General features: G+C 43.0%; 5 protein-coding genes across 6 annotated transcripts; 3 read left to right on the top strand and 2 right to left on the bottom strand.

Moving 5' to 3' along the window:
• The first annotated feature begins 2,943 nt into the window (after positions 1–2,943).
• LOC4338500 (ERBB-3 BINDING PROTEIN 1) lies at positions 2,944–6,387 on the top strand. The gene is made up of 10 exons (XM_015785210.3): positions 2,944–3,033; positions 3,150–3,246; positions 4,213–4,297; positions 4,409–4,558; positions 4,635–4,788; positions 5,045–5,260; positions 5,342–5,478; positions 5,554–5,645; positions 5,859–6,041; positions 6,148–6,387. Exons 2-10 carry the CDS (start codon positions 3,150–3,152, stop codon positions 6,213–6,215), a joined length of 1,182 nt encoding a protein of 393 aa, XP_015640696.1. The 5' UTR covers positions 2,944–3,033; the 3' UTR covers positions 6,216–6,387.
• Positions 6,388–10,468: 4,081 nt separating this feature from the next.
• Positions 10,469–13,180, top strand: LOC4338501 (ran-binding protein 1 homolog c). The gene is made up of 4 exons (XM_015785179.2): positions 10,469–10,727; positions 10,842–10,993; positions 11,181–11,306; positions 12,552–13,180. Exons 1-4 carry the CDS (start codon positions 10,552–10,554, stop codon positions 12,758–12,760), a joined length of 663 nt encoding a protein of 220 aa, XP_015640665.1. The 5' UTR covers positions 10,469–10,551; the 3' UTR covers positions 12,761–13,180.
• A 4,026-nt stretch (positions 13,181–17,206) lies between these two features.
• On the top strand, positions 17,207–28,658 carry LOC4338502 (uncharacterized). 2 transcript variants are annotated; one of them, XM_015784087.3, is made up of 16 exons: positions 17,207–17,858; positions 18,783–19,313; positions 19,595–19,847; positions 20,230–20,528; positions 20,790–20,966; positions 21,121–21,858; positions 21,927–22,021; positions 22,100–22,153; positions 22,237–22,325; positions 22,422–22,487; positions 22,712–23,263; positions 24,116–24,190; positions 24,542–24,612; positions 24,693–24,750; positions 27,288–27,483; positions 27,651–28,658. In XM_015784087.3, exons 2-16 carry the CDS (start codon positions 18,916–18,918, stop codon positions 28,283–28,285), a joined length of 3,756 nt encoding a protein of 1,251 aa, XP_015639573.1. In that variant the 5' UTR covers positions 17,207–17,858; positions 18,783–18,915; the 3' UTR covers positions 28,286–28,658. The 2 variants fall into 2 exon arrangements, with proteins under 2 accessions (XP_015639573.1, XP_015639572.1); XM_015784086.3 differs by having other exon boundaries at positions 17,207–17,422.
• Positions 28,659–32,758: 4,100 nt separating this feature from the next.
• Positions 32,759–34,248, bottom strand: LOC4338503 (transcription factor MYB77). Its single transcript, XM_015784088.3, has one exon. The coding sequence runs from the start codon at positions 34,122–34,124 to the stop codon at positions 33,042–33,044; it is 1,083 nt and encodes a 360-aa protein (XP_015639574.3). The 5' UTR covers positions 34,125–34,248; the 3' UTR covers positions 32,759–33,041.
• Positions 34,249–51,492: 17,244 nt separating this feature from the next.
• On the bottom strand, positions 51,493–52,535 carry LOC9271873 (ethylene-responsive transcription factor ABI4). The gene has a single exon (XM_026025824.2). The coding sequence runs from the start codon at positions 52,477–52,479 to the stop codon at positions 51,670–51,672; it is 810 nt and encodes a 269-aa protein (XP_025881609.1). The 5' UTR covers positions 52,480–52,535; the 3' UTR covers positions 51,493–51,669.
• Positions 52,536–66,554: the final 14,019 nt, after the last annotated feature.

The raw sequence follows: 66,554 nt of genomic DNA on the forward strand, positions 1-66,554 counted from the left end.
GTAAATTAGTAATAATACTAAATCCTGCATAGACAATAAATTCCTTGTCACGGATGCATTAAAATTGATAAATTATTTGCACTAAAAAATCTATAAATTCTCAACGACTCCTAATACCTGCTTGCACAATCAGGTTGATGATATGGTAGATGCATCTCTAATGGATAACATAACCTCCAATGTACTTTGTAGATTTGGCTCCAAAATCGTCATGGCCGTTGTATTTGCTGATGCATTGTCAAGAGTAATAGAAATAACCCTAGATTTTAAATTGAATTCTTGCAGTACATCTAGTAGTATGGTAGCAGTGGCTTGTCTAGTATGTGACAACATCATTTTAAACCCTATAACCTTCTTATTTAGTGTGCGATTATTGTCAAGATAATGCATGACAATAGTAACATAAGAGGTTCTTTGGTGCTTGGATGTTCAAATGTCAGATGTCACAACAAAAGAAAAACGAAGAGTACTGAACGAGTGTTTCAACTCATCCAACCTAGAACGATATAACACAACAATATCGTTTTTGGTGGTTTTCCTTGAAACTTGGGTGTACGGTGGACAAAAAGCATTCCAGACCATCCTCTCAAATTTTTGCTTTCACCCATCCTAATTGGTAGGTCCTCCAAAACTATGTAACGAGCAATTTTCATCTTGAGCTACTCATGGCTCATAGGTCCATGTACTTATAGAACCGTCGGGTCAGAAGCTCAGTTGCGTCTACCTTGCTCCCACCATTGCTTTATCCTTAAGGTGCGCCAAATATTGTCGGTTGAGATGTCCTGTTCCTGAACTAGAAGATGCAGACAAAGTTTTCCCATAATGTTTACAAGTAGCACGTGTTACAAGTTGATCGTCCACCATTACCTTCATTTTTTCGAAGTGCCGCCAACACTCCACTCTCCGTGCAGATGGTGTGGATAGCTTGGCCTCGCCTCCCGGCATGGGCAAGACCGTGTCGTCGTTGGCCTCGGGAATGGGCTATTCCGTAGGATCATCCCCATGTCCCTCCAGACCATCCATATGGCGGTCATCCATCCCTTAATCGTCCATACCCGGGGATAGTTGGCGATGATCGACCGACCTACGGGAAGGATCAGGCGAGCCTTTGCGGGGGTCTCGATGAGGTCGACCTCCGACGAGTATCACCCCACATTTTTGTTGTGGGAGGGAAATAACTATATTGCTTTTGTTCTGTTTATTTGTGCTGCATTTTTTATTTGCTGGGAAGAAGAGGAGGAGGAGGAATTTATAGAACAAATTGCCTTCATGAGCTAGTTGTTTCTAGTTACACTTGCACATAGACACACCACAAAACACACTTGCTGCCTGCTGGCTCCATGGAGACATAGACGCACAACCAATGGCCATGCGCCATGCCCATGCTTCTCTGCCACCAGGCGTCCCATCTCCATCTCAATCCAAGGCGGGCGCTACCCTGCCACGGCGTCTTGCGGTTGTGGGCTCGTGGCGAGGCGGCAAACGGTGATGCCAGGATACGAACGGACAGCAGCGGGGCAGGGCAAGGACAACCGAGCAAGGGAATCACAAGTACTAGTCCGAGCTCTCTGTTTGTCCAGCGGTACATCGCAGGTGGTGTCCGACGCCGCGCGACGCTATGGCTGCGTCCGTTCGGCCATCAGCCATCCCCATCCCCGGTACTCGACCAGTCGACCTCACCATGACAGTAATGGACTAGTGGTAGCGACGCCTCGATTCATTGCGCCAATGCGGAAGGGAATCGCCGGACACCATCGCATTCTTGCAGGAGAAGCTCTGAGCATCTCATAGAGATGTAGACTCATACGCGCGTGTGACGGGCGGCCAGAGATGCTCAGATGCGTCCTAGACCTGCAAACTGCGGTGCCGAGCTTGTTGCCGGGGCCTGGAACGAGATGCGAAGCGGGAGGAGGCACCGAGCATGCGCGACGACGGAGGCACGGGTCACGGGTGCAACGAAGACGAAGGGACGCCGCTAAGCCTTTGACGCCAATGTGCTTGCGCCCTAGTGGCTAGGCCTGATAGGCCATTATCGTTGCCATGGGCCATCGGTCGTCGTGCCTACGGGCCGTTCGCGTGTCGTGTCGGCCCAAGCACGGCCCACTAGTCGTGCTGTGCCGTGCTATGCCGCTCGTCGTGCCCGTTGTCTAGGACCAGGCACGGCCCACATACAGGCTGTGCCAGCCCGGCCAATTTACGGGCTGTGCCGGACCGTGCTTTCTACGGGAAGAGGAAGGAGAGAGAGAGGAAGAGAAAGAAAAAAATGAGTGAGAGAATGACATGTGGGTCCCACATGATGTCTTATTAGGATAGATCATGTCAAAGCACCACGTCAGTGAAACCACTATTAAAAACCGTTAGAGGAGTTAAATTACACCGGTTTTTATAGTTAAGGGTGTCAAGATATCCGGTTTTGTGGTTTAGGGATATGAATGAGGTTGGAGCTATATTGTGAGGGAGTCAAAATGGACTTATTCCCAGTATGAACACTGCAATCCTACTAGCTGGGCCGGTGATACGGAAGCAGAGAAGCACCCGTCTTGATGGGCCGCGGTTTGATCACGCCAACACCCAAAACAGGCCGAAATGCAGCCCACCAGTTCAGGCACAAACGATTAAAACCAACGCACGCCGTTGGATCTACCAATCGTCTCATCGGACGGATCACAGCGAACTCCGGCAGCTTCCGCAATACCCGTTCACGTGGCTCGCCCGGGCCGCGCCAAAGCTTTTCTCCCGTGGCCCACCCACGGTTGCCGGGCAAGAGGAGGGCCCCGCTCGTCATCCAAGCGTCTCAGCATGGACCCACCTGTCAGTGTCACGTGATCCCCCGCGCACTTCGAAGCCCTAGCCAAGTACAGAAGCCACCCCCGCCGCCGCCTCACAACCTCACTCCCCCTCGCTTCAATTCTAATCCCCCCCAAACCCCCTCCAAACCCTAACCCTACTACGACCTCCCCTTCCTCCGCCGCCGCCGCCACCGCCACCGCCACCGCCACGTCCAGCCTCCGGTCGCCTGTTCGGATCGAAGCGGTGAGGATTCGCGCGTCTCCTCCTCCTCGCGTTCTCGCCTTCGATTCGGGCCGTCTCGTGCGTTTCCCTTCGCGTTCTCTGATTTTTTTCCGGTTTTTGGCGCTCTCGTTTTGCAGATGTCGTCGGACGATGAGGTCAGAGAGGAGAAGGAGCTCGACCTCTCCTCCTCCGACGTCGTCACCAAGTACAAGGACGCCGCCGATATCATCAACAGTAATAAACGCCTCTCGATTTTACCTTTGCTATTACTGTCGTGCTCGAGTTCATTATTGTCTGCTTTTTGCTGGGTAATGGCGGTGGTTTTGTTATCCGTAAGCACGCTAGGGAAGTTTATGCTCTGTGTTGTTAGCGTTACCTTGTCTTACTTGGGAAAGATTAGCTTGGGAAAGATTAGCTACGGGAGTTTAGCTGTTTTATTTATGGACTATGTTTTGGTAAGGGAAGAATTTCTGTGATGTAGACGATTTACACGGTTTGGATTCTAGTGTTAGTTTTAGCAGCTTCGTTGAAGAGTAATATGCTTTCTTTCTAGGTTAGTAGCATGCTCTTCTTCTGTATTGTCACTGGCTTTCTATTCAATGAGTGCAATATTATGTCTGAGTCTCTGCCTGTCGAGAAATCATGTGCATAGCCACAGAGCCACTCACTGGATTGCACAGGGATGTGCATTTGTGTTTAGCCTTGTGTTCTGATGTCTGGTGTTGTCAGAATCACTAGTTCCTCCTCTACGTTCTCCCGTCCCTCACTCCGCTATTGTTGCTCTTACATGTATGAGGTGATTATTCTATGTTTTGTTGAGGGGAAAATGGTGCTCTGTTATCCAGGGTAGATTTGCCACAGGCTTTGTTTTGTTTTGTTAGCGTAGCCGTCTTTAGCTATTTAGTTGAGCCAAAAAGGTTGTTTTTTGCTAAGATATTTGTTTTTGCCCAGTTTGCAAGTCTGATATGTGATGTTCGTAGTTAGGTAGTATCAACTCAATATAAGTTTCAGATATCACAAGTAGAGAGGAGTTGTGAGTAATATGTGTTAAGATAGTTCCCTTCTTTCCTTTGTCCATTCAATTATGCTGGCACAGTGCCAATATCATTTTGTTCTGCGATTGTGCCTGAATGCCAAATATGTTGTCTTCTATGGTGATACTAGAATTGTAGTGCTAAATTGATTTTTATTGGTGAACAGATGCTCTTAAGTTGGTAGTGTCTTTGTGCAAGCCGAAAGCCAAGATTGTTGACATCTGTGAGAAGGGCGATTCTTACATAAGAGAGTAATGCATCTAACTTTGTCTTAATGCTCTCTCTCTCTCTCTCTCTCTCTCTCTCTCTCTCTCTCTCTCTCGTTTTACTGATTACTTATTTTTTTTCTTTATTGATATCAGGCAAACTGGCAACATCTACAAGAATGTGAAGAGGAAGATTGAAAGAGGTGTTGCTTTTCCAACATGTGTATCTGTGAACAACACAGTCTGCCATTTCTCTCCGCTAGCCACTGATGAGGCAGTCCTGGAGGAAAATGATATGGTCAAAATGTATTGTGCTGTTCTGACCTTTTCAACTTGTTCTTAGTCTACTTTGAGCCTTAATGATTCTATTTTCATTTGACAGTGATATGGGATGTCATATTGATGGTTTTATTGCCGTGGTGGCTCATACACATGTTATCCATGATGGAGCAGTCACTGGGAAAGCAGCAGATGTTCTTGCTGCTGCCAACACAGCGGCAGAAGTTGCTCTGAGGCTTGTTAGACCTGGGAAGAAGGTGCATTGAAAAGCGTTGCTTTATTTACTTGCTCTCTTTTTGCAATTTATGCTGTTCACATTTAGTGTCTAGGTCAACTGTGCACACAAATGTTGTGCTTGTTTCTCTTACTATGCTATTATGTTTTGCTAGACACACAAAAACTGTTTGGTAGTGAGCTAACCTGTATGTCTTCTCTGCAATGAATTAATTCAGTTGCATGCCTTTGGTTTGTATTAGAATGCTGATCTTGCCAGTAACAATTTTTCTTTTGCAGAACAAGGATGTCACCGAAGCGATTCAGAAAGTTGCTGCTGCTTATGACTGCAAAATTGTGGAAGGAGTTCTCAGCCATCAGCTGAAACAGTTTGTCATTGACGGTAACAAAGTTGTACTTAGTGTGTCCAATGCTGATACGAAGGTGGATGATGCTGAATTTGAGGAAAATGAAGTGTATGCAATTGATATTGTCACCAGCACTGGAGAAGGGAAGGTGAGAATAGCTGCTTTTATTTGAAGGATTGTCTTCTGTTTGCTTTTTTTTTTTACATTTTTTTTTAATTACGACGCACAGCCCAAGTTATTGGATGAGAAGCAGACCACCATCTACAAGAGAGCTGTAGACAAGAATTATCACTTGAAGATGAAAGCATCTAGGTTCATTTTCAGTGAGATAAGCCAGAAGTTTCCTATCATGCCCTTCACTGCTAGGTTGCTACAATAACGCTTACTTCAGACGCACCTTTTTGTTTACTATATTGTAACATGCATTTTGAATTGTCACAGGGCATTGGAAGAGAAGCGTGCACGCTTAGGTTTGGTGGAATGCATGAATCATGAATTATTGCAGCCGTACCCTGTCCTTCACGAGAAGCCAGGTACACATATCATCGCTCTAGGTGTTGAATACTGTAGAATTTTGGCAATTGTTCTGCCTTGTTTTTATGAGATAAGCCTTGGGGCGAGTACAAATCTGTATCCTCCTTTTGAGATTATTTGTGTTTATTTGTACAAACCGCTTCTGTTGATTACTGCTACATGCCATATTTCTCGTTTCTAGTGGTTGTATTAATAGTTGGTTGTTTGTGCAGGCGACCTTGTTGCACACATCAAGTTTACTGTGCTTCTGCTGCCATCTGGTTCACAGAGGGTAACATCGCATTCACTTCAGGAGTTGCAGCCCACTAAATCCATTGAAGACAACGCTGAGATCAAGGCATGGCTTGCTTTGGGGACAAAAACAAAGAAGAAAAGTGGTGCAAAAAAGAAGAAAGGTTTGTCCTGTTCTTTGTAACACAATTTTACTGGTTTTTTTGTATTTAAGTTGCCTCACCTGGATGGAACCTTCAACTCACCTAACTACCATTTTGTCATCTACAGGTAAGAAAGGAGATGCAGCAGAAGCAGTGCCTATGGAGGAGGGTTCAAATGATGCAAACAAAGAATAACTGATTGTTCTTTTGAATTGCTTCCGTTAGTTTTGTACTTGCTCCACTGCATCTGATGCTATTATATCACATTCAGTTGTGGAAAATCGAGTACTTTTTCAAACTTCCTGGGAAATGATCCGTCCTGCTGCACACTCATTGTCACATGAAAGCACAAAATGATGATTACCTATGATGTGTGTGATTGTTGGCCTTCTGTGCTGCCTAACTATGAGTTAAATCTACTGTCGAGGTATGGTGCGATGTCCGGTATTTTGGTACATAGAGGTGGCTGCAGCTTCAAATAATGTGATGAAGTAATTGCTAATGGTATTCGATGCAAATGATAGGTGCTTTATCTATTTCAGTATTTGCGTTATTTTGTTTATGAATTCACACGAGTTGTCACTTGTCAAGACGCTGTCGGAAAAAATCACTTAGTTGAAAAGTGTTAAGTGCAATTTTTTAGATATTGCATAGGTAATTGTTTAATTTTCTCTTTAGGACTGACGAGGAGTCCGTTGATCTAGTTGAGACGGGCATAATTCTTTCATCATCTTTTCTTTTGGATTGAAGAACGTCAGTAGCTCAGACAACCATACATACCAATTCTATGTTCATCTTTTCTTTTGGAACAAGAGGCTTTGCCATTCATTTCTTGCATGTATTCGACGAAGGGAGGGACTTCCCTAAACGGCTAATAAGTCATCAGTAACCGTTTAGGAACCGCTACCAATGGTCGTCCTTATGCTGGTGGATAACTAAACATCGTCCTTATGCTGGTAGATAACTAAACAGAATCTATTTCACATGTTAATCTTTCTTCCCCACTAGAATACAATCTCACACCCTCGTACGAATTTGTCAACCCATGTAGTGCAGGTACACACTTCACGAAATTTTTTTATTTATACATTTTTTTTATTAAAATATTTACAAAAATAATTTTTATATTTCAAAAATTTACAAATCTAATCGCGTGCCGCCCTCTGGGAGGGCCAAAGGGCGGCAAGGGATCTAAATGCAAATTTTCCAACACAACTTGTTAGCTCTATGATTTTACAATTTAAAATTATATTATATAAAGTCAGATGAAATAAAACTTTATATTAAAATTGTAGAGCTCAAGGAGATCTACAACTTTGTAGTTAACAACTTTTTCATTTAATATGTTTTAGATATCCAAATATTCGTTACAAAATATAAAACATATTTTAAAAAATCTCAGATCTACATTTCAAACAATATTGAATGGAGATAAACTTTATATAAAAGTTGTAGATCTTAATGAGATCTATAACTTTGTAGTTTATCACTTTTCCATTTAAAATCATTTAGAGTATCGAATAAGCATTATTAATTTTTAAGCAATTAAAACCGATGGAAAGGGTTTGAACACAAATAAAAATTTTGCATTTAGGTCCCTTGCCGCCCTCTGGAAGGGCGATTTTTAAAAATCGCCCTCCCAAAGGGCGGCAGGCGATTAGATTTATAAATTTTCGAAACAAAAAATTAATTTTGTAAATATTTTAATAAAAAATGTATAAATAAAAAAAATTCCACACTTCACCCGAAAATGCTTCGCGGCCGTCCCAATGTCTGGTTCTTTCTATTGGGCCCTCTACTGTTGGTGGCCCTTTTTTTTTCCCATTTCCCCATTTCCTCTGTTCCACCACAAAGCTACTCTCTCTGTTCAGATTCGTTATACTAGAATGTGTCACTATGGTAGAATGTGTCACTATGGTGTATGTCACTATGGTGTAGGGGAGCAAGAGAGGTCACCAACTAGCGCTTGGTGTGGGAAATCAGGCATGGGAGCTTGTCGAAGATATGCTGGTGTGGCCAAGGTGCTCGTTGTCATGGTGTGGGCTCGCATCAGCCAATAGCGGTACAAGCTATAGCGATGTGGCATGCCTTTCTTCTCTAGTGTGGAAGGGAGGAGACCGATTTCTTGTCACTGTTGGGTGGTTGGCTCAGAAGGAGAAGCCAGAGATTTAGTCACTGAAGATAAGGAAGAAGCTAGACTAAGTAGGTATATTTTTTGATTTTTTTTTATGGTTGAGCTAATATATCTTGATGTTTCACATGTGTTTGAAAAAGGTTTTAACTGGAGGTAAAACGATGTTGCATTTGTTTGAAATATGTACAATTTTACGATTTTACGATTCTTTTGATGTTTGTTTTTGATGTTTCGCCGATGATAGGAAAATGTCTCAACTATGTTTAGGCAATGTTGTATTTTTTGCTACAATTTTGTCTAGTGATGAAATATTTCTATATAAAGTGACGAAACAACTGTCAATTTGCCGTTGTGTCCCACTTTACCACACACACTAATATACTACTTCATAAAATTATTTTTTTTGTTCGATTATCGAACGTTGGAATTGAACATTGGTTGAGGTACTTAGTGATATGGGAAGTGCGACATGTGATTAGCGCATGATCAAATAAGTGTATTATAAATATACAAATTGGATTCATTTGGTTTCTAAGAATAACTTCTATAAAGTTTTTTTTTAAAAAAATACACTCTCCATCTCAAAATATAGCAAACTTCTAAGTTCTAAAATATGTCCCAAAATAACACCTAGCTTCAAAAGTGCACTTTTTACTATGTAATATACAAATCCTACCCTTGCCTTGTTTTCTATACTAAGCCAAGACATATTAATGCGGGGTAGTATAATTGTTTTTACCCGCCTCCTTAATAATTGTGCTCAACTCTAAAAATTACGTAGTACTATATTTTAGAGCGGGTGAAGTATTGTCTAGCAGCTTGAGACTCACGATAAACAAACCAAAAGAGAAGGTCATTCCAATAGCCAAAACAAACGATATCTGAATCTTATAAATACGAGGAGCGCTCCAAATTTATAATTTGAATCTGTATTGAATGGTTCTATTAATATTAATATAAAGCTCAAGCGGAAACATTAGTGCCATGGAGTGGTCAAAATTAGCCATTGCTTTGCGTTTCTAAATATCTGCTTACCTTACCATCATATACTTCTAAGTATCGTATTGGTAGCGATGATCTAGACCATTATTTATTATGCTCTAAAGTTCAGAATCTACATAGATTTTTGGTAAATAATAAAGCTAAGTGTTAAGTGTTACAGAGTATACCTCCATCCCACGATATTTAAATGGAATACAGTGATATACTCCATCTGTTTTATATTATAAGAGGCTTTTGATTTTTTTTCTAAATCAAACTGCTTACCAAGTTTATCGAATAATGTAGCAACTCTTACAATGTTCCATTAAATCGAACATTGAATATATTTTAGTTTTATAGTTTTATGTTATTTGCTATTAAAAATTGCTACATTTTATTACAAATTTGGCCAAACTTATATAATTTAGACTTCAAGAGAGTCAAAATAACTTGTAATATGAAAAAGAGATAGACAAATGTTTACTACGGAGTATATGATACTCCCTTCGTCCTATAAAATCAACTACTGACTATGTATCTAATTTATATCCATACTTAGCTAGAAGTTTGTTTTCTATTGATAGTGGGAGTACTACCTCTGTCTCAAAAGATATAATGCTAGCTTTTGAAATTACATTACATGGAAAGAAAGCTACTTAGATAAATGGTTGGGATTACAATGGACAAGAAATTAGAATAAAGATTGATTGTAGGAAAAACAATATTTCATTACCATTTATAAAAAAAGAATAAATTTCACATAGACCCAAATATTATGTCTAAATTGCACAAAACCACAGGAGTTTTTGACACGTTACATATAACTCCAGGTATTATGGCCATAAAGTTTCACAAAACCACAATATTAATCATTTTAACTTTGATTTACCATGCTTTTGAGTTCTACAACCACATCTCAAATTTTGATATAGGAGTACGTCAATTTGATATATGAGACTTTAGGACCATAATATCTAATGTTACATGCCACGTACCAAAATCCATGTGATTTTGTCTAACTTGGATCATAATAGATAGATAGGGTTTTATGAAATTTATTCTTAAAGAAATTAAAAAAATGAGTAAGTTATAATTATTATTTTTATTACGGAGGGCCTAACAAAAATTACAAAAACAAGGGAAATTAGTACAGTTGTTTTTTTTAGCCCCGGGCCGGCGTAGGTAACACGCAGACCACCTGGCGGGACCCACAGCAGCCGTGGCCCCACCCTCCCCGCTCCAACCGGGCCCCACCCCACCACCGCTGGCGGTGGCGGCGCCTCTCCCGTGGCTAACAAAAACCCTAGCGCGCCGCCCCCTCCTCCTCCTTCTTACCACCAACCTCTCCCCCCACGATCGCCCTCCTCCCCGAAACTTCTGGAACCGAGAGCAGCAGACGTTAGCTCTTCTCCTCCGATGGCGGACAAGGAGCCCGTCGTGGACCGCCCCGAGGACGAGGAGGAGGCCTCCGCCGCCGCCGCCGCCGCGGGCGGCGAGGAGGAGGACACGGGCGCCCAGGTCGCCCCCATCGTGCGGCTCGAGGAGGTCGCCGTCACCACCGGCGAGGAGGACGAGGACGTGCTCCTCGACATGTGAGCCCCCCCCGCCGCCGCCGCTTGCTCTCTCTCCTCTTCTCCCCTCTCTTGTAGCTCGTGTGCTTTTTTTCGGTTCGATCTGGTGGCGCTGATCCGCGCGATTGTTTGCAGGAAGGCGAAGCTTTACCGGTTTGACAAGGAGGGGAACCAGTGGAAGGAGCGGGGGACGGGCACCGTCAAGCTCCTCAAGCACAAGGAGAACGGCAAGGTCCGCCTCGTCATGCGCCAGGCCAAGACGCTCAAGATCTGCGCGAACCACCTAGGTTTCTCCCCAAACTAATTTCCTCCTCCGAATTTCCCCGCCTCTCTCTCTCTCTCTCTCTCTCTCTCTCTCTCTCTTCTCTTCGGGGGAGGATTGGTTACAGATGTTGCAATCGCGGTGCCTGTGTAGTATAGATTCATGTGGCCCAATAACCTCGTTGCTAAGGCTTTGTGTCGTCTTGTGTGCAGTTGCTTCGACCACGAAGATGCAGGAGCATGCGGGCAGTGACAAGTCGTGCGTCTGGCACGCGGCGGACTTCGCCGACGGCGAGCTTAAGGAGGAGATGTTCGCAATCCGGTTTGGCTCTGTCGAAAGTGAGTTGTTCGCTCCCGTCGTCTCTGGGCTAATTTGTTCTGTTGTAGTCGTATCTACTATGTAGTGTGGTTATCCTTGCTTGGTAGTATTATGTTGGATCATGCCGTTTGCTTTTGTTCATGGTGGCAATAGTAGTTTTCCTATCTGAGATTCCGTTGAACGTTGATGGGTTGCAATTTTTGCTTAACCAAAGTTGTGCTTAAGAACATGTTGAATTGGGGGTACTTGTGAATCTATTGGTTGTTTCATATGATGTTTCTATGAGGAGTGTTGGATAGCTAACCTTGAAGGATTTTCGCACGCTTTGGATCGGATGGGTGGGATAACATAGGGGCACCAATTCCCCTGGTCTTCCCTGTCATTACAGTTTTCATCTAATTTTTACCTTAATAATTATTGAGATTTGTCATGTTCAATTTTAAGATTCTGTTATTAGACCCTATGAGGTAAACTGGAGATGGGACACCATGATGTCTCTCTGTTTATGTTGCTACTTGCTAGTCATGTGGAGAACAATCTTACTGAAACTTAAAATGTACAGAATAATAATGAACTAGACTGGTCCATGATATTTAACATTCTGTTTACCTCATGTTTTGTTTTTTACTCCCTCCGTTTCACAATGTAAGTCATTCTAATATTTGCCACATTCATATTGATGTTAATGAATCTAGATATATATATCCATCTAGATTAATTAACATCAACATGAATGTGGGAAATGCTAGAATAAACGGAGGAAGTATGTGGTAAAGTACACTTGATATGTATAATTCCCAATGTATATTTTTGTGTAGCTATCCAGGTGCACACTGTTGTGGTAGAACACAGGTTGTTTGCTCTTGCTGGCCATTGGCTTCTTTAGGCACTATTGCGGTAGAATGATTTAGGTACACACTGTTGTGGTAGAAAAAATAGGCTTTCTTTGTGTTAACACATTTTTAGCAGTCGTTACAGATTACATTCTTTCATTCCTTGTCTGTAAAGGTGAAGTAGTGAACTTTGTAACTTTCATGTGTTTGTGGGGGCATCTTTTTCTTGAATAGTACAATATAATTTTTGCCATTAGTAATGAACGTGTTTATTATTATGTAGCTACAACATTATGTCTAGTAGCATCTGCATGAGCAGCATCCTCTTCATCTACTATGTTCCATTTGTTGCACATATTTCATTCTGTTATTTGAATCTTCTGAAAACTATCTGAATTTAACTGACTAAGATTCCTATCATATAATTCCTAGATTGCAAGAAATTTAAGGATTTGGTTGAAGAGATTTCGGAATCACTTGCAAAGACAGAAGGCAAAGAAACCGAGGAAGATTCGTCTGCCGCTGGCCTTCTGGAGAAACTCAGCGTAACTGAAAAGAAGTCTGAGGAAGTGGCGACAAAGGAGGAATCGACCGAAGCAGTCAAGGAGACTGACACCAAATCAGCTGCCACCTCAGAGTAATCAGCAGTGTGTTACCTCCAGAACACTAGTGCTCGGTGGGAAGGGTAAGTTTGTCAGTGCTTCCCGTCTATGGAAGTTAAAAGTCGTTAGCCATGAGCTATGTTGAGAACATTTGGGCAGAGTCGGAAGATGTCAGGGTCATCTTTACCTATTGGGCGTTCACTTGTTATTATTTATTTGTTTGTGTATGGTTTCTGCTTAGAGTCGCAGGTTGGCTTTTGGATCAGGTCTGTTCGGATCTCGCTTTTATCGAGAACACGAAATGTAGTCCATGAGTAGGACGAGTTGGAACGTTTTGGGTCCGAGTTACGAGTATCTTGACAGCAAGATGTTTATGGATGCGTGCTATTCATATAAATTACATGATACCATGTTCAACTCTAATCCAGTTGCTATGGGAAAGACGATATTTCATTTCTATGTCCAATTTGTCATATTTCTATAAGGTCTTCTCGTATATACTCCTGTTGGTTTGCTCACCATAGCTGCTGTCCAGCAACTGTATATCTTTTTGTCGTCGTAAAAATGTAAAATCCTCCGGTTGATTTGCTTGCCATAGCTGTTGTCCTGCAACTGTACAGGAAAAATGTTGTACGTAACAGTGGTTTTTGAAGTATATTTACGCGTTAGTGATTCACGATTCACGTGCACATTAAAATTTGGATCCTTTTGGTTTAGTTTCAGAATAATTCATATTTTTCTTTTTTTATTTGGTAAAATATTGATGTTGTTCAGAAATATATAGGCTGGAGCTAGATAAATGTGTTGATTTATGTTATCTACTCCCTCCGTCCAAAAAAAACTCAATCTGACCCCTCCTAAGACAACGAAAGTCTAGATTCACATTTATGTAGCTAGATAATAAATGTGTTGATTTATGTTATCTACTTCCTCCGTCCAAAAAAAACTCAACCTAACCCCTTCTAGGACAGACATGTTAGTTTGTGTTAGTGTCTTAAGGCTCAGATCTTTTTCTTCAACTCCAAACTTAAACTTCATTGTTTTTCATTAACACACTTTGAAACTGTGTTTTTTAAAAAAGTTTTCTGTATAGAAGTTGTTTAAAAAATTCAAATAAATCTATTTTTAAGTTTATAATTATTAATCTTAATTAATCATGTGCTAAAGAGTTTTTTTTGCCTGTGCTAAAAATCTAAGAGAGGACGTCGCCAGATCACGTGGTAAGGGCGCATTCTCGATGGATGATTAACGACGGAACACAGTTTACGAGGATTAGTCGAAAGGACAATGTCAATTAAGAAAGTTTTAAAAATTACAGCGATAGTAAGAGCTTAAAAAACGTACTACGGTGCTATCGATAATCGATAAGATGTTTGCCACTGAGGACATGATAATCCATAGCTTTGAATTGCTAAATGGAATAAAAATACTTACATTGTATCTTAGAAGTGAGAAATAACAAAGTAAACAATACATAAGAGCAAAGAATAGAAAACTAAGCTTTGATCTTCTACTGCATGATGAGCCCTGTCACACCAAGAACCGCACTGGATCGATCTTGAAACGCAGCCCTAACATGCATTCTTCATCCATGATCCATTCACGGATTCACCTCTAACTTGCTCTTACTCAACTTTGCCCATATCATCATATAGATCCATTCGATTCAAAACCAGGCCCCTAGAGTTTTTGCTTGCCAACTCATCTAGTATCAGACTATCAGATAGAAGCCCCCCGCCCCAACATAGTGCTATATGGATGAGATTCAGGTAGAAACATCTCAGATCTAGCAAAACTTGAGACCCTAGATACCGTGTTGCATCCCAACCATCACTGGCATTGCCAACCAACCTTTTGTTATTCGCCGGTTTTGCAACTCACTACAGCCGTCTAGCTCAGCAAAATTCAACCGACTCTAACCCTTAGGCCAGATCAAACTACCGTTGTTGCTGTCGGCAATGCTCAAGTCCATCATCTTCACTTCTTGTTGCAGCCACCTCACGTCCAAAGAGTACTTTCATGTGATGTTTTATAACTAAAGGCGATCATATGCTACAAAAATGTTATCCTGAAAATTTTAATTCGTAAGTACATGAGTGATGTTTAACCTTGTAACTTCTGAATTTTCCAAATATTAGGTTTAGATTTGTTCAGTTGATTGTAAAGTTTTGCAGTTGTTACTGAAGGTGCACTTAAACTCCCTAGTGGGTTTTGGTGATTAATGACAAGGTGGTTAAAGGGGACTAACATGTTTATCAAGTTTATTCACAGGAGTTTAGTCCCAAAGCAAGTTGTGATGGCTAAGAATGCAAGGAGACCCCCCAATTTGAATGTTCCTAAGTGCGAAAAACACCGAAGGTGATTAGACTAGGTTTTTCTCTTTCGAAATTGAGTTTAGGAAAAACCGTACTATTAAGAGGGGTTTCAAGTGTGGTTCTAGGGTATACAAAGTGCTCTTAGTCATTTCCATGAGTCAAAATATTTTTGGAATCATTTTTGCAAAATGATTTTTCTCCCCGGGACAGAGAGGGCTACCCGGAGGTTTTGGCCGGAACTTCCGGGCGCCATTGCAAAAGCAAAAATTTCCTAAGTGCTGCCCGGAAGTTCCTGGCACTTTTGCCCAGAACCTCCTAGCAGGTTTCCAGTTCAAATTTGTGAGTAACGGCTAGATGACGTCACCTAGCCGTTATATATATGGATTTCGTCCCCAGGTCACCCTTTGGCCATTCCACTTCAGCTCTTTCATGTTCTAGGGTTTTCTAGCCACTCCCAAGCTTCCTTTGCTTTCTCCACTCAAATCTAGAGCCTATCTTGTGAGATTGAGATATTAGATTAGAGTGTAGGAGCGTTTTGGAGATGGCTTGAAGATTAGGTTTGATTGAGCACTTTGGATATCTTGTGGGCTGTCACTTGGGCTTATTACTCTTGGAGATCTTCTCCTAGATGGTTAGGTGTCGCCCGTGAGCTTCTAAAGATCTTGTGGATGTCCTGGGAAAGTTTGTGAAGGTTTTCCTCACCTCCGCAAGGAAATGAGGTAAGTGAGTAAAGATTCTTGTATTGAGTTTTCAGAGGTTGTCCTAGGTAGAGCAACTTGCACTTGTGGTCTTTTCTAAAAGGAATTGTGAGTTGGATCTTGGTGGTCACTCAATTCTAGAAAATGACCTAGAAGTGTTGAGTTGAAGGATGTGGACTTCTTCTGGGATCTTTGCATAAGTGAGGCAAGGGGTTAATCGAGACTCGGCTCTTTTGAGCACCTCAACGGAGAGTAGGATCCGTGTGATCCGAACTTCGGGAAAAAATCGCCTTTGTCTCTCTTGTGCATGATCTGTGTTTAAATCTGCTGGTATCTTGAGATTTACATCTTGTGCAACTCTGTGCCTGATCGTCTCTAGCTAGGACCTGTTTTACTTCCCTGTTTCGTTTTTTTTGTTGCCCGGAAGTTCCTGACTCAAGAACTCCGGAAGTTCCGGGATACTCATCCTGCCCGGAAGTTCCGGTGTTCACCACCAGGAGGTTCCGGGTCCTACCAATTTAACCGCTATGATTGTTGAGAAAATTTCAGGAAAGCCTATTCACATCTCTGCACATTCAGTTACCTTCATAGATTCATGTTGCCATTGCTATATCTTGCATCTGCCATTGTTGTTCAAGACCTTATTAAGCATTTCATTAATCATGTAGAAAATTAACCTGATAAATCAAATAAAATGTATTAGTGATCCATTTATGCAATCATGATAGAAAACAACAACTTCAATAAATATCGACTAACTTCATTGAAACATTTCTTTTTAGACAACATGTATTTTACAACTTCATGGAAATATAACCATTAAAATTTTTGTTTATAAGACAAAACCTTTTATCTACTGAGTTGGTCACTCGGGTCCATCCTGATATTTGTCTTTTGTGTCCTCTAAGAGAAAATATATTTTCATTCAAAGATATTTAGTCACTATTGATATTATAATTGTATCACGTATTAACTATTGCGTAGGCTATGTCAGGCGGATCTAGCACTATGACATGCTATTTGGGAGTAAATAAACAAATCTGAGGTGAATAGTAACATGACATTATCCATGTGGAATTTGTTGTTTTTGTTTCTTTCAAAATGAAGTTGAGTTTAGACAAAAGATTTAAAAGATTTAGTAACCGTATATTTTATATCTACATCTATCTTCAGTAATTTTATTCGTAAAATTAATGAAAATTTTAATATGATTTTCACGAGTTTCGTGTTTTTCCCCAACTAGAGAGGGGAAACCTAAATCCGGACCGTACCGCAGCTAACGCTATATACTCTAGGAGTACACGCTTTGCTCTACACCGATAATACACACATACACCGCCGCGGCGGAGGCGAGAGAAGGGGAAAAAAAGAAACTCCGCCCAATCAGCCACTGCCACGCGGGCTCAGGTCCCACCTGTCATCCGCACGGACCCACCGCCCTTAACTGGACTGGTTCCACCCCCCTCCGGTTCAGAGCTTTCAGACCGACCGGCGACCGACCCCACCTTCCCTCCGCCTTCCCCGAAGCCACGCTTCTCGAAGCTCGCTTCTCTTTCTCTCTCTCTCTCTCCGGCTCGACCTCCTCCTCCTCCGCGTCCTCCATTACCGGTAGCTCGGAATCCGCCGCCGGCCTCCGACGATCGCCGCCCCCTCGCCGGGCCCGGAGATCCGGATCCCCGCCGCGCTCGGTAAGCCCTAGAGCTTCTTCCCCCCATCAACCCCCCTCTCCCCTTTCGGCCCCCAATCCGATTCGGCCGAGCTTGCCGGGCCGATTCCGGTGTTCGCGCTTGTGGGGGCGGCTGCTGGAGCTTCGGGGAAGGGAGCTTGGGGTCTATTTGGCGGCGCCGCGTGGCGGTGGGTGTGGGGGGGCCACCCCGTCCCCGAGGTTGGGGGGTGCTGATCCGCGCACGGGGATTGGGCGTGGGATCCGGCTGGGGAAGCTTGGGGATTTGGGGGAGGGCTGTGCCTATGCGAGAGGTCGTGGTGCGTGCTGGGTTGTGCCGGAATTGGCTGGATCTCCGGGTGAGATCCGTGAGGAGGGGGCGATGGTGTGCGTGGATCGGCCATGTCGTGCTAGGGGTCTCGTAGCTGCACCGTGGAGCCGTGGTTCTGCTTTGAATTTAGGTAATTCTCGATCGTTCTGTGGGCGATGTAACAGTTGGTGGTGGTGGCCGCTTGGTTTGATGAGTGGAGAGCAATTCTGATTGCTTCATTTTGAGCTTTGGTAGCTTTGTTAGGTTATTGTTGGTCGTGCCATGGATCATGGCTTTGAATTGGTTGTTCCCAGAACTTTGGATCAATTCGGACTGCTGTCCTTTTTCTGTTGTAGCACGGTAGTATACTAGTATGTGTCATTTGTGGGTGCATTTCAGTTGGCGATGGAGGTGGTCGAATGGTCTTGTTTGGTGCTATAACTAGTCTGAAGGAGATGCTAGTATCTTTGTTGATCGTTGCTCGGCCATATGTGTTGTCATCTGTGGCATGATTAAGCAGATTTGGTGGAAGGTGACAATGAAGTAGATATCTCACTGAGATGTTTGCCGAACTTTATATCCTCTAGTAATTCACGCGTAGTTCATCAGATTTTGGAAGAATAGAGGTTGTCGCATTTCACCTAGCTTATTGCAACTTGTTTGAGACTAAATGCTGTTGCTGCTTTTGCTGTTGTAGAGCTGGTTGCATATATTAATACAATGTTATTGCATTAATGTAACACGTGCACTGTAGAATCTGGCAACTTCAATTGTTTCCTGATTTATGTATATTTGGTTTACTGAATGCATTTGATGTCTTTGCAAATTATGTTAATTGATCAATACCTGAAAACAATTTTTGGTGTATTAATAGCAAAATATGAACAAAACAAGTTATCACGTACTCGAACATTTACATTGAAATAGAGTGGTGGTACAATTTTAAAAGCCAGATGTTTTGTTTGGTAAAAGCTATTATTTTGCAACGTACTCTGGTCATACAGACAACTCTGGATTGTTCTGAAAAATTGATTTCAAGTTCATCTGCTACTTACTGTGCCTTCTATAATGACAGGTATTTGTTTGATTTGAGATTTTCCACTGTGCCTTGGACATTTGAGTTCTATGGTTGCAAGATGAGGCTGTTGACATCCTCTGGAGACATGTTGAACTTGTTAACGGTCTAAAAGTTTGTCACCAGCAGGGTGATGGCATCTAGTACAAAATCTGACTTGATGTCTGGTAGTCCTGATGGGCATGGATACTTCAGTGGGCAACGTGGACTGTATTCAGCTGCTTCGTTGGAAAGGTCAGCAAGTTTTCGTGAGAGTGGCGATAGTTATGCAGCATTCCCAGTATCAGGTTCATCAAGGTCACCAGCAGTTGACTCTGCTACTCTGCTTCAATCACTTGCCATGGACTTGCGGACAACAACTTTGGAGCCAAAGACATCTCGGTTGGATGTAAAAAAATCAATAAGTTTGATTCTTGGAATTTCCCCTGAAGAGTCTACATCAACTCCATGCACAGGACGGAACTCATCTCTTCCTTTTGAAGAGATTAGACGCATGAAGAATAATCTTAGTGACATCTCAAACAAAGCTAGGTATTATTTTACTACTCTCTACATTGTCTTGTGAGATTAACTTAAGTTGTGCGATAGGGTTGCAAACAACTGCATCACTACGTACTTGATTGAGCAACCATCTGTATTATATATGTAGAGGCAACTTTTATTTGTGATTTACTATTCTTTGATAATGTTTATTTTACCCTTCTAAGGGAAGATTATTGGGGGAAAAAAATCTCAGTACATATGGATGGCTATGTGGACTACATTTGCTTGAAACTGTTAGAACATGTTTTCAATTATGAGTATCTTTGCAGGGAAAGATCTAGAGCTTATGGTGCTGCTGTAACAAAGATTGAGAGATGTTGCCCGAATATTTTGCGGAAGCGTTCCAGAGGAGATGGTTCATCAAATGAACGATCTACTGCATTGTTGTCTGGAGGACTTATATCCAAGATGCCCCCCCAAGGCCATCTAAATGCAGATGACACAGAACTGGTATCTCCGAGAGGAGAAGAGAGGATAAAGAATGCAGGACAGAATAGGAGATTACGCACATCCATGTCCGAGGTTATGCTCACATCTCTATGTATCATTGTAGGTTACTATTGTTGCGATAATGTGATGTTATACTTCTGAATAAGTTAGTTCTGACAATTTTCAGGTAAAAAAGTATTATTGAATCTTACGTAGTATGTATTGCTTGCAGCTAAGCCATAGGCCTGTTTTGGCCTTGCTGTATTTATCTGTGCTTTTCTTTATTGTTGACTTTGTTTTATTCATCTGTTTTTCTTGTTTTAGCATGCAGCCTGTAGCTATTAGTTTTAGCATGTTTAATATGATAAGCATTTTTACTGTGCACATAATCATGATGGTTTGCCATTTCTTAAAACTTTTACTAGTTTGGATTGTTCTTAAAACTGATTACCACAACTTATTACTTGTTTACTAGATGGATGCAAGGACCACTGTTCTGTCAAGGGGACTGGGCTCTACTGATAGAAGTGCAGATCCTGGCAAAGTCACCGGTGGTGGTCCAGCAGTTCCAGAAGAAAAAATTAGGGGGCTAGCAACTGGTATTGATGGTTGGGAAAAGCCAAAGATGAAGAAAAAACGTTCTGCTATTAAGGCAGATGTTTCAATGACTGGTCCTTCAAGAAATGTTGATGTAGACCGGGAGCAGAAACCAGGGATGCAACACAAATTTAATAATGAAGCTAGGGCAAGAATGACAAACTCCCCTAGTTTTAGGTCAGAGATTCTATCATCCTTTTCTGCATGTTTTATTGTTTTGATTCTCTTTTGATGCAGTCCTTTATTCTGTTTGATCTTACATCATGGACAATCTGACCTTGCATATTGCATAGACATGATGATTGAAAAACATATTATCAAGTTATTTTTTCTCCGAACATTCAAACTAAGCAATTCAGCTAATAAGAAAATGATTTGTATATAAAGTTTTACAATCTGACCAGGCGTTTCCTTTCTGGGTAACTTTTATATGGGCAGGTCTGGAACTGTCTCATCAGTCTCGAGCATTAGTAAATCAGATTTACTTTCTGGACAAAATGGGGTTGGGCGATCCTTAAGTAGGAGTGATCAAGACAGTGGATTCCATCCTACTAACAAAAGGGATCGTCAAGCTGTTTTAGATAAGGAAATATCAGCTCCAAAATCTCATAACAAGTAAGATGCGTTCTTTCTCCAAATTCACTATGTTACAATCTTGTCTAAATTCATTGCTTGCCAGTTGTCACAATAAGCTTAGGTAGTAATTTCCTGCTGCATGTGAAGACTTAATATTTGTACAGTATGTGCTTATTTCTACAAGTTTTTTTAGGCCCAGCGAAGATGATGGTGGTGCCAATGTCACTGCAGTACCAAAGGCAAATGGGTCTACTAGGGGACCCCGTTCGAATTCTGGTTCATTACTGAAGTCATCGCCAAACATTCATAGGTTGCAAGCTAATTCTGATGATTGGGAACATCCTTCTGGCATGACTAAGCTTAATTCTACTAGTGGATCTGGCAATCCCAAACGTACAAAGTCTACACATTCATTATCCCCTCCCACCCAGTGGGGTGGGCAGAGGCCTCAGAAGATATCACGTTCAGCAAGAAAGTCAAATTTAGTCGCTATTATCACAAACACTGATGGTCAATCGGTATCAGGTTCGCTTGAAAGTCCCTCTATCAATGAAGAGTCTGCCGGATTACCTAGGCGTGCTTCTATAAATTGTTCGCAACAAACTAGACGGGGAGATCATGGTCTTTCAACTGGATCTGAGGGTGATGAATCTGGTGTTGCTGAGAAAAAGTTAAGGGACAAAAGCAAAAGGGCTGGGGAACTAGATGACGGGCACTCTGGTTTTCAAAAGATCGCAATGCTTGGCCATCCTTCCAAAAGGAATAAGTTATCTGCTGATGATGATGTTGGAGATGCTGCACGAAGACAAGGAAGGATCGGACGAGGTTTTACTCCAACCAGGCCCAGCACCCCTGCATCAATTGACAAGCTTGAAAATGCTCCAACTACAAAACAAAGAAGTGTTAGGACAGTCACTGAGAGAAATGAAAGGTGATTTCTTCAATTACCAGCATTCCAATCAACTTGTCATTTTTTCTTACTGTGATTATTTTGTTCAGTAAATCTGGAAGACCACTGATAAAGAAGATGTCGGAGCGCAAAGGCAATGCACGTCCTAGACATATAAGTAGCAATGCGCAGTTAGACTCTCCTGGTAAGTTCTTGCCGTACTATTATGTACATGGCTTCCATTCTTTGTGATCATGATGATTTCATACTGTTAACATTTCAGTGCAATCGGAAGATGATCATGAGGAGCTCCTTGCTGCAGCAAATTCTGCTCTAAGTATTGGTTTCACTTGTGACATCCTTCCATTTATCTAGATATATTTTTCTGGAACTATTTGAATAATGATTGGTTTATTACAGGATCTGCTAATTCAAGTCCATTCTGGCGGCAGGTTGAACCATTCTTTAGTTATCTGACAACAGAAGATATAGCCTATTTAAGTCAGCAGGTATTGCAGGGTCATCTTATTTTGTATCAGAAGATGTACTAATTTTCTCTGCAGTAGAGCGGTTGGTAGTTTTTGATCAATATTTCATTTGCTTAGATCCATTTATCGGATGACTCCACCGCGAGCAGGTCAATTGAAGGTGATGAAAGTCGGAAGTACAAGGTACTTTATATTACTTTTAAGCACCTTTACTGCAGGAATATCTGAAGTTTGTCTGCTTAGTTATGCAGTTGCAGATAGTTAAACTGTATAGAAGTAGTAGAATGCATGGGGTGGTTGATGGCTTGATGCTCACTTTACCATGGATAACTACTTATTTTCTTCTACTTCTATCTGCTTCTTTCTTTGGGTTCAGTTTATTATGCTGATATTTTTGGCTTTTGCAGGGTAGTCTTGAATACATCTCGCAACCATCAACTCCGGCTGGTAGCAACAAAGATGACCATAGCGCTCTTCAAAATGGGTATACCCTGAATGAGATAGATAATGATGTAGGGATTGCATGGGAGACAAGCTGCATTGAACCTATCCTGGATCAACTTGTCCAAGGAATTGGGGCGCGAGGAGGTGCATCAGTTGGCCAAAGACTTATGCAAGCTCTGATTGATGAAGACAAGGTTGATAATATTACCAACAACATTTACAGAAGTGAAACATATCCATTTGATACACATGAAATTCATTTCGAGGAAGGAGGATGGAAATCGCATTCACAGGGTTATAAGTTGGAGTCTTTAATGAACTTTGAAGCTGCAGGGAAAGGTTCTAATGGTTTGATGTTAGATTCTGATTGGAAATATCATGATGAACTATCACATAAAGGCAATAATGCCATGGAGAAGGCCAAGGTGTGGCCTGAGTTTCAGTACAGTGAGATGTGCTTCAGTGATAGGATCATCATTGAGCTAAGTGAAGTTGGTGTATCCATTGAACCCGTGGTATGTGTTGTTTCACTGTTCAACTGTATCATTCTGTACAACAATTTTTTTTGTTAGGCTGGTATAGAATTTCGCGTTGCTTGAGTTAAACTATTTTTTTTGCATTTCTATGCATGGTTTGTTACAGTTTATTATTTTATTTTAATCTGTTGCTTTTGGGCAATAACCAATTGGGTAATAACTTGGAGATTATCAGAAGAGGCTGATACTAATTCTTCTATCATGGATTATGGAGTATATAAATAGTCCAAAAGATTTAAAACTTCAGGTTTCTTGTCATTATTTAGGTAGTTTGTTGCTTTTTATGGGCTCTGATTTTCCTGTGATTGTTAAAATGCTTGGAGAAATTGGATACTGACCTGATATAGTCTACAACCATATTATATTTGGTAGCACGAGTACACGATCCAAATAAGAATATGAATAGGGGATGACAAATAAATGCTAGATATAGTTGTCTTAGTGTTTAAATATGGGTATTGGCCATTTGGGTTTAGTTCTATATATAGGGATGACAAACTATTGTGCAATACTGGCTCATGACTACAAGCTGAAATTCTTAATTCCATATTTATCTATGTCCTCTTAAGATGTACACAATTTCTGTCAGTTTTGTGAATTAAAATGGATCATATATGTTGCACTACATCCCTAAGCACATGATAAGAATAGTTTTATGTCAGTTATCTCCAAGAAGCTTCATCATGAGTATTTTCTTTGAAACATTTGGTTCTTAGGAGTACCATATAAACTTTGAATCTTAACCTGCAACATCTCAATGTTTCATTAAATAGCACATCAAAGTTTTCATAATGTTTTAGCTCTTATTGTGCTACACTGCTATTGTGCCAGCCTGATCTTGCCCAGAGTGAAGATGAAGATATCAATTCCGAAATCTGCAAATTAGAAGGCCAACTTCATAAAGAGGTACTACTTATATTCACTATGTGCGGCTGGATGCATGTGCATGCTCCTTGATCTATTTCACTATTTTCAATATCTGATTAGTACCTGTCACATGCTCCTGTCACAAGAGGGTGAAGAAACCTTAGAGCACATTTGCAGTGAAAGATTCTATAATGTGCCTTTTGGTCTATCTGGATAAGTGAAATAACATGAATAAATTTGTCAAAAAGAGAACACTCATTGTATTACACAATAAATTTCACTGGTCAATGTTGCATTTTCTTGACTTTGGAAAGCCAACAGCATCATTCTTTTGTGATGACTGAAGGGAGTGATGTGAAAATTAATCTTAGTGTTTTTATGATGTGAAAGGTTGTAGATAAGAAAAACTTGCTACGGAAGCTGGATGGCATTCTTAGAACTAAAAAGGAGTCACAGCACAGGTATTTCACATCATTGTTTTGTTGGGAAACTATTTCTTGAGATTCAAGCCCTTACATCTATGTGGTTACCCTGTAACCAGGGAATTTTCACGGCGTGCCATGGAAAGGCTTTTGCTGATAGCGTATGAGAAATACATGGTAAGTCTTCTGGGCGAGAAATACATGCTGATTGATGTTTCTTGTTTTATTTGTTGGGTTGGGTCAATAGCTAAGGTGCAGTGTCTACTATGTAGTTTTCCTAGTTGCCAACACAGCCTTAACAATCTAACTCTGATTAAGCCTGCTAATGTTCGCTATTTGAGGCTTCATGTCTATATTGTGAATTTTCTTTTTTTTTATTAGTAATGATTTCTATTTATCCGTCGAATGTATAATGTCGAGTTTTAAAACTCCTGTTTCTATCTTTCATCGTCTTTCGATATAAATTGCAAATTGTTCAGTGTCAAATACATAGGTAAATAATCGAATTTAGTTGTATGAGCAATTATGTATTACTCCCTCCGTCCTAGAGTAAGTTCATTTTTGGTCCCTCCCATTTGTCCCAAAATAAGCTCGGTTGTGAACAATCATTGCATTGTGAAAGTAGTGTATAAATGCATTGGGACTATATAAAGAGAGTAATAATTGCATTAGGATTTGATAAAGTGGGGTGTTTTCTAGTCTTTTTAGTTTTGTATTGGTATGTGTGGGATGGTTGAAAAATGAACTTATTTTGGGACGGAGGGCCATTCTAAGAGTTATTAATCCGTGGGACAAAAATTTCCGTGCTGTGGCTCCGTCACAATAGTATTGCATTCTGTATTTTCACTGACAATTTAGCACATGCATATAACTTGTATGACTCCCATCCTCCAATTCATGCCTGGCAAGTGGGAAGTGCTTGCATCAAATACTATTAGACACTTGTACACTGCTTAGAGTTAGCCTTATGCCTAGTTTGAATCTGCAACTTGGTTTAGCTTTTCGGTGACACGTAAAACGAGGTAATCCATTACCGCTTGATTAATTGAGTATCAACTATAACAAACTTAAAAATTGGGTTTATTGATTTCTGAAAGAAACTTCTATATATTCCTTTTTTTATTTTTCAAAAAGCGCACCGTTTAGTAGTTTCGAAAGCGTGCTAACCGAAAACGTGGAAGTTGCAGTTTAGAGTTGAAGAAGAGAACGCAGCCTTAGGGTGCATTTGGGAGGAGTTTGGAACTTCTCCCCGCACGGAAAATGAGGTGGCTCATTAGTGCATGATTAATTAAGTACTAGCTAAAAAAATCTTGAAAAATGGATTAATGTGATTTTTTAATACAACTTCCCTATAGAATTTGTTTTGCAAAAAACTGCACTGTTTAGCAGTTTGGGAAGCGTATGCGCGAAAAAGGAGGAAGTAGAAGTTGGGAAAGGGGAGAAAAGAACACACCCTTAGCCTGCCTCTAACCTCATCTGAAAAGGTGCAACTCAAATTACTCTCCAGGGGTTATGAATTGAGCTACCGCATGTATTGACATGACCTCATCTAATACGTTTCATATTTGGTAGTTCAACTCTAATCTCATCTTGAAATCATGAAGCATGTCATATGTGGTAGTTCCACTCATAACCTCATCTTGAAAAGTAGAAATCATAAAGGTCAAGGGAGGTGACATGACAGGAGCCATCAGCCACTACCATGCCCTCCTTGCATGACATGTATTAGGTCTAAGGGGCATTAGGGCATGTCCATCAGTTGAACTGAGCACAATCACCAGGGCTGTGTTCGCCATGAGGAGATTGAGAAGAAAACTCCAACGTTTGCCCCGCGCATGCTTTCCGAACTGTTAATCGGTGTATTTTTTGCCAAAAAAAAAAATCTATAGGAAAGTTGCTTTAAAAAATCATATTTAATCCCTTTTCAAGTTTAAAATAATTAATACTCAAATAATTATTTGCTAATGACTCCTCTCGTCTTCCATGTCATCAAGAGCCCCTGCCATCTAAAATAATTCATACAACAGTTGGGTCTCTACCAATTAATACTTATTATATTTTATTCATTTTAATGGGCCTCAATCTTATCATCAGCATCATGGATACACCTATTTTCTCCTCGAAGTGGGTTCCTCCCTCGTGTATTGTGCCTCGCATCGATGTTTGCAGAGAGACAGTCCCTCCTGTCTCTTCCCCCTTTCTATTCCATGTCATCGAAATTGCCAAGCTGGCAGTTTTATTGGCCAGCTATTAATTGCTGTTGTTAACCAGACATTGGGGCGATGGTGACATTTTTAGAAGTATTCTAACAGTTGGATGTTGAAAATAAAATTTGAGACGGTGCAAAAATTAGTAGCATATGTAGAAGTGGACACTCACTAGTGGCAACAGCTGAAATTTCCCATTATAATGTTGTTGCAGTTATGGTGACTTTGCAGTAGCTTTTTAACCTAATTGGAGTCCCTTCTCTGTTTTTTTTTTTTTTTTTTGAGATGAAACTTGACTCCCTCTACGTGGTAAATCATTTCATATTTTGAATTTATCACACTGACCAGTGCTTTAAGTTCATGTAGTCTTGCATTGTCTGGCAACTATGTTTCTGTTGGCCAATTGATATGTTACTCTGTTGATGACCTTGTTTGCTTTGTGGACTTTAAGTTCACTATTTTTTGATACTTATTAAATAATTGATTGTTGTTACTGTGAAACTACAGGCCTTCTGTGGTTCTTCAAGTAGCAAAAATGTAAATAGAGCTGGCAAACATGCTGCTCTAAGTTTTGTTAAACGAACAATAGCACGTTGCCAGAACTATGAGGAGTCAGGAGCTTGCTGCTTTGATGAGACCCCTTTCAAGGATATGTTTGTATCAGCAACTTCTCACAGAAGCGACCCAGATTCTGCTTCACAAGGTATTATGGTCCCCCAGATAATATTTTTGTGCCTTTTGTGATCTACCGAGCATGCATCTTTCTAAGCCATACTTGTTTGGGAAGTTATAAAATTCGTTTATATATATTCTTGTTTTGCCTTGTCTTCGATATTTACACTACTGATCTGACTCTCATTTCATTTTCAGACAATATTACGGTACCAAAATCAGTCCAAAGGGCTAGTACATCAGATGCCTCTCGAGCAAGCAGTCACCTTACGGATCTGTCATTTTCGAAGGAGGATCCCTGGACAAATAATGTAAAACAACGGGAATTGTTGCTTGATGAAGTTGTAGGTAGCATAACAGGAGGAACCCTGAAAACGTCTGGCCTTGGTACTTCCCTTGTGAGCAACACAAAAGGAAAGAGAAGCGAGAGGGAAGGGAAGGGGCACAACCGAGATGGTAGCAGATCTGGGCGCCCGTCATCATCCAATGCAAAAGGAGAAAGGAAGAATAAAACAAAACCCAAACAGAAGACAGCCAACATATCTGCTCCTGTCAGCAGCGCTCTAACTAGGGATCCACAGTCGCAGGCCAAAATAACGCCTTCTGGCAACGGCAGGGACAATACCTCTGCTGCTAGTGCTAGGCATGAGGAACCAGCAAATGCATCGAATGACGCAGAAATGCCGGACTTGTCAAACCTGGAGCTCCCAGGAATGGATGTTGATTTCGGCGGCTGGTTGAATATAGAAGACGACGACGGACTCCAGGATCTAGACTTGATGGGCCTGGAGATCCCCATGGACGACATCAATGAGATTAATCTCATGATATAACCGTAGCTTGTTTATCTACGGGCCCCCCATAGAAAGCTTCCTATAGTGCACAGGTAACAGGTGATTTTCTCAAGATAACCACCAACCCCAGCAAGTTTAACACAAGGCCAGATAGGCTCCAGGTAGTTTTGGTAAAGTTTATAGAGACCTCTTCACATTCCACTCTCCCACTTCCTCTCTGTATCAGCGTGTACTTATGCCTCCCTACCTTGTGCCGTATGTTACTCTGTGGTGTACATATCTATTTTGGTACGGTACGAGGTAGAGTGGCTTAATTGCTTCATTTATCCAGAGAAATGTGTACTCAAAAGGCTGTACATATATGATCATCATCCCTAATGCTGAAATAAAACCACGCCAGTTATAGCTTTAATTTACTCGTCACCTGTTAGCTGCGGTTTCCCACAACAGTTGGCGCACGATTTCGTTGCTGCCTGTCAGGCACCCTCTTCCCCATCCCAATTTGAAACCACGTTTTGCATGCCTCTCAAGTCTTGTGGGGTATCCCACTCCCACGTACAAAATTGATCAGTCATTGTCTCGTGTTTGATGGTAGCATATTCAAGCGATATATCTGATCATGGTACCATATTCAGGTGATATATGTGCGAGTACATAGGTAGCATGTTTTTCATTTCTATATGGTTACACGGAAGAAGAATATACACGACCATGCATTGGGGGTGTCCAATATGTTATATGTTAGGAATTGATAGGCAAACAAACGATAAATAACAATAGATTAATCACTGAAGACACAAGATTTAACGTGGAAAACCCTCTCAAAGTAGGAGAGAAAAAACCACGGGCGTCAGCCAGCAAAATATCTTTACTATATCGGGGTGAGGTTACAACGCCGCACGGCGGCTTACAAGAGGTGTATATATATATATATATATATATATATATATGAGATGAAACCCTAAAAGGTATTACGATCCGTACAGCGGGGGCTCCGCCCCCCACCCCCGGACGTCCCCAGATGCACAACCAATGGCCCAGCTTCAGTCTCCATTTCGCTCCGGCAGAAGCTGGCCTTTATTAAGTGTAAATGAATTTGAATCACAACTCAACACAATAGGCCGATGGTGCTAGCTATGGCTTCAAAACGAGAGTGAAGGAGGGGGGAGGGGGGGGGGGGGGGGTTGTTGCTCCTCCCCAATGGTAATATTAGTAATTGTGGTTACCGAGCGAGGAAAACATGAAAAAAAATTCTAATTTTTGTTTTTTTAACTTTGTCGATATATCGGTCGGTTTCGGTTGTTGTGCCTTGGCAATAAGCCTAGTCAGTAGTCACCAAGGTAACCACACGGTTTCTGACGGTAAATTGTCACACATTTAAGATCAACATATGCTTCTCAATTCTAGTCCAATGGCTTTGCATAAGATGTTAGGAAGTATGTCCATAGTCTAAGAATCAATCGTAACGCTGGTCACTATCAAGACTTCAAACAAGGGTAACAAGCTCAACTGATATGATTGCTAAGTGTGGCTAGCAGCGTTTCTATTAATTTCAGAAGACAGGTTAACGAAATATTGGTTCCGAGGAGACAAGCGACTAAGCGATAACGGAGCACACCCACCTAACCTAACCTCCCCTTCCATTTCAAGTTGTAACGGAAATGGTGGTGAAGTGTGAACCACCACTACCACTAACTCAAAAAAGTCAAAATTGACAGATTGAAATAGGCAGCAGCCCAACCTATTCTCATAGGGTGTGTTTAGTTCACGCTAAAATTGGAAGTTTGGTTAAAATTGGAACGATGTAATGGAAAAGTTAGAAGTTTGTGTGTGTAGGAAAGTTTTGATGTGATGAAAAAGTTGAAAGTTCAAAGAAAAAGTTTGGAACTAAACTCTCCATAGAAACTAGAATAAATTGATTGAAAAAAAAACAGTAACCGAACATATATATAGCCTATTAAAATAGAAACTAGAATGTGGTCAAGTTAAGACATGGCATATTTTAGAAAAATAAAAATTCTAGCAATGTTGTAACCCATTGTCATAAAAATTTGGATAAGAGTAAAAAAACTTATTACAAATACAATGAACAAGTAAAATGAGGGAAAAAAAAGAAATGCCATTACAAAATAAAAACATAGCAAAATACTTAGACATAATGGTGAGGACATTGGGACAGGATCCTAATATCCTATGGGACAGGATCCTAATATCCTATACCTTCAACGTTAGAGACATATGGGTTTTGAAGGTAGGATCCTAATCACTATGGGCACTTTTGGAACATAGGATTTATAAAAAATTAGGAATAGTATAGAAACGCATATGAAAAAAAAAGAGGGTTTAAAAATATGGGGAGGTGGGATGTGATGTTTGTAGCTTCGAGCATTGGTTTATTTTAGATTTGGCAAAGGAAAATAATAAATACTCCCTCTGTTCAGATTGAATTCTTTTTGGGACAGAGAGAGTAGGTTGCAAGAGCATCTCCAACCGATTGACTATTTTGAGCTCTCAAAATGCTCATTTGGCCAGTCATCTAAAAAATTAGTGAGCCAAATTTGCCTTTCACTCCAACATTCTCTCCATTCTAGCAATGGGATACACACATCAGCCCTATCTCCTTTTTTTCTCCCTTCTTTGCACAACCTCTCCCCTCACCTATCACCGACGCTCCAAGACAGCATGGGAGAGCAGGCGACAGTTGGCGGTTGACGAGCTCGATGGCGGCAAGCGGATCCAGGCGGCAGCCGGCGACATGGGTGGGAAGCGGCGACGTGAACGTCCCTCATCGATTCCCCCGTGCCGTCGGTGGGCGGGCAGGTAGGCAAATCTGACGAAGGTGTTGGCGGCGACGGAAATCGGCGGCAACGGTGACAACGTTGCTGCTGCTCGCACTAATGAGAGGCGGAGGCGATGCCGTGGGCTGCGGCTACTCACGCCGACAAGGGAGGCAGCGGGTGGGCGGGCGGGTGGATCTGACGGCGGCGGAGGTGGCAGTGGAAATTGGCAACTACGGCAGAAATCGGCGATGACAACGACGTTGTTACTACTGCTGCTCACACCATCGAGATGTAGTGGCGACGCCAATGCCAACGGTGGATCCTCAGCTCCATCCCTGTCCGCCGCCGCTGCTCCAAACCGATGCCTTTGCTGTGCTCGGATGAGGAGGCGGAGACACAAAGTGGTGTGGGGCCCGCCATTTGGCCAGTGAGTTTGCCTCTCCACATTTGGCCAGGCAGTGGGGACGTTTGGCCAGTCGAATGGCTTAGCCATCCGGTTAGCAACTCTATTGGAGTATTCCTTTTTGCTTGACTTGCTAAAATTTAGCTTGGAGAGGCATTTGGAGAGACCGCTGGAGATGCTCTAATAGATGTTGAAATTTAAACTTTTTTCTAGTAATGGATTCTATTCTCTTGAGGACATGTCTTCTTGTGTACCATTTTCTTTTAAATTCAATGCAAATAGTTATTTTTTTAAAAAAATTGACAATGTAGAGTGTAGTAACGTCTAGCACTCCGCGAAAAAACCAAGTTCAAATTCAATCTAAACAATGATAAAAAAAAGACAAATTCGAATATAAATAGTACTACTATTCATTTGCTGAATTTGTTTTTCTTTTCGTGTATCAATGTGTAAGTTTGGACCTATAAGATTTTGTGGAGCACTATCACCTTGTTTAGTTCCAAACTTTTTCTTCAAACTTTCAACTTTTCCATCACATCAAAACTTTCCTACACACATAACCTTAAAACTTTTTCGTCACATCGTTCCAATTTCAACCAAACTTTCAATTTTGGCGTGAACTAAACACACCCATAATAATATAAGGGATTATTCTCTTTTGGGAAAGATTAAGGATGAGAAGAAAAGACTACAATACCCATATTAAATGTGATTCTGGTTGTGGTGACTGGGTAGTTGAGGGTTAAAATAGGTAGAAATTTAAATTAGAATTGATGGATGTGACAAGCAGTGAAGCAAAATCTCTTATATTATGAGACTAGTAGAAGGGATAAAATCTCTTATATTATGGGACGGAAGGAGTATATATATACATTGTATGACTATTGTCAGTCTTTTTTTTAGATTTTTTTCATAACTACTTGAATGATTTTCAGACAAGTACTCAAGGGTTTAAAACAATTTTCCTGTTTTTCAATTGGAATCTATGGCAAAGGAGAATTTTCTCCAGTTCTCCCTAAACGAATAGTGTGAATTTCTATAGGAATCTGATCGTCTATTTCTCCAACAAAATCCTTCAAACCAAACGAAACGACCCTTAAAGCGGTACTCCTACATATTATTGCCGGGAAAAAAAAAGAATGTGATGAACGAAACGAAATGATAACGGCGAGTGCTGCGCGCGCGACGAGGTTTCGGTTCAGTTGGGAAACGCCGCTGCCACTGAATGCACGCACGCACAACGCCTTTGTTCAAGGAAGGGATGATACACAGGAGTACTATCCACCCAACCAAACCTGAACCGCCCAACTGAAAAACCAAACGGCTCAATACCCACATCAAACCGGCTCTAACTAATTTAATCACACGAGAAAAAAAAAACCGAGCCTTACAAAATTCTCAAGTAATTACATGAGATTAATAAGCTAACTAAGCTAATAAACTATATATTATTATTTGAGTAACAAAAGGATGGAAATGGAGTAATTGATGAACTAACCAACAGCAACAAGTTTGTTTTGAGTTGGAAATGGAAAAGGCTTTGCAATGTAAATGCAATGCAACAACTACAAGAAGATGAATCAAGATTAGAGATCTATGATCGGTTGATCAATCAATCCTGACCGTTGGATGGGCGGCCGTCGGGCCCTTTCCGGCCGACGCCGCCGGCGTTGCCCGTCTGTGCCGCCATCGCCGCGGAGGATGCCACCAGCGAGTACACCACGCTCACCTGCCGCTGCACCTCCTCGGTGATCATCTGCCGCATCATCGCCATCAGCCACGGGTCCTGCTCCATCCTCGCCTTCTCCCTCGCCACGGCCTCCTCCTCCGCGCGCGCCGCCGACGACCCGCCGACCACGGTGGAGGCTGAGATGGCGGCGGCGGCGGCGCCCGGCGGGCTGAGCGACAGCGACGTAGGCGGGTCGGGCGGCGGAGCCCGGTGCTCCACGCCGGTGGGCGGCGCCACGCACAGCCTCTTGGCCGGGGGCGGCGGCGGCGGAAGCACAGGGACACCAGCGACGACCGCCGCCGGCGACGACTGCGCAGGGATCGCCACCGAGTCGTCGCTGGTGCCCTCGTCGTCGTTGTCGGCCTCCTCGGTGAGATCCATGGACTGGTACGACACGGATGCAGCCGCCGCGGCGGCCGCGGCGGCGGCCCTGCGGTTGCGGCGGAGCGAGGAGTTCCAGTGGTTCTTGACGGAGTTGTCGGTGCGGCCGTCGAGGAGGCGCGCGATGGTGGCCCACTTGTTGCCGTACTTGGCGTGGGCGGCGACGATGAGCGCGTCCTCGTCGGGGGTGAAGGGGCGGCGGTGCACCCCGGGGCTGAGCTGGTTGCACCACCGCAGCCGGCACGACTTCCCCGACCTCCCGGGCACCTCCTCGCTGATCGCCGTCCAGTTCCTCGGCCCGTGCCTCGCCACCGCCCCTCTCAGCTGCTCGTCCTCCTCCGGGCTCCACGACCCCTTGATCTTCCCCCCCGCCGCCGCCGCCGACGACGACGAGCCCTCCCCGTGAATCAGCATCTCGTCGATCGGCGACGGCCGCGCGATGGGGACTCGCGCTCGCGGGAGGATATAAAGCCCGCGGCGCGTGCGTCGTCTGTTCGCGTTAGGTGGACGGGGCGGGGGCGGGGGCGCGCGAGAGGCGTTTCCGGCGCGAGGTTTTCTTGGGCGTTTTCGCGGTGGTTTTTCCATTCCCCCGCATGCGTTGCGTTGGACGACACGGGACGATCGAGGTCGTGGTCCACCAACCGCCAGGCGCGCGCGCGGGCGGCACGCACGCACGGTTGGATGGGGACGAGCTCCAACTCCTCGCTCTCTCTCTCTCTCTTTCCTCGTCGGAGTCCGGTGTTGGAGCATGCGGTTCTCATCCCCGCCGTTACGGGCGCACGCTCGCGCATGTACGGGGGGTGATGTGGGTGTGTGTGTGTGCGGGGGGAGGGGATTTGCTGGGCCTTTTCGGGACGTGTCGTTGGAAGTGGAACTGGAGCGCGCGCGGCTGCGCTGCTGGCTGTTACGTCTTCTTTCTCTCAAAGAAACGGAAGTCGTGGTGTGCGTGTGTTGTGGGATCTTTTTATCGTGTTGATCTGTTTAGGTGTGTCGTGTGTGAGGACCGGCAGTGATACATAGGTTTATAGGTTTATAGTGAGAGTAGATTTCTTTTCCTTTTACTTATATATACATATATTTTTATTATTAAATGTGTACATGTTGTAATTGTAATTTTTTAATATATATATTTTTTTATCTATGTGTCCACAAAATATGTAATAATAGATTGGTCGATTTTGGTTTGGCTGTAGTGTATGAAGGTGATATATTTTGACTTACACGAAAACCCATATCTTGTATTTAATATACATTTAATATAGTAACAAGTATTTGGTCGTGTCATATAACCTATGAAACTTCATTTCTAGATCCCAAAAGTAAACCATTCTAGAGACGGGGGCTGAATCGTCTTGTATAGTAAAAGGGATGTAAAACTTTTTGATGGTTACCGGGGGAAAATATGTTACTTGCGAAATGCTGGAGCGGTTTAACCGTCATTTAAGTACGGGCAGGAGCATCGTGTGTCTTGCCATGTTTGGGCTGGTAGTGTTGATGGGGACTACAAGTCAAGTGATCAGCACTTCCCCGGCCAGCGTTGGCACATGCAGTTCTCGCTGTTACAGCCGCACGCATGCCTATGCATGGGATGATGTGGGGGTGGAGGATTTGCTGGCCTTTTTCAGGACGAGCGTGTCGCTGGCGTGAGACGTGTCATGGGAGATGGAACTGCGGAGCGCGGCTATCTGTTACGTCTTCCTTCTGTTAAAAGGGTTTGGCACCTTGCGTTGGGTGTGTGATGTCGTAATGTATGTGATTGTTGTGGGGACCAATAGCAAAAAAAAGTGAGTTTATAATTATAGATAGCTTGTTTTTAATTTTACATTTTTATATTATATATCTTTTATTGTTGAATATGTACTTCGTGTAATTGTAGTTTTTTCTGAAATATGTTTTGTTATCGGTGTGTCAACATGTATGCAATAGTGAATTGGTCCATTATTTAGCTTGTTTTAGCTCGAGTCTATGATGGCGATAGGTTTTAACTTAAATGAAACTTCATTTGATCTTGTAAAATTAAGGTGGTTTATTGTGTCATATAGCTTCATGAAACTTCATTTCTAACTTTTCAAAAGTAAACTATTCCGGAGATGGGTTAAACTGTTGTGTATGGTCAAAAGGGTGTATAACTTTTGATGGTTATTTGGAGAAGATGTTACTACTTGTGAAATACTAGAGTTATTTACTGTTATTTAAGGGCGGACAAGGACGTTGTATGTATGGATGGACCTGGACTTTGGACGGGTCCCGCCCAGCCCATAGTGATTTTAGCCCAAACATCTAATACATGATGAAACTAGATGGGTTTAAATGAGACCTTCACGCCTCGGATGGCAGCCTGGGTGGTCCGGGGCCTAGGTCCACTCCTAAGGACTTGTATAACCCGTTTACATCGTCTTATTGTACTCGCTCTTATGTTTTGATTGAACGAAACCTGAACTTTCTATTCGATCTGGTGGCAAGTGATTTATCGTGTCGATCGTATAGTTTAATGGAATTCTATTTCTATCTTACAATTAAAGTAAATGAGTTTAGATATTCCTTTAAAACACGAATAGTTAAAAAAATTCAACTGCATTATATAATTTTGAACATAGGCAATAACTTGTATCATTAACGTAAAAAAGGGGGAAATATACTGCTATAAATCTTAAGCATGACTAATAGTTGTATTTCATGCTAGCTTACTGAGGTTGCATTGTATGAACAACTACTTGGGGCGGCTATTGCATCATTCTCCACTAATACAGAATGGATTTTTGTGGATGAGGCTCCCTCCAGGCTCCAGGCGGTCCGTAATGGCATTCGCATGGGCCAAGGAGGATTTGGAGAGATTATAAATATGATAAGTCATTCTTACCGTGGCACCTTTTAGAGGAACTACCATGATAGATGAGGACGCTACATGAATTTTATATGAAGGCATTTAGAAAGGGCCTCGGTTTTATTAGTGTCAAGGTCCCGCTTGATGCTTTCATGTGTGGACTCAATAGGATATTCATAATCGATTTGTGTCACCTACATGCATTGTTCAAACTAGAGAAAATGGATGTCAATCTCGCTACCACATTTTGTTTGTAAGTGTTTACTCTTGTATGTTCCACATAAATGTAGGAAACAAATGTCCGTTGATTTAAGTTGTATTCTATAGGACGAGGCAACCGGTTGGCTATGTCAACCCAACTAATTAAGATTTGCAAGACGCAACATACTATAGAGCTGCATGTGAATTGCATGGAACTAAAGGTAAGATAGCCAAGGAAAAGGAATCATATATCAAAAAAATGCACAAGCGAAAGAAGTACGAGGTAGTGGTATACTTGGAACGAGCAATGCGCTCACACCAAGACAAAAGATGTCATAATTTTCCCATACAACTTTAAGTAAGCAGCAACTCTTCTATTTCATTACGTGGTTAGTGTTCAATACTACATAATTACTAGCAAATATCGCCTCTAATTCATCTATCTTATTTGCAGTGACCACTACATTTTATTTCTAGTATATCTGGTGGTGTTTTTACTTGGTCATAGTGCTCGACCCATCAAACTATAACAAGAATAGCTACATAGAGTTCCTTACTATTTTGACTTTGGAAGTAAATACCCCCTGAGTACCTTAATGTTATTCTGAAAATTTTGAAGTAACTCAACAAGAAATAATTTTATCGGCACGATGCACATAGGATATACGTTAAAGAAGGAATGGCAATAAAGGAGCAAAAGCCAAAGCTATACATCAAAACGGGTTGGCTGGTACTTACACATGACATGTACAAGAAATTTTCAAATGATTACTTATTTGTACCGAGCAATGTTATTATTATGTTCGCAGTGTTTCAAACAACCCCCAAGCACCCTACTATGTACTATGTATATATTATGTGTGCAAGATGCTTAGGGTCAATGAGAAGTACAAATCAAACCCTGATAATGTAAGTCCCGAGATTATTCTCTATACAGAGTATTTCATCCGTAGTTCATTTCCTAACATGTATTGTTAGTTTTTAGCAAATTCATCAAATCCCTTATGTTGCAAACAAGTTCAACATGGCAACGGTTTGGAACATTCGCATTGGCTTGTGTTACTTCATCTGCCATGACTGTTGCAATGCACTAGGTCTTTTTTTTACAACAATGAGAGCCAACTGAATGCAGAAGACAAAATGAATCACCTTCGAGAGCGGGGAATAGAATATGTGAACTGAAAATATACTATTTCATAAACGAGATCGATCATTTGTAATATAGTTCACAAACATATGTTTATATGTACAAATATATAAATATTTTCTGTTTTATATATTGAAACATATTTATTTGTGCATGCAGGATTTTAATTACTATGCATTACTATTTGCTAAGAACGACCTCTTGGATAGGTCCTATGTGTAGTGCAAAATATTACCACTATAAAACAGAAATTTTAAAAAACATTTTAAAATTTGATTAAAAATTACAGAAAATATTTAATTAGGTAGTGGGCACTATTTTCCAAATGGCCAATGTATTGTAGGCCATATGGGAAAATGATTATCACAGGCGGGGCTCTTAACGTGACTGACTACGATAATGTATATTCGCAAGTGGACACCTTAAGAGGGTAGCTTGCGATATTTTGTTTTCGCACGTGGTTAGACCATCCGTATGTGAAAAATCCGTGTATCCGCAGACACATAGAAGACATGTTTTGACGGCATGAAAAAAAGATTCTGTAGTAGTGCTCGGTGAGCACATTTTCCGAACGGTTTAAGGTTTACTCCTATTTTGTATAAAATTTTTTTCTACCCAATAAACCGATTAATCATATAATATGACTTGTATCGTTTTACGTGCCAACGAAAATCCCAGCCCAATAGCTAGCGCACCATCCATTCGGAACGAAGCCTTAATCCTCTTGTCATGACAAGGTTCGAAGAAACCACGCATGAGAATGCCATGAGAGGAATCACTCGCGCGCATATTTCTGGCGATAGGCATCGATCGATCGATCCTTTTGCTGTAGACGGACAGGCACAGATATATCGAGATGGAGACGTACGCCATGTATGTGACCTGTGAACTGTCAGGGTTAGTTTAGCAGCATGCATGGACGAGATGGCCCAAAGCATGAGCTTCACTGTCACATCTATATCGGTTCGGTTTGGCTCAGTATGTACCGCCGGCCGGTGGTTCATGGAAAGCGCATCAAACAAAAGTGTAACAAACCTTCTGCTAGCTAGCTTGGTTACTTGGACAACTGGCAAACTCTACTGCTTCTGCCCATGCATGCCATGTCACTTCTTGTCATGTACCGGCAAGGAAAGTGATTGTCATTAGTAGTTGTTGCTTAATTAACTGGAAATTGGAATATGCATTATTCTTCTTTTAGCAAACATGCATAAACCTTTAGCGTGTGCTTAATTTGATTGTAGGGATAATGTTGGTTGGATGGCTAGAAATTATGAGGCAATATCGATTGATCCCTATGTTTGATATAATTACTCGGAATGTAGGTAGGAGTATACAGTTAATTAATTCCGTTCTCGTAACTAAAATTAGCTAGCTAGGAGTAGTTATCTTGGGTAATCCTACATAGAAATTTCATATATCGCAAACTTCCTGTGATAAATATACGCTAGAGATTAATGATGCGTTCATATCTCTAGTCCCCACGGTTAATTAGGATTATGCGGTGATATTAATATTAACTTTAATCCTCTTTATTACCTATATAGTAACAAAACAAACACACCATACGTTAGCTTTTCGTAGAAAAGAAAATTAAACTAACAAGATAGATAATACAAGCAAAACAGAGAAACACAAGAGACGAAAAAAGGGGCCGGGTTTCACATTTTTCGATCGGGTCGGGACCGGGAATAATCGTGTGCGGCAGCAGCAGCAACCGGTATACGACGACGCGCCGCGCGCGGCAGACGGACGGGTGCGTGCGTGCGTGCGTGGGCGGGCAGGCGGGCGGTGGCGCGCGCGGCCGGTGAGACATCAGCTGGCTGCGCGGGGGAGGGTGGACGCGACGGCTGATCAGCCGACGGGCGGGCGACGACGCGCGCGGCGCGCGGCGGTTGGGCTCGCTGTGCTGCCTGCCTGCCTGGGACGGACGGGGCACCAAACCGTTGGCGTTTGGCGTTTTGGTCGCGTACAACTCCTACGTGTGTTACGTCGTACGAGGCGACTAGGCGTGCAGGTGTTTGCAGGCGACGCGCGTGGTGTCAACGGCTGCATCGGCCGTTACGGCAGGGGCAGTCAATTCGTCAGTCAGTCAGTCAGATCAGGTGGGGTCGGTTTAATTGGTGGTGGTGATGGTGGAGTCGGAGAAAAGAAAGAAGAATTTCATCGTTGGTTACAGCCGGATCGGAACTGAGATCCATAGCTGCCAGCCTTGGCCCACACCGACTCTTGTTAGATTTCAGGTCAGCCGCTCGCTGCTCACAAGTCAGAGCTGCGTCGGCTCAAGGAGGACGTCCTACCTTACGCACGGTGCGCTATGGCTAACTACCTCTACTTTTGCGAAACACAGCCGCACTCATCTCATATTTGTCATATAAAGGTAGAGATACATCGTATCCCTATGCACTGTCGCACTGACGCCCTTGAGCTTTAACGCCTAATAACGTTGTCAAGTGGGCGACCACTTCTTAGAGCATCTCCAAGACTCCAACATTCTATTCAAAATATATAGACTCTCCAAACATCCATATAATCAGCTATCCAATTAATTTGGCAAGTCGAACTCATTGCCTCCTCCAATAACCTCTCCATCTATATTATCTATTCTAAGCCTATTACATTGGGACCCATATATCAGTCTCTACGACCCCTTCTTCTTTCTCCTCCTCTTTCTCCCCCTCTTCCTCTTCTAATCTTCAGCAATGACAGCGCAGACGACGGCGGCTGGCCATGGCACAGACAACGGCGGCGACGACTGATGTCGGTGACCAAGGCGACGACGGCAGCTGCAGCGGATGGTTAGCAATCGGAGCCGCGGTTGTGGCAGATGGCAACGACGACGGCAACCGCAGCCCCGCGCAGAGGCGATGGAGGCTGTGGAGGTCGTGCCCTCCCTGAATCCATGCCGCGCCGGCCAAATCCGGCGAGCACGGAGGGGCAGAGGTCGCGTGTGCCCCCCTGGATCCATGCTGCTCAGGTCGAATCCAACGCGGATGAAGGTGGCGGAGGCTGGCGATAGTGGATGGCGACGGCGTAGATGGCGGCGGCTGTGGCTAGCAACGAAGACCTCGGCAGCATCGACGGATGACGGATGGTGGATGGTGATGGCGACCTCGACGACGACCGGTGATTGCGATGCTCCTCTGTGTGGGTGCGGGAAGAGAGAGGGGAAGAAGGGTGTCTGACGGCTTGGGGCCCATGGTTGGAAATCTGATTTGGCCAGTCGTGCAGGATGGCTAAGTTTGGCTAGCTAGGGAACCAATTTGCTCAGCTGGATGGCTCGGCCATCCAGTTGGCAAAGCTGTTGGAGTGCACTTTTTCATCAAACTGGCTAAATTTTATATTGGAGAGTCTGTTAGAAATGCCCTTACGATATCTTGTGACTGAATGACATAATGTTTTCTATTGGACTACCGTTCTTTAAGTGGTGAACCATGTTTTACATGCATCGACAATAGTTAGCATAGTAGTTAGTAGTGGAGACGCATAGAAGGAATCTTGATGACTTGTTCGGGAGTTGGGTTATATCGACCATTACTATCACTATGAGCAACTCTGTGAGACTAAATCGATATATTTTGAGATAGACAAAGTCACCGCATGCGTCTTACTGTCCATCGTTGTTTGTAATTACCAATTTTTACATGCAGATGATTAAACCGCCTGCTAATGAAGATGACATCATTTTCATGGGTGGCTTAAGCTTCCACATGTGAAAATTTATTCTTTTATGTGGGCGGCCTAAGCCACTCTTGTGTGAAAATCAATGAAAAAACACATATCTACACCTATTATTTTCATATAAAGTTGGACGAAGACAAAGTTTATATCTGGACAAGATCTATAACATTATACTTGACAACCTTTTCATTTGAAATTATTTATAGGCTCAAATACTTCTTACAAGATCATAGATCTATTTTTACAAAATCTCATATCTATGTTTCAAATAACCTTAGATAAATATTGTAGAAGGAGATTTGGATCAACCGTAACTTTCATTGATCAATGGAGCTTATATTTATACATGTACAACAAGGCTTGGGAGTTGCCTGGGCCTAACTAATCCCCTGATCTAAGGGACGTGCAGCGGTGCGAGCGGTGCGAGAGGAGCGCGGCGTCGTGCGCGGGGTGCGCGTCGTGCGCGTGGAGCGCGCCGCGAGAGTCTGACGAAGCCGTTCGCCAACACCCCCCCGCAGTCGCAGCCGTCGTATCACCGACGCAGAGACTGGCTCGGAACTCGTTGAACATGCTTGAAGGAAGCCCTTTTGTGAACACATCCGCGAACTGATGGGCACTCGGTATCGGTAGGACGCGGAGTTCACCGAGCGCGACCTTCTCCCTGACGAAGTGGATGTCGAGCTCGATGTGTTTGGTCCGCTTGTGGTGCACCGGATTCTTGGACATGTAGACGCTGGAGATGTTGTCACAGTAAGCGATCGTCGCCTGTGGAACGCGGCAGTGGAGTTCACCGAGCAGCTGGCGCAACCAAGTGCACTCCGCCACCGCGTTCGCCACACCTCTGTACTCGGCTTCCGCACTTGACCTCGAGACGGTCGTCTGCCGCTTGGACGACCAGGAGATGAGGGAGTCGCCGAGGAAGATGCAAAAGCCGGACGTGGAACGCCGGGTGTCGGGGCAGCCGGCCCAATCTGCGTCGCTGAAGGCGGTGAGCGTCGGCGACGTCGAGGCGCGAAGGTGTAAGCCAAACGCGGCCGTTCCCTTGATGTAGCGCAGGATCCGCTTCAGCAGGGTGACGTGAGCTTCGCGCGGAGCATGCATGTGCAAGCACACCTGCTGGACGGCGTAGGCGATGTCGGGCCGCGTCAAGGTCAGGTACTGGAGAGCGCCGGCAATGCTGCGGTACCAGGAGGAGTCCTGGAAGAGAGGCCCCTCGTCGCTTGACAGCTTGGGTTTAGCGTCCGCCGGAGTGGCCACGGCCTTGCAGTTCGCCATGCCTGCACGTTCGAGGACATCGGTGGCGTACTTGGACTGGCTGAGGACGAACCCGTCGGCAGTGCGCTGAACTTCGATGCCGAGGAAGTACTTCAGGGGCCCCATGTCCTTGACCTTGAACTCCGCTTGAAGGCGATCGATGATGCGCTGCAGCAAGCTCGACGAGGACGCGGAGAGGATCATGTCGTCGACGTAGAGGAGGAGGTAGGCCGTGTCGGAGCCACGGCGCAGCACGAACAGGGAGGGGTCGGCGCGGGACTGGACGAAGCCGAGGCTGGTTGCATGATCGGCGAAGCGCTTGAACCAAGCGCGCGGGGCTTGACGAAGACCTTACAGCGAACGGGAGAGGAGGCACACGTCCGCCGGGCGAGCAGCATCCTCAAAGCCTGTGGGCTGCTGGCACAGGACACGTTCCTGAAGATGGCCGTGCAGGAACGCGTTTGAAACGTCCAGTTGATGCGCCGGCCATTGCTTGGAGGAAATCAGCGTCAGCACGGTGCGAATGGTCGCTGGTTTGACGACGGGCGAGAATGTCTCGCCAAAGTCGACGCCCGGGCGCTGGTTAAACCCGCGAACCACCCAACGTGCCTTGTACTTGTCGAGTGAGCCGTCAGCATGAAGCTTGGTCTTGAAGACCCACTTGCCGGTGATGATCCGAGCACCGGGAGGCCGGGGAACCAGAGTCCACGTCCTGTTCGCGAGCAGGGCGTCAAACTCAGCCTGCATCGCCGCGCGCCAGTTGGGATCCCGGAGCGCCGCGCGAACAGACGAAGGTGTCGGCGACAGGGTCGACGTGGCAGTCATGGCGTACCGCGGGTTGGGTTTGCTGTGTGTGTGCATAAGCAAAGAAGGAACGAACAGTATGAAACACCTCAGATGCCGGAGGAAGAGCCGGAAGCAGGTGCTGCGCGGTCATGGCCTGTTGGGCCTGGAACGGCGGGCGAGGGCCCAACACACCCGCGCCGGGAGCCCGGAACGGGAAAGGCCAGGCCTGGACAAAGCCTGTCCAGGGGTTGTAGCCCCAAGGCGCAGGAGGGCGAGGCTGGCCGTCGTGCCCGGCACCAGCGCCGCCGCCAGGAGTCGAAGGAGCGCCGCCAGGTGGGGCGCCGCCGCCCCGGCCACGACGCTTGCCCCGTCCCTTGGGACGAGGCTGGCCGGTGGTGTCGGAGGTGCCGGAGGAAGACCCGGTGCCGGCGTAGAGGGCCTCCCCGGCTTCAGCCTTGGCGTCGTGCTGCATCTGGAGCTCCGCCAGCAGCAGGTAGGAGCGCGCGGTCATGAAAGTGTGTGGCGGATTCCGGTCGGCGATGCTGGCGCGGAGGGAGCGGAACTTGGTGTTGAGGCCGCGCAGGAGGTTGAGCACCTGGCTGGGCTCAGACACGGGCATGTTGATGTCGCGGAGGCCGTCGGCGAGTTGCTTCAGCTTGGCGGTGTACTGCGTGATGGTCATGTCACCTTGATTGATCGAGCGGAACTCGGTCTCAAGGTAGACAGACCGTTGGACGGCGTTGTCACGGAAGACGCCTTCGATGTCGCTCCACACGGTGAAGGCAGAGGCGCGGGGCTTGTAGACGACGTCGAAGACGTTCTTGGCGATGGAGTTGTGCAGCCAATTGACCACGCAGTGATCCGCACGGCGCCACTCGGCAGTGCGGAGGTCGAGAGCGGGCGGCTCCTGAACATGGGCCTCAAGGCCGAACTTGCCGAGGACCGATTCGAAGCTGCAGCGCCACTGGCTGTAGTTGGAGACGTCGAGATCGAGGACGACCGGGACGTGGGAGCGGATGTTGACGGTTTGAAGAACAGAGGTGGAAGGCGCCGGCACAGGCTCTTCGTCAGAGGTGGACGAGGCGTCGGAAGCGCCGGAGCTGTGCGACATGGCTAGCAAGGGAGAGGTAGCGGAAGACTAAGATCAGAGGGTCACTGATACCATGTAGAAGGAGATTTGGATCAACCGTAACTTTCATTGATCAATGGAGCTTATATTTATACATGTACAACAAGGCTTGGGAGTTGCCTGGGCCTAACTAATCCCCTGATCTAAGGGACGTGCAGCGGTGCGAGTGGTGCGAGAGGAGCGCGGCGTCGTGCGCGGGGTGCGCGTCGTGCGCGTGGAGCGCGCCGCGAGAGTCTGACGAAGCCGTTCGCCAACAAATATGTATCACAATCAATTGTAGAGCTTAACTAAATAAGAAGTACAATTAATGACCTTTTTATTTAAGAACATTTGGAGGATCAAATAAGAAGTACAATTTTTGGAGAGGTGAAATTAAAACAATGGCATGTTAATTCCAAACAACAACGAGCAAACCTACCTGTATTAAAAAAAATGTTAATTCTAAGAATTTATCTGGACAAGCACTTGTCTATTTTTAGAATTGGACTTTTTCTACAAAAGAGGGGAGTATGTGTATCTCGGCCCAATTCCAGAGTTATTTTATCGTTCTCGTTGAAAATGGTAGAACTCCTTCTTGTAACTTTATTTACAAGTACGCGAATTACAAAGATATAAAAATTATCAATTCTCTACCTTAATCCGTCTCAAGATAAAAAGAACAAACAGAACTTTTTGATAAGATGTGGACAGGAGCGGTCCTATAGAGCTAGGGCTGGGGCCCGATAATTGGGACTACATGCTCATGGGCCGAAATGAATTTTTTGGGAATAAGTTCACTCTAGGTCCCTTAATTTGTCACCGAGTCTGAATTTAATCTATAATCCGCAATAGCAGATATGACGCGTCCCTCAGCTCCCAAAACGTGCAAGCACTGTTGCCTCAGCCTTCTCATCCATCACCGTCATGTCTCCCTCGCAGGCACTGCCGTCGTACTTGTTGGCGCTTTTTCTGACCAACACAGACTCACTTAAAGATTTGCGGTGTTAACGGAGTCGCCAATCATCTCGATCTAGAAAACTCTAAACCAAGATGGATTTTGAAGATTTAACCAGCTAGTAGAGCTGATCGATTTGAAGATAACCACCCGTCTCGTAGGCGAAACAGAAGGTTTACAAGACAAAGCTACAAAGGGGTATCGCACTCATGTAGTGAAGGCGAAAAATTTATGGCACAAATCAACAAAGATGGACTAAACTAGGATAGTGTAGAAGATATGCTGCAAAGTAAAGGTAAAAAAAACGATTCGATTAATTTTAGAGGTTGTGGTTGGGAGTTTAGAATCCAACTTGCCATAGCCCTTATAAAAAGGTTATTCTTGCCTCACAGGGTTTTTCCCACGTCCTATTATGATGAGAGATCATTTTTAGGATTAAAACAAACCTCAGGCCCAAACAAGGAAACCCGAGACCCGACAAAATTTGGATTCAGAGTCATCAGCCGATCTGATCATTGCCATTGGGCCAATCAGATCGGCGGTGTGTGGCCGGTCAGACCGGCCTTCCATAGGAAACCTGATCTTCTCCCAAATTTGGCAATGTTTTTCTATTTCGTGTCTAGATGTCAAATTTAGGCGTTAACACATACCCCTGCCTTTTTGGCGAACTTGTGAGCCGAAAAGCATAGGACATGTGGTCTTAGGGCAATAATTTTTATCGGCCATATGAGGTTCTAAGTGTTTAGTAAATCAATCTCTTTGTAATATCCTAACAAATCAATAATTTCTTACGAACGATTCACACAACTTGGTATAGATATTTCCAACTAGATAATTACTCACCGAGCACCTTGCACTTAGACCCAACAAATGGCGACTTCAAGATGTGAGGTCGTACCTATCATCGTTCGTGTCTCCTAATTTCCTTAGAAGCATATTAACATTTTGCCCCCGAGCAAAATCGGCTTTGTTGAATGCACGATTTCGAAGGTAAGATAAACATTGTGTTAACCCCTATAGAATCATGTGGAAGAGATTCATCTCTAATGACCGATGGTTCTTTTCTCAACGAATTGGTTTCATCACTACTCTTGGAAATCACCGGTCACTCAACTTTTCCTTCTTTGGGTCTCCTCACTCGCCTAGGTATTTTTTGAGGCTTTAATTGTTGTACGTTTCGTTCCTCACGTCTTCGGCTTTTGTCTTCATTTAATCTTTGGCTCGAATACATTGTAGCCTCCTTTTTTGAAAGCGAGATAAGCCAAAAGATATCCATTTCGGCTCTAGTTGTGTTCCAGGAGATAAATGATGATTCTTGATTTTCTTTTTTTCAAATTAGAAGCTCCTGTGTTGCCCTCAAGTTTCCTGATTGTCTTTGGTGCATCACAAAACCAGAGAGGGGTTGTCGTTGGGGGTTTAGAAACGAACCAGCCATAGCCCTTATAAATGGGTTGGTCTTGCCTCCTCTGGACCTTTTCCACGTTCTATTAGGCTTGTCCTTGGTGCATCACAAAACTAGAGAGGGGTTGTCGTCGGTGGTTTAGAATCGAACCAGCCATAGCCCTTATAAATGGGTTGGTCTTGCCTCCACTGGACCTTTTCCATGTCCTATTAGGCTTAGAGATCAATTAGGACTAAAAAAGCCTCAGTCCTAAACATGGAAGCCTGAGACCTGACGAAATTGGACTCAGAGTCGAACTCAACCGATCTAACCGACCATATGCTGCTGGTCAAACCAACTCCAACCGCCAGTCTGACCGTCTCGATGGTGGCAGTCAGACCGGCCTTCCATAAGAAACCCAGTCCTCTCGCAAATTTGGCTATGTTTCCCTATTTCGTGCCTAGGTGCCAAATTAGGTGTTAACAACACTGTAACAACCCTCCCTCTATAAGCGTGTAGCCAGCCCATCCGATAGGCGGGCCCACTTTACACATACCACCCCATTTACACTTTCGTTATTACTTCGTGTAAAAGGATTAACCTGGGAGTGGCATGGTTGGAGGGAATAGACCTTGTAAGTTGGTTCCACCCTTGTTAAACTAGCAAGTTGGTACTAAACATGTCCGTAAAGCCCTCATGGGCCACACATGCCAAATACTAATTGGGCCAGGATGTTACATCCCCTTTTGGTGCCATCCAAGAAGCCCAAGAAGCGCTGGAGAGTGTCCTGCCGACCACCCAACTTTGTGCTCATCACCAACACCTCCAACATCCGTGTCAAGGTGTAGGAGTTCACCGGCTTCCTAGTCTCGCCCTTTATCACTGCGCCCTTCGACGACTACGAGGCGGAAAGTGATAAGGTGCATGACACCGCCACCGCCAACCATGGCGGCTTCTTCTCCCCCTTGGGTGCTCATGGACGAGGAAAGGGAGAGAGAGGAGGATGGGAGAGAAGAGGGAAAAAAGAGGGAATGTTGATGTGGGTCCCATTGCAATTTTTTTTTTATTTTTAACCAACACTTACATACATGTGGGTTATACTGTTTTTGGTACTTTAAGTGCCACGTCAATGCCATATCATGTTAGCCGAAATCACCGTTCTAACCATCTTGAGATTTTATTTGCACTAGTTTTAAGAATTGAGGGACGCGTCATGTCTCGTATTACGATTCATGGATGAATTTCAGGCTCACTGATAAATTAAGAGACCTTTCCTTTTTTCGCAGTGTTGAGATATATGTGGGCCAGAAGGGCGGCCGGTGCCTCGTACCATCGGATACTCTAACTGGCAAGCAATATATGCAAATATTAATTGCCAAGTGGCGGTGTTTTTATGATTCACTATAAAAAAACCATTTTAATAGGTGGCTAAAATGGTTTCTGACAGATGTTTAGCCAACCGCTTCTGATCGGCGATCGCTTGTGTTGAAAACTTGAAATGTTAATTTTTCATATCTGGGAGAGCAACCGCGTATGGAAATGCCTTTCAAACAGTCAGAAAGATGTAGAAGATGAAGCTCGGGTTGGATTTGAATGAGTGAAACGTGAGGATTGAGCAGATTGGCGTGGCAACGCACGTCGGATTCACTTGACCGATCGACAACCGCCAGCATGTCATCCCCCACCACGTCATATCAGGGATTGCAATTCCGGAACAGAATTATGAAATTTCAGTTATTTCGCCCTCCCCCCACCCACCAGAAAGCACGTATTTCCACCCAAAAAAATTCCCTTTTTAAAATATTTTTTATGAATTTGATCAAAATTTATTTAAATTCATTCAATTTATTAATTTTTCAAATAATTTTGGCTAAAAATACCAAAATTCTTGAAACTTTGGTGGCAACCGAAATTCCAATTTTTTGCTGAAAAATGGAGGTGTAAACCATGCCCTACATTACATACACCACTGTAGTGTGGAGGAGTTGTTTCTACAAGCGGGTTTGGATGGTTAGGGAAAAAGGTACGGTCTTGAAAATAAAATATATTACTAAGATTTATTTTTGAGTTTTTATTTAATACTAGAAAAAAAATATCCGTGCGTTGCATCGGGTGACAGCTATTTTAATCTTGTTATTATTATATGGTTTAGCTAAGTTGAAATTCACTGTGAGAATTCATTTGAATATATACGTTTTTAGAAAATCATGAGCTTTAATTAGGAATTTAGGAATCCAATCATCTCAAGTTAGTACGCGAGTTTTTTTGAAAGAGATTTCTTATACAACTCCTTCTGTATTTCAAAAAACGAACGAATCTAAAAACTGACTAAAATACGGATATGTATTTTCAAAAGCAAACAAATTTAAAGACTGATTCATACACGAATGACATACCAATGAACTGGCAAAAACATCTTTAATTTTTATAATAGTAGAGATAAAGATGATTTGAGTAATATATAAAATTCTGAGATTTATTTCGTTTTGCTATTGAAAACGGTTTTTCCCCTCAAGAAAACGGTTTTTCTCAGTACTGATGATTGATTGAAAATAGGAAAACCCAAGCACTTTTGCTCAGATCTTTGCATTGAAGATTCAGAACATCCAACCCCTAGCTAACCAGTCACGCACTTAAGAAACTTTCATTCCCGAGATTAAATTAATGTCCATTAAGTACACAAGTCAACACCACTCACCATCTACAAAAATCAGTACTCCCTCCATTCCAAAATACACTTATCCCAAAAACCAAAAGATAATTATTTCGCCTACTCGTCTGAATTATTTTATAACAAATACAATACGTGCAACCAATTAAATTAGAGATCTTGAGATGAGGATTAAAAAAAACAAATTTAGAAGAGATGTGCTAATTACTTACATGCATATATACACATCTTCTATTATATATGAAACATCTATGATACTTAATATTCAATTAATTGCTCATTCCATTTCAAAATATGGCGCGTAATCAGTTTTTCAATATCTCATAGCACCATGTATGCAATTAACGAGCACTCCCGCCCTCCCTTAAATTCGGCTTTTAAATCAAGATCTCTAATTTAATTATATGCATATGTATTATATTTATTAGGATAATCCGAATGAGAAGCTCCTAATATATAATTCTTACTTTAAGTTAGTGGTTTTATAATGAAAGGAGTCTACACTAATGACTCGTCTTGTTCAACGCCACTGAAATCTAGCTATACCTAGGTAGGTAAGGAAACTGAAGAGGTTGATCATCTCTTCCATGCAAGTTAACGGTACTGTTGGCCTGGATTGTGGCCAGATGAGACAAGTAAATTTTATGCAACAATTAATTTTATTCCTTTTGTGTACTATATTATTGAAGAAAACCAAATCTTTCAAGGAAAACACCAAAAAAATGTTCAATACGCATGTAACGGGTACATTCACACAATATCGCGCGCACACCAATTTAGGAGATTTTGAAACTCGATCAGGAGTTCGAAGATTGCAAAGATTACCGTCATGACTTTTAATAATGTAAAGGCACAACTCAAAACTGATGGTTTATCATCTCATTGGGAAATGCAATCAGTAATTTACAGATATATATGATGCTTGCTTGATTAATGAGACAAAATTAGTTATGTGTGGAGAAATAAAATAGGAATCATGTATCTGTTGAAATTCTTATAGAATTAGAATTATACAAGTCCTTCAAAATCAGCAGAAATAAAAGCAATAATGTGATTCTTTTTTTTACTTTACAAAAAATTCGTCAATATTTATTTTAAATAAATTTCTCCAACGAACTAGTATGTATATGAGTATATGATTATGCTCAATTGTTAAGGCAGAACATCCATTTGGATAAAATTGTAAAAACATCAGGAAAACCATATGTTTTAAGAAGCCATAAGTTAAATGTTTTTATCATATATATTAGATGGAGGTCGGGAATGTACCCGAGAACTGCGAATGGTGAAAGAGCAAAATAGACAATATGTTCGTTTTTTTAAGATACAGGGCACACTTGTTAATGGAAGGAAACTACCCCAACATTTTAGAGTAATAGAGAATATAACTTGTAGGGCACACATGGCTTCAATTGTCATAATAAAATTAACACAAACTAGATTGGAGATAATTATTTTTTCATGCATGAGATCATATGCTGCTGAAATCAAATCATCAATTGTTCTTTAAAACATCAACAATTTAACAATAAAAGACAGCTCTTTATCATGTAAATCAAATTAAAGATCGAAAAAAACAAAGTGGGGGGTTTAGTATAGCTTGTGTTAATTAAACATCGCATGTGTAAATTAGAACACAAAGTTCTAGCCTATACATAAAGACTACGTACTGCACCAAAAAGATAACAGTACAATATTGTTCAGGATTAGAAGTAACCTCAGATTTTTTTTTTGAAACATTGCTACTCATTTATATACAAAGATCAATAAAAAATACATATCATATTCTTGTCATAATTAAGCATGCATCCATTGATGTTGCATGCAAATGGATTTTCAATTACTAAAATCGAATCTTAAATCAATTGTAAACCCTAAATCTTCCCAATACCACCTCATTACCCCAAGCGAACCCCACCAAACAAACTACGAAGAAGAAAGCAAAAAATAATAAGGAAAAAAGAAAGATGAATTAGTAGAATCTCAAATCGAAACCCTAGTTAGCTAGTGAACTGATCAAGCTAGGTTGCATGCAGATGCATTCGCCATGGACGCCCCCCTCAGCTGGAACGCCAAGCTAAGCTAAGCTAGCTCGCCAAGAACTCCCATGCATGCATGGAATCGGTCACTTGAGGAAGAGATCGAACCAGGGGTCCGGCTCGCTCCACAGTAGCGCCGCCGCGTAGTCCTCCTCGTCGCCGCCGTGGAAGCCCCACGCGGCCTCCTCCTCCGCCGCCGCCGCCGCCGCCGCTGACGCGGCGTCCTCTGGCGCCGTCGCCACCACGGCCTGTGTTTCAGCCGTGGAAGACACAGCAGCTGCAACAAGAACAGCAGCCGGCGCGGCGGCAGCGAGCTGTGGTGGCGGCGCCGTGGTCGTCGTGGTGACCGTGGACGTGGAGGCCGTCGCCGCGTAGTAGAGCGGCGGCGGCGGCGGCGGCGGTTGCGGCTGCAGGAGGTGGTGGTGGAACGGTTGGTGATGGAAGGCGGGGTGCAGGTGCGGCGGGCGCGGCAGGAGCGGGCGGAGCGGCGGCGCGGACGTGGAGGAGGCGGCCGAAGAGGAGGACGCGGCGGCGGCGGCGGCGGAGGACGGCGGCGGAGGAGGCAGCGGCGGCGGCGCGGTGAGGTTGAGGTGGGCGCGGGGCCCGTAGAGGAGGAGCGCGGCGCGGTCGTAGGCCCTGGCGGCGTCCTCGGCGGTGGCGAAGGTGCCGAGCCACTTGCGCGAGCGCTTCCGCGGCTCCCGGATCTCCGCCACCCACTTCCCCCAGCTCCGCTGCCGCACGCCGCGGTACCGGAACTTGCCATTCTCCGGCCCGCCCTTCCCCGCCGCCTTCTTCTTCGTTCTCCCCCCTCCGCCGCCGCCGCCGGCGCCGCTGCTGCTCGCCGCCGTCTCCGCAGCTGGCGCCGCCACCGTGCAGGCGTCGTCGCTGGGCTCCATCGGAGGAGGAGCTAGCGGCAGGTATAATAAAGCGGAGGAGGAGGAGAGCGAGCAGCGGAGAGGGATGGGCAAGAGAGAGAGAGAGGGGAATGGGGTTTGGTTTGCGTTGGGAGAGGAGGGGGTGGAGGTCGAGGAGGATGTGCTTGGTGGAGAGGGGCGGTGGTCAAATATAAAGCTACAGCTCCCTCCCTCCCTCTCTCAAAGCTAGTACTACTCTCTAGTACTGTACAAGAGAAGATGAAGCAGAGAGAGAGTGTGACTATGAGCAGCAGTGCAGTGGTGTACAGCAGCTAGCATGCAACAGGAGGGGATTGAGGTATGGAAAGGTCACTTCAAATCTCTTGTGCGCGCATATACGTGATGGATGGATGGATGGATAGATCGTGAATGGATGGATGGATTATGGTATATATCAAATCGATGTGCCTACGTTTCAAAGTTGGAATAATTAATGGGACTGCCTACATAGTAGTATATGTCATAAACCCTTTGAAACGTATACATGATTTGAGAAAACGTAGAAATTAAAAAACATAAGATTTTAGTAGAATTGTATATTTAAACCGAAGATTGCAAAATATGAAAAAAAAACATGGGAATAATTGTTTGAATATACCACATGAAATATAGACTTAGACGAAAGTTTTCAATAGGTTTGAGCTCTTACTAACTTTCCTTCAACATAATCTACATGCAATAGCAAATCCATAGTAGTTTTATAGGATTTGGAAAGCTAGTAAAATCATTTGTATCAAAGGGCCAAATAAAAAAAAATCTTATAGAATTTGAATCCTATGAAATTCCTCCATACAAAAAATCTTACAGATTCGTGTGATCCCGACCTAACTCTATTTTGCATGTGTTGTCACTATGATCTGCCCCTTTCCTCTGCCGCCTGATCTCCTTGCCTCCTCCGCTGCTATTACCCCACCATGCCATGCCCGAGCAGCCCTGGCGAGGTCTGCCAGACCTCCTCCTTCACCATCCATTTCCGCCTCTCCTCCTCCTTAGTTGGCAACTAAGAGCCCCCCCTTCCCATTCTTCGTAGTGTAGTTTCTAGCGGAAAGGAAGTCATCACCATCTCCTAACCACTCAATTTGCTTTGTCCTTGCCACCTAGCCACCCATCATCAAGTTGCCACATCATACAACAATGCCTTTAAGGCCCTCATACAACCATGCCTTTAAGGCCGACGCCATCTCGCCGGAGCTGGAGAAGGAGTGTAACAGAATTACTTCATAACACATATAAGTTTAAATTTGGTTTATAAAAATAAAAATAAATATGACTATTAATTTGAAGTTGCATATTTATGAAGAGATATATTTTATATAATAGTTTTTTGATGAATTTTTAGTGTCATGAAAAATGAGCGAACGGACATCCCCTCGGAGAGACACGAAGATTTTCCCAAGCGTATAGCGTAGGGAGATGGCATTGGCATGGGAAACGAAGTTTAAAAGTACTTAATTAGTAGTATAATGAACATAACTATAAAATCTTAACTCGTTATATATCAGATTGTCGAAACCCAGATCTCTCTACCATCAATCCAAATTTGATGGCTATGAGTATTTCCACTTGGTCAAACACTCAAAGTGCCAGCCAATGCCGGACTCCTCAATCTGATGGCCAGTTGAATGCTGCATGCATGCCACCCATAATAAACAAAATGTGTTACACTATATATATATATATATATATATATATATATATATATATATATATATATATATATATATATATATATATATATATATATATATATATATATATATATATATATATATATATATATATATAAAGAAATAATCTAAGCAAAACCTAACTCTAAACAATGATGGCTACTGAATAAATATAATCAGAGACGTCTTAGGGTTAGGGCATCCATCCCTTGTAGGAATGGCAATTTTGCTCATGGGTCCGGGTATCCGCGGATACACAAAGCCGATGGGCACGGGCCGGTGTGGGTGTAACTTTTTACCCGTGGGTATGCCCGTCCGAGACCTGAAGATATAGTGGACAACAACCAGGTTTTACATTTTACCCATGGGTAACCCATGCCCGACCCGGTACATAGGTATTACGGCTTGTTTGGCAACTCGAGGGAAGAGGATTGGGAGTTTGGAGTAGGAAATGATAGTGAGATTAACATGAGAATTTTATTTTTAGTTCCAATCTTTTGTTTGGTAGAGATGGTGGGAATTGATAGGGAATTTAGTTCGAGATTAGATCTTAAATAAAAACGGATGGTTCAGAATTGTTTAGGCAAAGTAAAGGATTAATTCCCTCCCAATGGTACCCTCGGCCCATATATTGAAAAGGATGGAGTTCCTCTCTCAATTACTCATCCTCATCCCACCAAAACTCCCATGTCTTCCAACCAAACAAAATAATTAATAGCCCCATCTCTCTAAACTCCCAATCCTTCCTAAAAACTCCCCCAACCAAATGACCCATTAGTAGATTTTGGTCCATATCTTAATAGTTAATTCTCGTTAATTCTCATATCCTTTCTCTTGGCTCATTTGTGATGCTAGCTGGTAATAACTTGTTATGCAATTCAAATTATTGTTGACAACTAATAATTTGGCAACTTATTGATTTTGTTTCTCTTTATTAAATTATATATCTATCGAGATATTATGCATGTGAGACCGACAAGTACCCATAGGGCATGGCTATGGGCATGAAGTTTTGCCCGCTAACCCTAGCGGGCAGCATCGGGCAATGGGTCGATCGGGCATGGTTTTGCTCTACTCGTGCCTGACCCAAACCGTTTCCATCCCTAATCCCTTGGGCTTAGCCGATGACACAATTATTTGGTTGAGTTCTAGCTCCAGGAAAGATGGGGATGGAGCTGGAGCTATACCAAACGGGCCCGTAATATGTTGATTTAGATTGTGGCTGGCTTGTTTGCGCTACAGTTGTATCAGAATATCCGTCATGACCTTTTTATGCTCATTTCAATTCCTCGCTCGAGGCTAACCTTTATGACATTTTCTATAAAAATATCATTCACCAATGACATTTTAGCTGGTCATCATTAGAATTTCATCATAAATGTTAGATCTGTTCTAGTGAGTGAGACGAATACCTAACACTAGATCAGAATATCCAATAAACTAGTACAAACACCCTTATTTGTGCTGATTCCAAACCCATCATAGGCTAGTTTTGGAACCGGCACCATAATAGTGGAATTAATGAGAAGGGTAGTCATTCGTGTCGATTGTACAACTGACACTAATAAGGGTATCATTGGTGCCGATTCTAGTTTAGAGTCATCAAATATAGGGGTGTACCCTTTTCTTACAGGCGTAAAAAACCAAAAAAAAAAGAAAATCATATTTTACTATGCATCTATTTGAGGTTACACTTTGGTTCCCATAACTCACTTGATTGTTCACGCAATATATGCGCATGTGGTTTATAAGACTCAAACTCAGGAACTCTCTTTCCACCCAAAGTCTCCTTACCTATAGTTAGTGTGCTTGTCTTAGAATCAAATACTATTCTTTTGCCTACTCTCATTCAAAAATTATAATATATATTCGACACCATAGATAAGGTCAAATGAAAATGTTGTCAACCATATTGTTGTAGATCTCGTTAAGATCTAAAACTTTTATATAGTTTTTTTTCTTCATCCGAAAGGTGTTTGAAAATTTTAAAAATTTGCTTATCCAAATAAATCTGAGAACTTATAATGCATTTTTGGAAAACTAAATGACCACAAATAAGAAGTCTGTCAACCTCTACAAATCTCATATAATGTTTATCTCTTCATACGACTTCATATAATAAAAGGTAAAAACACATATACGAGTGGCGTCATCATATATGCTGTTTTTTTTATTATCAACCAGCACATGTGATTTGATATGTGCCGATTTTAATTAAGAACTGGCAGCACATACGTGTGCCCACATATCACTGGTAGAGAAATGATCTTTGCTGGTCGACCCAAAACCACAATAGTCCCGGTTCCAAAAAGAACCGGGACTAAAAACAATCTTTAGTCCCGGTTGAAAACCCTACCGCCATTTTATGATCTTTAGTCCCAGTTGGGGTTCCCAACCGTCAGATGTATGTCAGGAGGCCGAGGATCTTTAGTTCCGGTTGGTGACAAGATCACCACTTTAGTCCCGGTTGGTATTACCAACTAGGACTAAAATTGAACGCATAGTATATAATCCCTATCACTTATCCTCTCCTCCACAATCGCAACTCACAGATCGAATCTCTCCCCCTTCTCCTCCTCCACTCCTACAGATCAGATCTACCCTCACTTCCTCACCCCCCTTCTCCACCTCCTCCCCTTCCTTCTCTCCTCCCCTACCTCCCCTTCCTCCTCCTCCCCCTCCTCCCCTTCCCATCCGTCGGGCCGGCAAAAAACTTGCCCATATAATATTTATTATATATTATTTAAAAAATAATATATTATATATGTGCTGGTTTTTCTTTAGAATCGACATTGTCTATGAGGGGTATATGTGTCGTTTCTCAACTTTGATCCCTTAGCGGCTTGAAATGCACTCATGCGCCGGTTTAAGACGTGACATATGTGGTGCTCTGTAGTAGTGGCACTCAATTGGACCAGTTTTCGCTTTGCGCTTTCACATTAAGTTTTAATATGGCCTATCCAAGCCCTCTAGGCATCAAACTATCCTTTCATAAGCTACTTCTGTTGATGGCCTATACCCGCCTATGGTATTTGTAGAGTATGGGAATCTGTCAAGGTTATGGCCTATACCCAATAGTGATTGACTAAGCTTGGCGGGGCCCACCATATACCAAATTTTATACGGAATTATACGTCGTATATAGAAGCAGTTTCGGATAAGGAAGGATAAGCATAGTTCTACATGGAAGCTATAAGGACTACTCGTATTGTATCTATATTGGTCTCCTTAGTTCTACTTGGATAATGGGACATCTATGGGTATAAATACAATACCCCCTCGGAGGTGGAAAAGACACGGAATAGTCAGAATAGACACCAATACATGCCGCCACTCATCGACATCAAAGATCAGCTTAGACATACCCAATCTAGTGCCTGCGGAGGCCAACAAGAGGGATCTAGCGCCATCTCTGATCTCGCCGAGTTCATATTCGAGGAGGAAGACTACCCTATCGTCGGCTACGTGTTGGTATTCATGCCGCCATGTCGACGATAGCTAGATAGGTTATCCCAGATATTGTACTTGTGTAATTCTGATGAATAAGAGCAACACCGGCTTCGGCCAATAGGAGTAGGGCTATTACATGATTATGATGAAGTAGGGGCCCAAACCTGTATAAAAATCATTGTCTCTGTCTCTTTTACTTCAATCTCGCATAAACCCTGGTACCAACAATCCTCATACCATGCAAATACCGTAGTCGTAGGGGATTTTGGTGCTTCAAGGTTTCAACAAGATGGGTTTAAGAGATAGATTCTCCGACAACAAACTACTTGTTGACTTCGGCTGTAGGGGGATCCGACCCGAACGATGTGCATTTTCCGATGGATCGGGATCCTCATCACATCAAGCTTCGTCAAGTCATCGTCGCTGTGGATTTGTCGACGAGGGATACTTCAACTACTTTGGCCCTAGGAGATCTAACCCTACCAGAGTACATCCTCCGACGAGATCTGAATCATCATCGTGAACAATTTGATCCATCGAGATCATCCAAACTCCAAAACATGCTGCGCACCAGAAGATTTCAAATATATATGATGTTGAACGGGTAGGCGTTAAGGTAATTGGTAGATTAGTTTTTTTAAATTAATCTACTAATTTCATAGATACATCCTGCATGTATCTACAAAAGTATGCAATATTTTATATGCAATTTACCGTACCTATTTTTCAGATCTATACAATATTCTCAGATCTGTAATTTATTTTCTTTACCTAGATCATGTTTTTTATACAATATCTATTGTGCGAGTGTTTCCGTTGTTAGGCCGACTACGGTTTAATACTAGGGGCTCGCTCTGTTTCTGTTATATAAATCATGCTTGTTTACGATTTACATAATACCTGATATTTAACCCGCTCGCCATATCCTGATAATACTAGAAGATTCATGCAATTTTTTTGAGTATATACTCGATATTCTCTGCTATATATGTCTTGTATTCTAGAAAATATTTTTCAGGAACAATTGAGCACTCAAGTAGGTTGTGGTCAAGTACACCCCATTATCGAGAACGTTCTCGACAAAGGCCGAGTTGTCGGATCAGACCTACCAACAAAGACCAACAAAGGCCAAGTTATCTCATGTATAGCGCCGGCCACGGCTGGACTATTTGAGAATAGGTTGTTAACGGATAACTCCTCGCAAACGCTGTCGGCTTGATCACCCGACATAATTGCCAACGTACATCCAGATATGCTACAAGTTGGGTATGTGAGTTATGCTAGCCACATGAGGTGCACATGTAATAACCAACTCTAGCGCCCCTTCAGGTGATCGAGAAATGCCTACTCCTGGTTCTCGACTAGATAGTTGTAGCGATCTCTCGCCACCTATTAATTGCCTTCAGGTGATCGAGAGATGCCTACTCCCGGTTCTCGACCAGTCAATTGTAGCGATCTCTCACCACCTATCTTTCTCGGCTAGACTGTTGTAGCGATCTCTCGCCACCTATTAATTGCCTTCAGGTGATCGAGAGATGCCTACTTCCGGTTCTTGGCCAGTCAATTGTAGCGATCTCTCGCCACCTATCAATTGCCTTTAGGTGATTGAGAGATGTCTACTCTTGGTTCTCGACCAGTCGATTGTAGCTATCTCTCGCCAACTATCAATAGTCTTCAGGTCATCGAGAGATGCCTACTCCTGGTTCTCGACCAATCGATTGTAGCAATCTACCTATCAGTTGCCTTCAGGCGATCGAGGGATGCCTACTCCTGGTTAATGACCAGCCGATTATAGCGATCTCTCGACGCCTAACACGACAAACTGACGTGGTTGTGAAACGACAACCGAGACTGACAGGGTCACCGTAGTCACCAGGACGACAACGTCTAGGACTGATGACATCAGGTGACAACGGACGAGTTTAACAACATCACGACAACACCCGACGACGACGGAACTCAAGATCCCCAGATTTGCAGAGGGCCCGAGGACGAGCCTATAGGTCCAAGAGCCAAACCCCCGACTATGATAATCTCACAACATCATCGTCGTCGTCAGGAGGCAGTTCTCACAGCTATCTCTCTGAATTCTCTTCGAGTGGTCGAGAGATGCCTACTCCTGGTTGTCCACCAGTCGGATGTAATGATCTCTCGCACCTCAATTTCTAATGGTCGAGAGATGCTTACTCCTGGTTGTTCACCAGTTAGATGTAGCGATCTCTCGCACCTCAACTTCTGATGGTTGAGAGATGCCTAATCCTGGTTGTCCACCAGTCGGATGTAGTGATCTTTCGCACCTCAAATTCCAACGGTCGAGAGATGCCTACTCATGGTTGTCCACCAGTCGGATGTAGTGATCTCTCGCACCTCGACTTCTCATGGTCGAGATATGCCTACTTCTGGTTTTCCACCAGTTGGATGTAGTGATCTCTCGCACCTCAATTTCTAACGGTCAAGAGATGCCTACTCCTGGTTGTCCACCAGTCGGTTGTAGCGATCTCTCGCACCTTAACTTCTCATGGTCGAGAGATGCCTACTCCTGGTTGTCCACCAGTCTGTTGTAGCGATCTCTCGCGCCTCAACTTCAAGTGGTCGAGGAATGACTATGCCTGGTCTACGACCAAAGGCGTAGCGGTCCTAGTTACCCACATTCTCGACTGGTCGAGGAACGACTATGCCTGGTCTTTAACCAACGGCGTAGCGATCCTAGGTACCCACATTCTCGAGTGGTCGAGGAATGACTACGCCTGGTCTTCGACCAACGGCGTAGCGATCCTAGATACCCATGTTCTCGAGTGGTCAAGGAACGACTACGCTTGGTCTTCGACTAATGGTGTAGCATTTCTAGAACCCACGTTTTTGAATGGTTAGAATATGACAATATACCTAGTTCTTGACCAGCAGTCACAACGATTCTCTCACTGCTTCTGCAAAGTGATCGAGAACAACTACACACTCGGTCTTCACCTTGTGTGGTAGTCATCTCATCATCCCATTCGTCAACTTATGTAAGAGTTTATATATGCAATATTTGTCTTTTGATCCTCTTTTCTTATATCACCCTGTCTTGAAGTCGATCCTATTGTTCCTTTAAGCTATTCTGACAAAGCCTCCGAGAAACCTAAGGGAATTTCGGCTGGGGACACCCAGAGCTGATAAGGCCTCGTCAGATACTTCAGAGCCAAACGACCATCTCAGAGTACTCCCTAGATGTGTATTAACTAAGCCGTGCAATCGGGAATTGATTTTCCCAACTTCACGACTGGGGGGCTAGGATTTCGTCAGTTTCAGCTTGGTTTGTTATATGATTTAAGTTACCTTTGTGAAAAATGACTTTTCCATAAAAACAACTGGGGGCTAGGAAGGGTACCATACTCCGAATGCTGAGGACAGCTCTAAAGAGAGTACTCTTGTATTGTCACATACAAATTCAGATGTTAGAACCAGGGCATACGCGAGATTGAGGTAAAATAGATGGGAGACAGAGATTTTTATATAGATTCGGGCACCTTAACTAACATGTAATAGCCCTACTCCTGTTGGTCGAAACCGGTGTTACTTTTTATATATCAGTATCACACGAGTATAATATTTAGGATGACCTAATCTAGTCTCTATTGGCTTGACGGTATGGAGGTCTAGATCTCTCATGTCGGTCTTTGTGGCTCTTACATTAGGTTTCTCTACATCTGTATTGGCTTGTCTTTGCCTCTGTTAGTATGTCCCCTTTCCTCCTAGGAGGTCTTATATTTATACCATCGGATGATCCCTTGTCCAAGTAGAACTAGGGAACCAAGTATGGATACGATCCGAGTAGTTCTCCAGTGCTAGAGTAAAACTTTTCTTCTCCTTCCTTATCAGAACACATTCCATATATGAGGTATATATGATTCCGTATAAGACTTGCTATATGGTGAGCCCCACCAATTCTAACACAAAAATATGGTATGTCTTATCTATAACATTGACAACTTCTCTTATATACTCCCTCCATACCATGAAAAACCAACCTAGTACTGGATGTGATATATTCTAGTACTACGAATCTGGACATACATATGTCTAAATTTATTTTATTATATCTAGTGGTAGATTCGTTTTTTTTTAACGGAGGGAGTATAGTTTAATTACAATATGTGCTTCTCACTCTCAACTCCAAAGAAGCAAAGATGCAAAAAGTACATGATCCATCCTCATCTTCACATCTTGAAACTTGCACGTGCTTTCTGTTTTTCAAGATTTCTACAGAGTACCTGTCTCTAACTTGAAGGATCATTCTCATCGATGAAATCAACAAAATTTATTTCAACTGTTCCGTGATCCGTACATGCACTTTAATAATGAGCATATTACACTTCCTCCTAACTAGGGGCGTCATCTTAGAGCATGTAATCAAACTTTCAAACAAGAGCCAAATATGTGCAATACCATATGAATTAAAACGATAATCTAGTAGAGTTCATCAAGGAAAAACGATACTCTGAACTATATTTTTTTATGACTACTAAACCGTAAGAATGTCCCAAACGTTGTTTAGATAACGAGTAGAAAAGACTGAGAGAGTCCAATGCTCTAATATTGCCTAGAAAGGGAAGTCGAACGTTGTCAAACCCTGTACGTACATGCTCCACACAGCTATGCTTTTCTGCTGCTGGAATACTCCAAAAAAGCGCAGATGCACATATGGACAGACCAAATGACCAAAACAGGCCACTTTGGCATCTCTCTGACGTCCATTGTGGGAAATATTCCCCCGTCCGACACACGCTATGTCCACCCGGGATACTCCACATTGAGTATATTACTCCGTATTAAGTTAGTACATGCTCCTATGGTATTGTGAATTTTCTTTTGAGGATAGTAATGTGATATTTTGATCCTTATTAGGCTAATAATCTTTTGTATATTTCTAAAAAACAATTTCAATCCTCTTATTATTAGCCTGCGGAAACCCATTATCGCTATCTTTCGGTGGTGTCACATGTGGAGATGCGCTCGTGCTTGCATCCCACTGTTTTGCCATCGGCAAGACCAAGCAATTGCCTAGGGTTCTTGAACCACTGTAGATTATCCATTTTGAGTATACGACGCTAACTATATATGTGCCTACTTTAGGGAAAAATAGAGTAATGCTTAAAGTTGTATGTAACGTTTGTAACTATAGGTATTAATATTGTCTAGTTTCCTCTGTGAATTCATTTTGTTTCTAATACTGAGTTCATTAAAATACAACTTACTTATTTTCTCTGTTTTATATAATCTCTTCCTATTGGCCTGCAAAAGTTTGAGCATCGGGTACTGCACTGAGCAATCCTAAAGTGTTTTGTACACAAAGGTAGTACTCCCTCCAGTTTCATTTTAATTGATGTTTTAGACAATGGCACGGTCTACAAGATATATCTTTGACCTTATTTTTCTACTATAATATATATAATAAATAAATGCATGTTTACTTTTATTATAGTTCTTTAAAAGACAAATCTATATATGTTGTTATAGTTCCTTTAAACTAAATATTTTTAAAGTTATTGATAGTCAAAGTTATAAAAGTTTAACCTCAACCTTGTCCAAAACGTTAATTAATATGGAACCGGAGGGAGTAGGAGGAAACCAGTAAACCATCTTGCAGAGTAAGGTAAAAGGATAGATGACTACTGTTCTTATTGCCAACTCTTTTGAAACTTTTCCTAGAGGACAGGGTAAACCTCTTATAGTCAAGCTATATACATATATACTTGATGTAAGCAAGGCCGACCCGATCTTTTAGTTAGTGAATATATAAGATAACTATAATTTGTGATAATAGGACTGCAACTATATAAGACAACTATAATTTGTGATAATAGGACTGCAACTATATAAGACATTTCATTATATCCAGGGGTGGATCTACAATATACACCGACGATTTTTGGTAAAACCTATAACAAAACTGTTTATCCATATATTATAACACTATAATCTAAGCATAATTAGCATACTATGACACCGATAGATACGTTATGACACCAACGAACCGATTTTCTGAATCCTCCACTGATTATATCATAGCAATCGATACACCTCTTTGAGGGTATTTGATCTTAATAGCCAATGCAGATCAATCATATTCCTGCAAGCAATCGAGAACAAGTAAAACCAAGATAAAATCAAATTGAATTATAATAAGAATTAACCACACTACGAGTTGAGTCATTGTTCAGTTTGCTTGTTGTCACGCTTGAAACTCATTTTTTATAGTGTTAGACAACCTTAGACCAGTGTGATATTTATAATAACAGAAAATGAGATGACCTGCACGCTGGTTTATTTTATTAAGATTTGGGAGAGAGTTTGAGTACAACACTGCAACTAAGTTGCAGCGATTACATCCCTCTAGCTAGTAGTGAAACCCAAGTCAGGGATACGGCCAGTCAAGCCAGCCACTAACCAAGATGACCTAGCTAGCTTTCTGAAAACAAATGTATCATGCAGTTAAAATATTATCCCATCAAACATTTGTTTAAGAATATACTGTATGTTCTTCGCTAAATTGAAGCAAGAGTACGTTCATCTGATGTGACAACCTATATATGGAGAGTTTGTGCTTGCTAGGCCAAAACAAGTTTGTTTGTAACGAATGAGTTGACTGTTTTGAGTTATATGTGACCGGTGTTTGTGGACATAGCAAAAGGCTCGTATGCAGGGACAAATAGACAATGAGACAGAAGCATCGGGAACGAGCAAACGTGTGTCTAGTTGACGATGAACCAAATGCTTGTCGATTAGTTTTTTTTTTTAAGAATTATTACGTGTTCCCTCTATTTCATATCATAATATTTTTGACGCGTTCGGATGCGAGTTTTGCTGCAGCGCAGTGGCTGCAGCTTATACTACGGCCAAAAATCATTTTCTCAGGCGGCGCCGGAGTAGGGGGGAGGCCAGCCTGCACGCATAAGCCTACGCACATAGTTGATTCACAGGCGGCCCAATGGTCCGCTTGCGAAAATCTTTTCACAGGTGGCACCTCTATCTTCAATGGCGTCGTATCCATCTACCTGCGAAAATACTTTAGGCGAATAAAACAAAATCGCCACCCCACCCCCTGCCCTACCCACCCACCTCTGGCCGCACCATCGCCGTCGCCCCTCCCCCCTCTGGCCAGATCTGGGAGGGAGGAGGGGATCCGGCAGCACCTAGAGCCGCGCCGCCACTGTCGGGAGGGAGGGAGGCGAGGGAAGCCGTGCCGGGGAAGGAAGCCGCCACTGCCTGGAGCCGAAGGAAGCCACCACCGCCTGGAGCCGCCGCCGCCACTGCCTCCACCCTCCACGCTGCCACAGCCAGTAGTTGCCGCCGCCCTCTCCTCTACCCCCCTTGCCAGATTTGGGAGGAGGGAGGGGAACCGCCGCTGCCACTGCCCTCCCCTATCCCGGCGGAGCCACTGCCGCCTCCTCCACCCTCCGCACCGCCACCGCCCCCGCCTTCCCCTCTACCCCCTCCCGCCAGATTTGATAGGAGGGAGGGGAACTGGCACCGCCACCCTACCCCTCCTGGTGGAGCCGCCGCCGCCTCCTCCACCCACCGCACTGCCATCGCCGCCCTCCCGTCTACCCCCTCCTGCCAAATCTGGAGGAGGGAGGGGAAGCGCCGCCGCCGCCACCACCCTCCGGCTGGATCCCACGCGGAAGAGGAGAGGAGAGGAGAGGAGAGGTGAGGTGAGGTGAGAGGGGAAGGGAGGGAGAGGTGTGAGGGCGAAGTGCTCTGACTTAGCATTTTGGTGGGTAGGTGGTGGTTTTAACATATTTAACCTTTTTGCAGGTGGACCTCGCTTAAGGTACCGCCTATGGAAATTTCGTAGGCGGACCGCGCTTGCAAAAAAATAAAGGTAGTTTTGGTCCGTCTGCAAAAATAACGCGGCTATTTAGCTCCGAGAAGCATTCCCGCCTGGGAAAAAAATGCCGTCGTCTGGAAAAAATGGTTTTTCTACAAGTGTTATAGCGATTTTTTATTGATGCGGTTGCGACAGCAATAGCTTGATGCCGAACCCTCTATTAATATGACTTTTTTTTTCTCTTAGTTAAACTTTTTGAATTTGATCAAGTTTACGTCAAATTAGTTTCATTAAATCTGTCATTTAATATATTTGAGAATATGTTTGTTTTGGTTAGAAATACTATTATATTTTTTTGTCAAACTTAAAAAGGTTTAAATAGAAAAAATAAAACGTATGGCTTATAATATAAAACAGAAGAAATAATATAAAGCGTCAATCAACTAAGAGGTTGACATTTTTTTTGTTTGAATTTTTATTTCTTATCAGTCAATCACTTTTCTCAAACACTTGATTAGCATCCAACAACTTAAATATATTTCTCTTCATGCATTGAAACAGAACAATGTCCTATCTTAAAATTTTCAAATTATTTTGATGTGTATCTTTTGCTACTACAAAACAGGAAAACTATGTAAATTTAAACATAAAAGTGCTTCTAAGTTCATCTAGAAAATAGAAAACATGGACTGAGTATGTCATAATTAACATGCAAATTTCCTCTATTAACAAATTAAAAAAAAAGAACAGAGAAGTGCAATCGGTGGATTGGTGGTAGAGTTATGAGTATATAACTCCATCCATCAAGGTTCAAATTAAATCCTGATGCCTACGAATATTGCTTATACGCGGTGGGCTTTAAATAGGATTTTAGTGAGGTCTTCACTGATATGCCACTAGTCTCCGTTTGATTGGTGTTGCATGTGTAGTGGGATGCGTGTGCACTTGATGAGTCTACTATATATGTAATTGAAAAAAAAACCAGAACAGATATGGATCTGTATTGATGGTGAAGGTGTATAAGAGTACATACTCTACTTGCTAAGAAAACGGTTGTGCGGTTGTGCCTGTTGCTCGATCGTCGCATGCTGCACGCATGGGGCTAAATATGATGGCAACAAGCGAGCACA

The sequence above is a fragment of the Oryza sativa genome, chromosome 5 (assembly GCF_034140825.1).
Source record: "Oryza sativa Japonica Group chromosome 5, ASM3414082v1".
Classification (NCBI taxonomy): Eukaryota; Viridiplantae; Streptophyta; class Magnoliopsida; order Poales; family Poaceae; genus Oryza; species Oryza sativa.

Coding starts and splice junctions, on each gene's coding strand:
- LOC4338500 (XM_015785210.3), top strand. CDS start 3,150: ATGTCGTCGGACGATGAGGTCAGAGAGGAGAAGGAGCTCGACCTCTCC. Junction 4,298..4,408: donor GGCGATTCTTACATAAGAGA/GTAATGCATCTA, acceptor TATTGATATCAG/GCAAACTGGCAACATCTACA. Junction 6,042..6,147: donor TGGTGCAAAAAAGAAGAAAG/GTTTGTCCTGTT, acceptor TGTCATCTACAG/GTAAGAAAGGAGATGCAGCA.
- LOC4338501 (XM_015785179.2), top strand. CDS start 10,552: ATGGCGGACAAGGAGCCCGTCGTGGACCGCCCCGAGGACGAGGAGGAG. Junction 10,728..10,841: donor GAGGACGTGCTCCTCGACAT/GTGAGCCCCCCC, acceptor GATTGTTTGCAG/GAAGGCGAAGCTTTACCGGT. Junction 10,994..11,180: donor GATCTGCGCGAACCACCTAG/GTTTCTCCCCAA, acceptor TCTTGTGTGCAG/TTGCTTCGACCACGAAGATG.
- LOC4338503 (XM_015784088.3), bottom strand. CDS start 34,124: ATGGAAAAACCACCGCGAAAACGCCCAAGAAAACCTCGCGCCGGAAAC.
- LOC4338502 (XM_015784087.3), top strand. CDS start 18,916: ATGGCATCTAGTACAAAATCTGACTTGATGTCTGGTAGTCCTGATGGG. Junction 24,191..24,541: donor AAGGCCAACTTCATAAAGAG/GTACTACTTATA, acceptor ATGATGTGAAAG/GTTGTAGATAAGAAAAACTT. Junction 27,484..27,650: donor CCCAGATTCTGCTTCACAAG/GTATTATGGTCC, acceptor TTTCATTTTCAG/ACAATATTACGGTACCAAAA.
- LOC9271873 (XM_026025824.2), bottom strand. CDS start 52,479: ATGGAGCCCAGCGACGACGCCTGCACGGTGGCGGCGCCAGCTGCGGAG.